Below are 72,089 nucleotides of genomic sequence, written 5' to 3'. Positions count from 1 at the left end.
ATGGTGTTAAGTCCCGATTTTCCCCTCTTTTACTCAGTTGCAGACGTCGTAATTGCAAACTCTTGTTTGCAATTGCGATGTTCTCAAAAGCGAATAGCTGTCCAGCCCCTGATGTTGCATTTGCAACCAAAAGCTTTGCATTTGTGAAGCCACTCCAATCGCAAATGCGTCCCTAGCTTCGCATTTGTGAAGCCTTCTATTCCAGTCCCCCGGTCACAAAAGTGACTATTTGATCGCAAAAGTGGAACCCTTCACTCGCAAATGCAATCCTGACTTTGCATTTTGCGAGGTCATCAATCCCAACCCAAGTTCCGCAAATTCGAGCCTGACTACGCAAACATGAAGCTTGCATTTGCAAGCACGTCTTTGCATTTGCGAGACCTTCAATCCAGTTGCACCGTATGTTACACCAACTTTCATATCCTTTCCACAACTCATCCGATCCCCTTGAGCTCTAATCCGAACATGCACACAAGTGTATTAATATACTTAAAACTTGATCGCTACCTCAAATCATCAAAACTACATCAAATAATAATAATCGATCACCAAAACTCTAAATTCCAACTTAAAAATTCATTTTCACAATCTTTCACATAATGCTACGAAACGCGCTTGGGCCATGTTGCGACCAAAACACTCACGCAAGTGTACGCGATCTTCAAGTAATATAGTAATAAGTAGAGTATCGTTCCCAGAGGACATGTGATTAACTTAACAAATGATGCAAACTCAAACAATTATCGATTCAAGCTAATTCATCACAAAATACATAAATAACCAATTTACAATTTAACTAGTAGACAAACAATAATACAACGCAAAGTTACTACGCCACTTATGAATTTTTCTTTTAACAATTAATAAAGGAGATATACCGGGGTTATGGGCTTGCTAGAGATCATGCTGCGTTTTTAGCTTAAAAATGATTTATTGACTTATCTGTGTTATAGATTATAGGGTTAATAATACCCATAAGAATCTATCGATTTCTTATGCGCCTATTCAAGTTAAATTAATACCTATATTTCAATGGTATTAATATTAACTCAAATGCATTTACAAATCCTATTTCTCAACCAAACAAGGCAATTAAGTATAGTTCTATCTTAATCGCGAATCTTTCACCCGATGCCCAGGATCCAGATCTTGCTCTATTTGATTCTATATGCAATCAAGAATTTCCTTTTTCAAGTTTAATTCAAAATTCGTAAATAGTATTTCACTCTTAGCTTACGCAGTAAAATAATTAACAGCGGAATCAAATAAACAACCCTTAACGATAATTTCAAGATCATCAATCTAAGCTTCAAACAACATAATCATCCAACACCCATAACCCCAGAATATTTGGGTTTTTATCCACTCATAATTATACAAACATCAACAATATAAGTCATAAATATCAAATAAATAGATACTAGAAAAAAGTTTAGAAAAACTTTTTTAATCTTTGCTCCAAAGTGTTGTCTCCTCTTGATTTTGATCCTCCAAGATGGATCTCCTCATCTCTTTCTCTCTCAAAACAGGTCTGGTCTGTCAATAATGGATGCTTTTCTCTTTTTAATCGTGTGTGAAGGGGATTTGACAATTATGCCCTTTTTAGACCGAAATATAGTAATTCTGTGATTTTTACACGTCCGCAGCGCCCTCCGCGGCGCACCCCACGGCGCATACATGGATTGGACAGAGGCAAAATGCATTTTAACGGAGCAAAACAATGCAACGCAGATTTTTGCACTGCCACGGCGCGCAAGTGCAAAATTTTGCGTTGCTTCATTTTTTTATTTATTTTGTTATCCGGGCTTGCTTTGCAGCCCCCGAACACGATCCCGACTTGATTTATTTAGCTTTTACTCAGACTTCAATGACCCAAATAAATCAAATTCATCCCAAATTTATTTCTTAAGTCGGATTAGCTTCCTGCAAGGCATAAAACATGAATTTAGTACAATTCATTATCATTTAAGCTTAGACTTTTATAAAATGCAATAATTAAAGTGTTGTTACAACGACTAAAATACGAGTTTTTAGCCTATGATCAACACCCCACACTTAAACCATTGTTCTTCCTCGAGCAATTGACCTATATTTCTCATAAGGACGACCTTTTTATCAAACAATTTCTCTAACAACACATGCCAACACTTAAGTACCAATTCATAATAGTTCAATCCTCAAGACATGACTCACAAGTGCCACGCATTTTCATAATTTGCTCACTTACTCTAACACAAAGGTCAAAACATTTCCTTGCTTTCACAAATCATGTGCTCTCCCACAACTAATATAGACTAGTTCCTCTCAACATAGTATTTACAAATATTTAGGAACTCAAAATAGGAAGAATCAACTCACTCTCAGAATTGAAATTCATGTGCAACAGATGACATACCATATGTTTTCCCCTAGTGTAATACTCTACTAATTGAGCTTATTCAATCAAGGATAAAATAGGACTTTAATTGGTTGTAATGCAGGCTGAGGAAGGGTGTGATAAATATAGAATGTAGTAGCTACATCTCTTTGAGCACTTCATATATACACCATTTCATTTCACAATTTCAGCATTACTCTTATGTTAAACCATCTCCAACCTTTTTGAGATTTTTCATACTAACAACAAATCCCTTTTTCTTTAAGCACCATAAGTTAGGGAATGTTACTACTGAAAATTCACCCCTATATATATACATATATACACATATATGAATTATTCTTCACTCTTTTTTTTAAATTAAACTCCTTCAATATTTTTAATTAAACTCTTTCAATAAACCAACAAATCTCTTCTCAACTTTAACAATATTAAAACAAGACTAAGTGCTCATAAGAGATAGAGGTTCAAACAACTGATATATTTACATAAATTGGTAAGGTTTATAATGCGGATGCCAAAGAAATAGGATTAACAGCTCAAAAGGTTTGACTAAGATATATACAATTAGGTGGAGATAATTATCAAACTGGTTCAACAAAGAAATGCCTATATCATCTCCTAAACTGAATAATGCTACTATTTCGCTTTGCAAAACACTTGAGGGCAAGTTCTAGATATCAACTGTTATGCACAGAATATTTCAACAACCTCACTCACACATTGGCACACAACTCATTCAAGATTGGATCTTTCTCGACTCTCTAGTCAAAGCAGTTAAGCATAGTTATAAATACACAATTTAAGGCACTTACTTTAGAATCAAGAACTGAGATTGAGCATCACAAATAAGGTACATACCACTTCTAAAGCATGTGCATTTGAGGAGATTAACTCTGTAAGTTAGGAACTTTTTATTCAATTGAAAAAAAAATTATTCTATACCTGGTTCAAATACACCCTTGGAAAAGAATCGTGGCATAAAGAAAAACCAAGGGGAAATTTTTAAATTAAACCAAAACTAGCATACACTAAACTGAAATAAAATGCAAAAAAATCAAATTTGAACTTTATTTCCCTCAAGAAAATCCATCATAGGGAAACAAAATCGAAATTAGTACCACTACTACCTACGAACGGTATAGTCTACCAAACCAAAAAAGTTTAACAGTCTAAACACAATCAAACAACCATAAATACGAAAAATACTAAAGTAAGTACATTACAATAGGAGCAAATCACCCCACACTGAAAAACTTGCATTGTCCCTAATGCAAAAAAGATCAAAAATAGATTAGAAAAGACTCCCTGAGGCCATTGGCCTAAGCATCGTCATCCTCAAAGGTGCGCAAATATTCCTCATCATCTGAGGGAATAGAGTTCACACTTCATCCGGTGGGATTTGTCCATGCTGAGCCATTCCTAACCACTGTTGTGTGAAAGGAGATAAAGGGTGATTTTGTTGCAACTCTTCCAAGTTCACTTCCCATCTAGAAGCGCGAAGGCGCAGGTCGGCAAATAATATCTGCAAAGTCTCTTCCACCCGGACAAACCTTTGATTGGGGTTAAGTGCAGCTACAGGAGGATCTATCACAGTCGTGACATCAAGCGCCTTGATAGGATATGTTACTTCTATCCGCCGATCATAGTGATACTCTTCTTCAATGAAGTGCGGCCGCAATAACCGAGTAATCATATTCGGATAGTGTAGGCGGCGTCCCCGAAAAGGTCTCACCTTTGACATGTGTTCCAACATAATTTTCCCAAGATCCACCTACATTCCTGTTAAAAATGCATAAATCAAGCAAACCTTTAGTTTTGATACGTCTGTATCACTTTGTGTTGGCATATTTTGGCATTTATTATCTTCAAAATGACTCGTACAGGATGCTGGAATGTTCCTTTTTTCATTTCCTTGTGATACTCATTTATATCTCTAGTCCACAAGGCAAAGGAATCTTCACGACATAGCTGTCTGCGGATGTCTGGGTAATCTGGTCTACGCACGAACCTTTGGAATAGCTTATGTGAATGTTCAGTAAAACCCATTATTTGATTTATGACCTTTGACGAAAATGGGATCACTCTATTTCTGACCCTGACTTGATATATGGAATCTAAATCACCGCCTGGTTGCCAATTGGCATAAAATTCTTTTACCAAGTTGATGTTCCCACTATCACCTTGGCGAAACAACCCTTCAAAACCCAAAGCTCGAATGTTAGTATATATGGCATTATATTTACGGGCAAGCTTTGCTTCATCTATGGCAACTTCTGGGGTTGGTGGCACAGTAGGGACAAAGGATTGGAACCATTGTATTGTATGGGCTGGAATAGCCCTGATGCCATATTTGAACTCTGGCACCTCATCTGCTTCAAGGTCAAAGTGTTTCTCTTCCTCCTCCACTGGTGCCGGAGGTGGTGCCCTTCTACCCTCTACGTCGGCTAGTAGATGCAGCCTCAGATAGGCCAGCGTTTGATCTTTTGCTTGGGCGCCGAGACATTATACCTACACAACATGATATATTAGTTAATGATACACAAAATTATTTTAAGAGCAAGTAGAGTAAATACCCCACACTTATGGTATCATCATGTTGACACTTAACATGTAACAGGGATTCAGACTACCCTGTTCTTCAATTAGAATGGTATAATGCTTATCGACCTCCCCAATATCAGAGACAATTGCAATAATTAAAAATAAAATAAAAATCAAAAACTAAGCTAGATTAATACTAAGAATGAACATAAATATTAAACAAAATTAAGCTAGATTATTATTAAACATAAACATAAAAAGAAATTAGTCTATTTTACAAAATTCAAAATTATTGTAAAAAAAAATATACTACATAGGCACATTAGCATGAATCTTACATTTCATTTTTACATAAAAAAGCGAAAAATCATGGCTTGGCCTAATGTTATAGTTGTTATCAATAATAACATCTCACAATGCAATTTGTTTCTCAATTTGCAACATTACTCAATTTTATGTCACTTAGACATTTTAACAAACGCATTGTAAGCATGTCTTTTATTCTTAAAATTTTAACTTCAAAAGAGGTATAATCACCATATCAACAACACCAATATGCCTCTCATCACAACTATAACATTACCACGTTTTCACAATAATATTCAATACACAATTTTTCACTTTCTTATATGCATTTTCGGATTAGTACACTTCTTAACAATCTTCAATAAGAAACTCAACTCATTTCACCTCAACACACCTTCAAATCCTCCATAACCACAAAAAGAATATACATTCTAAGTTTCTAATACTATTTTTAACAATATTAACAAAAGAAACTAAAAGAAAATTATGAACACAATTCTTGCTAAGGTTTATGCAAATATACTTGAAAATAGAAGGAAATAAACAAATGAAATACTACTAGTTTGAAGGAAAAGAGAGAAGAGACTACTTACCTTGCAAGAAGAAGAAGGATTTGTGGATGATGTTTGAGTGAATTTGTTTGGATGAGATTTTTGAGTTTAGTGTTTGAGAAGAAGAGAGTTTGGGGAGTGAAATAATGAAATAAGGGAAGGGGGTTCGGATTTAAGGAAATAATTTATTTTTTTTTATACGAGAATGGCCTGCTACGGCGCCCCCCGCTGCGCGGTAGGCCATTTTTTCTAGCTGCTCTGAAAAATTTGTATTCTGCCTCATCTGTGCAATTTTGCCTGGTGCGGTGTGTGGTACGACGCCCCATGCAATGCGGCAGGCTAAATTTTCACAGAGTTAGCCCATTTTTCGATTTTTTTAGCTCACAATTTACCCCCTCTATCATTGTACATTGATTTTATGCCAAATTTATGCTTGCACCTAACTAAAAACATTATACATCTAAAATCTAATATTTCTAAACTACAATTAAAAGTTAGTGATGTTAGTCATTGGGTTGCCTCCCAACAAGCGCATAATTTAACGTCGCGGCACGACTCAACACTTCATCATGCATCAACCAAATCTACCGAGGTCTTGTGACGTTTAATATCACCACCCCAATAGTGTTTTACTCTCTGCCCATTCACCAAGAATGTACCACTTGAATTTATGTCCCACAATTCAACTGTTCCATGAGGAGTCACACTTACCACAACGAAAGAGCCTGCCCAACGGGACTTAAGCTTTCCAGGAAAAAGCTTTAGCCTTGAATTAAACAAGAGAACTTCTTGACCCGGGTCAAACTCACGATGTTGGATGTGCTTGTCATGCCACCTCTTGGTATTTTTTTTATATAATTTGGCATTTTCATAAGCATGCAACCGAAACTCATCAAGTTCATTGAGTTGTAGCAGTCTTTTTTCACCGGCTAAGTCCATATATATTTAGCTTTTTGATTGCCCAATAAGCTTTGTGTTCTAGCTCAACAGGCAAATGACATGCCTTTCCATAAACCAACCTGTATGGAGAAGTACCTATTGGAGTCTTGTATGCAGTTCGGTAAGCCCACAATGCATCTTCTAACTTACCGGACCAGTCCTTCCTATTTGCACTCACTGTTTTCTCCAAAATCTATTTTACCTCCCTGTTTGACATGTCACCTTGACCACTCGTTTGAGGGTGGTATGCAGTAGCAACCTTGTGTCTTACCCCATATTTTGCTAGAACATTTTTCAACAATTTGTTGCAAAAGTGTGTTCCTCCATCACTTATCAACACCCTTGGAGTTCCAAAGCGTGTGAAAATGTGCTTCTTTACGAAACTTACCACTACCTTTGCATCATTAGTAAGAAGAGCAATGGCCTCAACCCACTTAGACACATAATCGACTGCAACCAAAATGTATCTATGCCCATTAGAATATGGAAATGATCCCATGAAATCAATTCCCCAGACATCAAATAGCTCTACTGCCAAAATGTTTTGCAAAGGCATTTCGTTCCTCTTCGTGATTGTACCTGTTCTTTGACACCTGTCACAATTTTTAACAAAAGCATGTGCATCTTTAAACAATTTTGGCTAGTAAAAACCTGATTGCAGAACCTTTTGTGCAGTTCTGTCTCCACCACGATGACCTCCATAAAGAGAAGAATGACAATCATGCAATATTGCATTCATCTCCTCCTCAGGGACACACCTTCTTACCAATTGATCTGCGCATTGCTTGTATAGAAAAGGCTCGTCCCACATGTAGAATCTCACGTCATGTAAGAATCTTCTTCTATGATCAGCTGTGAATTCTGGTGGAGTCACCCCACTTGCAATGAAATTCACATAATCAGCATACCACGGGGTTTCATCTGAAGTGATGGCTAGCAAATGTTCGTCAGGAAATGTTTCTTTGATTGATTCTCCTTCTGTGACATGGCCTCGATTTTCCAGCCTGGATAAGTGATCTGCAACCTGATTCTCTGTCCCTTTTCGATCCCGAATCTCCAAATCAAATTCCTGCAAAAGAAGAACCCATCGGATTAACCTTGGCTTGGTATCTTTCTTTGCAAATAAATACCTGATAGCTGAGTGATCTGTGTAAACTATGACTTTGGTTCCCACTAGATAGAACCTTAACTTATCAAATGCCCATACTACTACGAGCAACTCTTTTTCAGTAACAGTGTAATTCATTTGAGCTGGATTAAGAGTTATGCTCGCATAATGAATGGAGTAAAGGATTTTCTCCTTCCGCTGCCCCAAAACAGCTCCAATTGCTATATCACTTGCATCACACATCAACTCAAATGGAAGTTTCCAATCTGGAGCAATGATAATTGGTGCAGTAACTAATCTTCTTTTCAGCTCATCAAATGCTTTCAGACAAGCATCATCAAACTTGAAGGATGTATTTTCTCAAGAAGCCTGCACAAAAAAGATGAAATTTTTGAAAAATCTTTAATGAAACGACGATAAAAACCTGCATGGCCCAAGAAACTGTGAATGCCTCTAACTAATGTCGGTGAAGGTAATTTTTCAATTGCTTCCACCTTTGCTTTATCTACCTGTAATCCATTCTTGGACACTTTATGCCCTAGGACTATGCCTTCTCTTACCATGAAATGACATTTTTCCCAATTTAGTACCACATTTATTTCTTCGCACCTAGCAAGTACCTTGTCAAGATTCATTAAACATTTATCAAAAGAACATCCAAATACAGAAAAATCATCCATAAATACTTCCACAAATCTTTCAACCATATCAGTAAAAATAGTCATCATACACCTTTGAAAAGTCGCAGGTGCATTGCAAAGACCAAATGGCATTTTTTTAAATGCATATGTCCCATAGGGACATGTAAATGTTGTCTTCTCCTGGTCCTCTAGGGCTATAACAATCTGATTATATCCCGAGTAACCATCAAAAAAATAGTAGTATTCTTGCCCAGCTAATCTATCAAGCAATTGGTCAATAAAGGGGAGAGGAAAATGGTCTTTTCGGGTGGCATTATTCAATTTTCTAAAATCTATACAAATCCTCCTCCCAGTAACAGTTCTAATGGGAATCAGATCATTGTTTTAATTTGTCACTACGGTCATTCCTCTTTTCTTTAGAACACATTGGACTGGACTTACCCGTTTGCTATCAGAGATTGGAAATACAATACCTGCATCAAGCCATTTAATCACTTCTTTTCTTACCACTTCTTTCATGTTGGGATTTAGGTGGCATTGTTGTTCTATGCTCGGCTTGTGTCCTTCCTCCATGAGAATTTTATGCATGCAAAAAGCTGGACTAATACCTCTTATGTCAGACATTATCCACCCAATTGCTCTTTTATGCTCACGTAGTACTCTCAGCAACTTTTCTTCCTGCAATTCAGATAAGTCAGAAGAAATAATAGCAGGTAACGTATCAGAACTACCCAAATAAGCATAATGAAGGTGAGAAGGTAAAGGCTTTAGTTCCAATTTTGGAGCTTTTTCAATTGATGGCTTCGGAGGAGGACCATTTGGTCTGTTCAGATGTTCAAAGGGAAGTAAACCTTTCATATATTCACATGATGCATTCAAAATATGCTTCATCTCTTCAACCTCATCATTAATCTCCAAACTCTCGAACAACACAATTTCTTTCTCTAAAGAATCCTTCAAATATACACTTGGGGCAATAAGTTGCTCATCCATCTCCATGATAGATATCATAGACAATTCTTCATAATGGCGAGGAAGTTGAATTGCTTTGTATACATTAAAAATAGTTTCCTCATTGTCAACTCTCATGATCATTTTTCCCTCTCTTACTTTAATTATAGCATCACCTGTAGCCAAGAGAGGTCTTCCCAATATAATAGGAACTTTTTCATCTGCTTCAAAATCTAAGATAATGAAATCAGCCGGGAAAATGAATTTCCCAATTTTCAGCAGCACATCTTCAATCACCCCTTTCGGGTAAGCTATGACTTGTCTGCTATTTGCAACATCACAGTGGTGGGTTTTGGAGCTCCCAAACCCAATTTTTTGTACAAGGACAATGGCATCAAATTTATGCTTGCTCCCAAATCACAAAGTGCATGGCCTACATCAACATTGCCTATTCTCACAGGGATAGTAAAGCTGCCAGGATCCTTAAGCTTTTGAGGAAGCTTATTTTGGACCCTTGAAGTGCACTCCTCAGTAAGTGCAACTGTTTCAAATTCAGTCAATCTCCTCTTGTTAGCCACAATATCTTTTATGTACTTGGCATACTTTGGAATATCACGAATCACATCTACCAACGGAATATTCAATTGAATCTGACTCAACATAGAGAGAAATTTGTTGAACATGCGATCATCATTCTTTTTCTGCAATCTTTGTGGAAAAGGTGGTGGTGGCCTTGGAACATTCACAGGCGCTGAAACTGTATCATCTTTCTTTGCTTCCTGTGTTGCTTTGGGAATAAATTCACCCTCAGGTATATGCTTGTCTTTTCTCTTCTTTAGAACTTCTTCTAGTTCCCTTCCAGTTCTAAGTGTAATTGCACTAACTTGCGGATTTTTCTCTGTATCACTTGGAAGAGCACCTGCAGGTCTAGTGTTTTGATTTGCAGCTAGCTGTCCCATTTTCCTTTCAAGATTTTTGAAATCAGTTCTGAGTTGTTGATTGTCATGCAACAATTTCTTCAACAAATCATTTGTACTTTCTTCTACCTGCTGGGGATGCCTTTGAGATTGATTAAAATTTCCTTGGGGTCTATATTGATTCTGATTTGATTGATTTCCACCCCAAGAGAAATTAGGATAATTTCTCCAATTTGCATTGTAAGTGTTCCCATATTATGCCTGTTGGTTCATCGGACCTCTACTTTGTTGTCTCACCTAATAAATAGATTCAGGATTCGTTGGGCACATGTCACTTGTGTGATTGTCACCACACATTTCACAACAAATCAACATTTGTTGAACATGTTGCATTTGTTGTGTCTGGTTCATTGTCATTCTATTCATTTGATTTACCAATTTTGCTATATCTGCTCTCATGGCTGAAAAATCATCAAGTTCAAGTACCCCTGCTGCTTTCTGTTTCATTGCTCTCCTTGGTTCTTCCTCACCTTTCCAATTATGATCATTAGTGAAGTTGTTTAGCAGAAGTTTTATTTCACTATATGGTCTCACCATGCAACTACCTCCACAAGCTGAATCAAGATTCATCTTTGAAGTCTCATCTAATCCATCAACAAAAGTATGGCCCAATACCTCATCAGTTTGACAATGATATGGACAGTCTCGGAGTAGTTTCTTGTATCTTTCCTAAGCTTGGCGAAGAGTCTCACCATCCCGTTGTTGAAACCCAAGAATCTGGCTCCGCAAAGACTTTGTCTTTTTAGTGGGGAAAAACTTGATTAAAAATTTCTTTGCTAAATCATACCAAGTATGGATTGAATTAGCAGGCTCCTTCTGCAACCATTCTTTAGCTTCCCCCAACAATGAAAAAGGAAACAAGGTTAGCCTGACATAGTCCTTGGAAAGATTTGGATAGTTGTAAGTATCCGTGATTTCTAAAAAATTCTGAATGAGCCTCTGCGGGTCTTCATGAGATAGACCTACATATTGCCCAGTGGACTGAATCAGTTGTACAATGTACTATTTAAGCTCAAAGTGACCATTGATATCAGGCTTCACAGTAGCCTGAGTCATATTAGCAAGATTTGGCCTTGCAGCTTCTATCACCGGATGCCCTCCATTACCTGCCATCATTGTTGGTTGTGGTTGAACTAAAATGTCCAACTCTCTTTCTGTTTTGTACTAGCTTCCAACTCCTTCCTCTCTCTATGAAGTGTTCTTTCAATTTCAGGATCAAGAGGGAAGAGATTGCTTGTGCTTCTACTCCTGTACATTCAAGAGAAGAGCCTGCATGACACAAACAAAGTGAACTGAAAATTAATACTTAAACCAATAGCTGATAAAAGCTTAACTTAGTCAGGTAGCTAATTTCCAAGTCCCCGGCAACGGCACCAAAAACTTGTTGCGACCAAAACACTCACGCAAGTGTACGCGATCTTCAAGTAATATAGTAATAAGTAGAGTATCGTTCCCACGAGACATTAACTTAACGACTAATGCAAACTCAAACAATTATCGATTCAAGCTAATTCATCACAAAATACATAAATAACCAATTTACAATTTAACTAGTAGAAAAATAATAATACAACGCAAAGTTACTATGCCACTTATGAATTTTTCTTTTAACAATTAATAAAGGAGATATTCCAGGGTTATGGGCTTGCTAGAGATCATGCTATGTTTTTAGCTTAAAAATGATTTATTGAATTATCTGGGTTATTGATTATAAGGTTAATAATACCCATAAGAATCTGTCGATTTCTTATGCGCCTATTCAAGTTAAATTAATACCTATATTTCTATGGTATTAATATTAACTCAAATGCATTTACAAATCCTATTTCTCAACCAACCAAGGCAATTAAGTATAGTTCTATCTTAATCGCGAATCTTTCACCCGATGCCCAGGATCCAGATCTTGCTCTATTTGATTCTATATGCAATCAAGAATTTTTTTTTCAAGTTTAACTCAATATTTGTAAATAGTATTTTACTGTTAGCTATGCAATAAAATAATTAACAGTAGAATCAAATAAACAACCCTTAACGATAATTTCAAGATCATCAATCTAAGCTTCAAACAACATAATCATCTAACACCCATAACCCCAGAATATTTGGGTTTTTTAGCCACTCATAATTATACAAACATCAACAATATAAGTCATAAACATCAAATAAGTAGATACTAGAAGAAAGTTTAGAAAAACTCTTTTAATCCTTGCTCCAAAGTGTTGTCTCCTCTTGATTTTGATCCTCCAAAATGGATCTCCTCGTCTCTTTCTCTCTCAAAACAGGTCTGGTCCGTCAATAATGGATGCTTTTCTCTTTTTAATCGTGTGTGAAGAGGTTTTGACAATTATGCCCTTTTTAGACCGAAATAGAGTAATTCTGCGATTTTTTCACATCCGCGGCGCCCCCCGCGGTGCACCCTACGGCGCGTACATGGATTGGACATAGGCAGAATGCATTTTAACGGAGCAAAACAATGCAGCACAGATTTTTGCACTACCACGGCGCCCCACGCGATGCCCTCCGCGGCGCGGCAGTGCAAAATTTTGCGCTGCTTATTTTTCATTTCTTTTGCTATCCGGGCTTGCTTTGCGACCCCCGAACACGATCCCGACTTGATTTATTTAGCTTTTACTCAGACTTCAAAGCTCCAAATCAATCAAATTCATCCCAAATTTATTTCTTAAGTCGGATTAGCTTTCTGCAAGGCATAAAACATGAATTTAGTACAATTCATTATCATTTAAGCTCAAACTTTTGTAAAATACAATAATTAAAGTGTTGTTACAACGACTTAAATACGAGTTTTTAGCCTATGATCAAGCCACCCGGGAACCCCAACAAAAAATGCTTACAAGTCCAAAAACATAGTACAAACATACCAAAATCATCAAAATATAGATACGAGGTCATTTACCAACTCTAGCCTCATTTCAAGTCAAATATCACTTTAGCTTTAAAATTTCACATAAAGGCTTTCCGAAAAGCGACACGGACCACGCATGCAAATCAATAAACATTAAATGAAGCTACGAGATGTCTCGAACATAGAAATCAAGGTTATTACTCAAAATGACCTATCGGGTCGTCACATTCTCCACCTCCAAAAGAAATGTTCGTCCTCGAATGGACATAGAATAGTACCTGGACTGGTAAAAAGGTGGGGGTATCTACTCCGCATATCGGACTTGGACTCTCACGTAGCCTCCTTGGTCAACTAACCTCTCCATCGCACTTTCACAGAAGGAAAACTCTTAGATCTCAACTTACGTCTAGAATATCCATCGGCTCTTCCTCATAGGTCAATTTCTCATCAAGTTGCACCATGTTGAAGTCCAAAACATGTGACTTGACCTCATGGTACTTTCGAAGCATGGATATGTGAAATACCAGATGTACCCCTGCTAGGCTAGGAGACAATGCAAGCATGTAAGCAACCTTCCCAACTCTTTCCAAGATCTCAAACGGTCCAATAAGCCTCGAGCTCAACTTGCCTTTCTTTCTAAATCGCATCACACCCTTCATTGGAGACACTCGGAGAAGAACCTTCTCACCCACTATGTAAGCCACATCTTGATCCTTCCGCTTCGCATAACTCTTTTACCTTGATTGAGTTGTACGAAGTTGCTCCTGAATCTCCTTAATATTCTCCAAAGCATCATGGACCAAATTAATGCCCAACAACCTAGCCTCCATCTTAAACCAACCAATCGACGAACGACATCACCTCCCAAAGAAGGCCTCGTATGGAGCCAGCCAGATACTCGGTTGATAGTTGTTGTTGTAGGCGAACTTTGCTAGAGGTAAAAACTGGTCCCAGTGACCCCTAAAATCCATAGAGCATGCCCACAATATGTCCTCCAATATCTGAATAGTGCGCTCGGATTGTCTGTCTGTCTGAGGATGAAATGCGGTACTCAGGTCGACCCATGTGCCCATCTCACGCCGCACAGCTCTCCAAAAATGCAATGTGAACTGCATGCCTCGATAAAAAATTATAGAAATGGGCACGCCGTGCAGGAGGATAATCTTCTGGATATAAATCTGATCCAACCGCTCTTAAGAATAGGAAGTCATCACCGAAATGAAATGTGCGGACATAGTCAACCAGTCCACAATAACCCAAACTGCATCATATTTCCTCAAGGTCCATGGTAAGCATACCACAAAATCCATAATGACACCCCAACTTCCACGTAGGTATATCCACTTTCCAAAATAAACCACCCGTCCCCTGTTACTCATCCTCAACCTGCTGATAATCAAACACCGATAATTATGTCTAATATTGTCCTCCTTTATCCCCCGTCACCCAAAATGCTTCCTTGAATCACAATATGTTTCTGCACCATCCATATGAGAAAAATACCACAAACTATGAATCTCTTCAATGATCATCACTGTCGATTTATCAACACAGGAAACATAAATTGGACCCTGAAGTCGCCAAAACACCATCTCACTAAGGACCATCCCCGAGCACCACCCCGCACAACATAGCCCTAAGGAAATGAAAATTTAGATCATCACACTGACAAGCTCTGATGCGCTCAAATAAACACAATCGTGAAACTCTACAAGCAAGAACTCCACTATGTTTAGAAATGCTAATTCTCATAATTATATATACCAAGGTCAAAAAAATTCATAGCCAAATGCCTTCCCTCTGCTGGAACAAATGCCAAACTCCAATAATGAACTAGATAATTCTCCTTACAGGCTTCAACTATCGAAACACGTAAGCATTCACCCGACCACTTTGCAATAACACCGTACTAAAACCAACACATAAAGCATTACAATATATTGTGCAATGCCCCAAACCCGTGGGCAACACCAACACTGGGGCATATATTGATGAAAACCCCTCCACAAAGCAACGATAGTAGTCAGCCCTCAACACGGGGAAAATGTATACGGTAAAAATTGGTGGTCCAATTGTATGACCATTAAGGCGCCTCGTAAAGACTACCCCTAGAAGGCTCGAAGCTCAGCTTGGGATTTCGACCCCGAGGTTCTCAATGGTCGACCTCGAGGCAGTGTAACTCAACGGCTATGGTGGTTCAATATGAGGTTCCCAAGATGCATGACCAGAGCTGACAAAGTCTATTTGGCTAGTTCAAGCCCGCACCGTAGCATTAAATGGTTGTACCAACCATATATCTTGGTAATAAATGCATTTATACTATTTTGGAATTCCCCTCTCATATATAAAGGGGACCCTTGTCATTTTGTAAGCAGATATACTACACATAACATTTAATACAAAAACATTCTCTCTGCTCTCTAACTTCGACTCACTGTCTTAATATTTACATTTATTGCTTATATTCATTGTGTTCTATCTATTGCTCTTCATTTTACTGCTCATTATTGGTCATAAAGAACCGCAATCAAATTTTTTATAACTATTAATCCTCTATCGATTGCCCTTAGCCGGCCATCCGAATCGACCTCAAGGCCCCGTATACGCAAGCTCGAGGCCTTGTTTCCCAGCCATTCGGTTTGATTATTACACTTTCTGCAAGCTATTTTCTTATTCTTTTTAATCTTTCGCTTAGCATCTATTGCCTAACAACTAGAATAAAAATAGATCACATATTTTAGAACCACAAAATCAAATCTAATTATTATTACCATTTTCAAGGTAAACAGTTTGGCTCCCACCGTAGGGCTAAAAATAAAAGTGATTGTTTTCTTGTTGGTTTACTACATAACGCAAGTTATCTTTCACATTTTTTCTTGTCCAAGAATCTTTGATTTCAGGTCAAAATATCTAACTCAGTGAATGCAAATGAAAACAATGGTCTTGAGGACCATGGGGAGAATGGTGTAGTTGTTCCGGGTATTAGCGCACCGCCACTAAATCTTGGGATGTGCCAGAGCCAATCCCCGCAAATGTGGTCTCACGCGATGCCCAACACATCGATATAAGCTCCCACACTAACAGGAACGTATGCCAAGGAGACCAACAAGAAGCTCAGAAAACCTCATCTAGGGAAGAACGAGAGGTTAGCCTTCACGTTATTTTTTAAATATTACAGGCACAACAGCTGGTAATTGCTCAATTACAAAGCCACCAAAAAACTCCCAACACGGTAGCACCGGAAACGATTCCCCAAGCCGAGCAGGCACCAGAAAGATCAAGCAACAACGAGTTGGCAGCGACTCGACCATCATAAAGATGCTCGAGGACCTCACAAAGAGGGTCGACTCAGGCGAGAAGAAGATAGAAGCCAGCGATAAGAAGGTGGAGACTTACAATTCTAGGGTCGATCAAATTTCGGGCGCACCCCTGATCTTGAAGGGTGTAGATTCGAAGAAGTTCGTATAAAAACCGTTTCCACAGGAAGCTTCCCCAAAACTCATTACAAAGAAGTTCAGAATGCCCAACCTTCCAAAGTACAACGGATCCTCGGACCCCAACGAGCACGTCACTACTTACATTTGTGTAGTAAAGGGCAATGACCTAATGGACGATGAGATCGAGTCTGTCCTACTAAAAACATTCAGAGAGACACTTTTGAAAGGGGAGATGATGTGGTATCACAACCTGGCCCCAAACTCGATAGATTCATTTTCCATGCTGGTAGATTCCTTCATAAAGGCACATGTTGGTGCCATCAAGGTAGCTACAAGGAAATTTGACGTTTTCAAAATCAGGCAAAGGGGGAACGAGATGCTGCAAGAATTCGTATCTCACTTTCAAATGGAACGAATAGAACTACCACCAGTCTCCGATGACCGGGCAGTACAGGCCTTCACTCAAGGTTTCTACGAGTGAAGCTCGGTAGCTTCGAAGTAGCTAAAGCAGAACTTAGTCGAATATCTTGTCATGACTTGGTCAAACGTCCACAACTGATACCAATCAAAGATCAGGGTTGAAGACGACCAACTAGGAGCCCCCTTGGGCTCGGTATATCCCAGCAGGCTTCCGGCAAAGGAGCCAAAGCCAAACAAAGAAAGATACCAACCATACGCTGAAGATAGAAAAAATGCCCCGAGGCGCAACATACCCCGCAATGACCGAAGGATGGATCGAGGCCAGAATTTTTGGGGACTCATTAGCAAGGCTGGATTCGATAGGCACACAGGGCCAACGGAGGCACCCCGCTTGTCGGAATACAAATTCAACATCGACATTTCGGACATCGTATTCGCCATCAGTAAAATCAGAGACGCCAGGTGGCCAAGGCCTGTACAATCAGATCTTTCGCAAAGGAACCATAACTTAGCATGTGAATTTCACACGGTCATAGGACCGAGGACTACCGACAACTTCGGGAAGAAGTAGCCCGACTACTCAGCAAAGGTCACCTCCGAGAATTCCTTAGCGACCGAGCCAAAAATCAGTTCCGAGAAAGAGAGGCAACCAAGAAGAACGAAGCATATGAGCCGCAACATGTTATCTACATGATATGGGAGAGGTCAACATCCCACAGGAACCCACTATCAGAAAAACAAAAATATTCATTACTAGAGAAGAGCGAAGTCGAGGTTACATACCCGACGATGCTTTCACATTCAGCGACGAGGACATCTAGACCTTGTCTCAGCCTCACAATGACACACTGGTAATCTATTTTCTTGCAAATACATTTCAAATTAAATGTGTACTTGTGGATCTAGGTAGCTCGGCCAATATTATCAGGTCGAAGGTTGTAGAGCGGCTCGGACTGCTTAACCAAATCGTGCCCGTCTCTCAAGTCCTCAATGGGTTCAACATGGCAAGCAAAACAATGAAAGGGAAAATCACCCTCTCGGTCAACGTGGTCGTCACTATCCAAAATACCAAAGTCCATGTCGTCGAAGGAGACATGAGGTACAACGCCTTGCTCGGAAGGCCATGGATACAATGCATGAGAGCAGTATCATCAACCTTTCACCAAATGATGAAGTTTCCGACAAAGGGTGGAATAAAAATTGTGTACGGGGAACAACATGCAGCGAGGGAGATGTTCGTGGTACACGATGTAGCACCGGCACCAACGCCTTCGACGTCGGAGAAACCACAGGATAAACAAATAGTGAAATAGCAATCACGAGATACATTCTCGGCTATACCCCGAATAAAACAAGTAAAGGACCGTGTCGTGTTCTCAAAACAAACCATCAAAGCATACCGAGGCCCAAGGCGCCATCGACACTAAGGTATAATCGTCTCCCTTTTTAGTTACATTTTATACTAACCTGTGTGCAGGTATCCGATCGAAATAGCCGAAGCGCTTTCCAACTTGAAGGCCTTAGGTTCCGAAAGCATACGTTGCACTCTTTTCCTTCAACCGGGTTTTTTATCCCAAGAAGGGTTTTACCGGCAAGGTTTTTAACGAGGCAACATCCATATGCTACCTAAGGAAGACTCAACAAGTACCCAAGGCTTCTCTTCAATCAACCTCGAATACTGGGGGGCATCCCCCCGGAAGTCACCTCCTCGGAAAATCCAAGACGTGCTAAATAGGGTCTCGATAGGAAAACGATGTACCGGGACAAATGGTCAAACGAACCGTATCCGTATAGAATAATCGAGCCCTTGACAGCAAAAACGTGCATACTTGTACCAAGTAATCAAAGAATACTTTCCCCTCCAACAAAGCATTTCACATTTCAAAGGAATTCGGTATTTTTTACAAAAACCTAGCAAGTGGACGTTAGGCATCATCACAGCTTCGTGGTTGGATATTCGGGTCGTGATATCACCAGAACGAAAATAAAACTATTGTTTTTGAAATTTTTGGCATGTTCTTTGATGACTTTTTGAGTAATAAACATTTGAAATCAATCCTAAAATATGTTTAGGACAAAACTTTGTGTTTTGAATGGATTTAAATTGCTAAAATTGAATGAAAATGATAATCGGGTCAAGCTGGACCTATTTTACAACAAATTGGGTCGAATTGACCCATCTGGAGGAGGAAGATGATTAGCCTAAGTGGCTGGAGAAGCTCACTCTCGGCCGAAAAATTTTCTGGATAGTGCATTTCACCCCGACGTCCGTTTACAATGATATTTTCGTAGTTTTGCTCAAAATTAAATTTTCAATTTTTCGGTATTTTTATGTATTTTTTGGACTGTGAAAAATATTTTTCTGTAATTATTATTATGATGCAAATATTAATTCCATAGTAATTATTTTTTCTAGTGTTTTTGAAAAATAAAAAATATGTAAAATTATTATATGATCCAGAAATCATGTATATGTGACTCACTCTCCCTAGTTATTTATGAAAAATGAACATCCTATTTTCTAAGTGAAATTAGGCATAAATGTTGAAATTTTCTTTGATTTGTTTCTCAAAATAAGTGAAAATCATTTTCCTTAAGATCTAATTGAAATATTCTATTGATTTAAATGTAGATCTAGAATAAAATCTGGTTTATCATTGTTGTGTATATATTTTTTATATATATAATGTCCGTTTAATTTAGAAATGGCTTGAGTTGATTTGGTTAATTTACATTTAATATTTATCCTTAGACGATGATTGGGAACATAGTGAACTTTTAAATCTAGAATTTATGTTTGTGTTTATTAGCCTGGTTAATCTGCTAAAGTTACATTTAAGTGTATGTAAAATATTGAACATGCGTGCTTTTAGTCTATATTGTAAAATTCTGTATTTTACAAATGTGTAGAGCTTAAGTGTTCCACAAAGACCATATTTACTGCATTAAAAAATATAATTGTAGAGCTTATCAAAAGTAAAAAGCTCAATGGTAATAATTAGGAAAACTTTAAAACATTAAACTGTAATATGTGCTGGAAGAATTTTTTGGATTATAAATAATGTCATAGATGAAGCCTATGATGCTTGAAAAATAAGATTTTTCTAGCTCGCATTACGTTGCGTAATAGTTAATATGTTATAAGAAATTCTACTCACAAGATTACCAGAGAGCATGATTACGGTTATCAGACTTAAGGTCATAAGTTGATTAATGAACACCAAGTTCAAGCGATTATTCATTTCCTGCTTCATAGTTAGGAGCATATAAGGATTCAACTCACTAATAATAAGCATAATAGTGCATTTAATGATGTGAGACGACATCTAGAGTTAAAAGAAGAGTGACATGTGTGTAACGATCCGATCGGTCATTTTGTATTATTGTGCCCCGTTTCCCCTTTTGATGCTTCACACATGTGCCTTTGTGGTTTTATGACTTACAAGTTTGGTTGGTTTCGTTTCGGGAAGGTTTTGTGTGGATTTGGACACTTTGGTTCTTGGCTTAGAAGTCTAAGTTAGACGTATTGACCAAACTTTGATTTTTGTGAAAACGACCCTGGAAAGATGTTTTGATGGCTCCAATAGCTTCGTATCGTGATTCTGGACTGGGTGTATGTCGGGAATCGAATTCGGAGATACGTAGGTTGAATTGTGATGTAATGCTGAAAATTGGCAATTTGAGGTTTAGAAGTTTAAGCGTAGGTTGACTTTAGGCTATCAGGTTCAGAATTTAGTTTGAGACTTGGAATAGGCCCATTATGCTATTTAGAACTTGTCTGCAAAATTTGGTGGCATTTGGAGTTGATTTGATAGGATTCGAATGCTTGGTTGGAATTCTAGAAGTTCTTGAAGTTTACTTTGAAATTCATGTGTTTTTGTGTCCGATTCGTAGTTCTAGATGTTATTTTTGTGATAGGGGTAAGGTATGCGTACACACTACCCTCTCCAGACCCACTAGTGATATTTTACTGGGTCGTTATTGTTGTTGATCGTGCGAGCGAGTACGTATGATGTTTTTAGACCTGTGTGGATGTTTAGTTTGGAGCCCTGAGGGTTCAGATGAGTTACATACGTGATTAGGAATGTTTGGACTGGAAATGGAATTGCTGGTGTGTTGATGCCTCTGTGTCGCATTTCTGAACACCAGCGTCACAATTGTGACCTTAGTAGGGGGATCACAGTATCGCAATTGTGAGGCTTGGGTCAATCGCAATTGTGAAGTTGACCTTGGCTAGGGTAGTTTCACATTTGCGATATATTTGTCGCTTTTTTGAGGGAAGCAGGTTTCGCAATTGTGAAGCCCATGTTGCAATTGCGACATCCCATATAGGCTGTCAGTGCTGCATTTGCAAGATTTTTTTCGCAATTGCGAGGGTTCACAATTGTCTCAATTGCGACACCTGCAATTGAACAAAAGGATAGAAAGTCGGGATTTCATATCATTTTATCATATTTTAGAACCCTAGGCTTGGTATAAGGGGATTTTCATCTACAAACTTTGGGTAACTGATTCTAATCAATTTTCAGCTATATTTCATAATTATATCTTAGATTTAACATCAAATTTATGAGAATTAAAGAGGAAAATTTAAAAAAATTGTCAAGTTCTTGAAAAATGAAATTTTGAGTTTTGAGAGTCGCTTTGGACTCGGATTTGAAAAAAATACATATATGGACTCGTAGGATTATGAATAGTCGGAATCTACCCTTGGACCCGGTTTTGACCGGACGAGTTCGAGGTTGACTTTTGTTGACTTTTTGGAAATTTTGTAAAAATCAAAGCTTTATCTATTGTAGTTGTTTTCCCTTGCATGTTTGATGTTATTAAGTCATTTTTGGTTAGATTTAAGCCGCGAGGAGGAAAATTTTAGGGGGAAAGCTATTTTCGAGGGTTCGGTTGACCTAGCTGAGGTAAGTATCTTGCCTAACTTTGTGTTAGGGAACTACCTCTTAGGACTTGGGTTGATTATGCTAATTGAGTTATGTGAAAGTCGTTTACGCAAGGTGACGAGTGGGTAGACGAACTATACTTGGTATTTGACCAGTTTAGGTTATTTAGACTCTTTCCATACCTTTAATTGAATTGTCATAACATGTTATATCACCCATTGTGAATCTACTCTTACATGTGTTAATCTACTCTTACATGCTCTATTTGACGTTGTTAGCTTTTGTTCTACCTCTTAATTGTTATTTTGCTCTTATATGTTTTAGTCAAAGTTATTGCCTTCCTTATTGTCTTGTTACCTCTTAAATTGTTGAATTACTTTTACTTGAAGTTGTTATTTCGTGGTATATCTTCTTGAGTTAATGGTGTTGAAGTTATAAAAGTCGTTATCACATTGAGGTGAAGTTGTTAATTGTTGAGATATCTTTCTTGTCGAGCAATTCATATTTATTTTATTATTATTGAGATTCTTGTACATATTGTGGTTGAGCCATGGGCTATTTGTTGTAGAAACTGGTATTGTTGATTCTTCTGACAAGTTGTGTTGTATGAGCACTTGTGATGCGAGTTGTGATTATGTTGTGATACAGATACGCATGCGGTGGTATAAGGCTAGGGGTTGATACTCATGCGGTGAGATAAGGTGGGCTTGATACGCGTTTTGCTAGTAGGGAAACTACATGAAGCCACGCGGTGAGATAAGGTAATCTAAAATGCATATAGCTATTTCGGGAAAAATAATTTTCAAAACTAAATGTAAGTCTTACGCAGTGATATAAAGAAATATTGTGACTGAAATTGTGAAATTTGAGTACGGGGTGATACCTCAGTTGTGATTCTTGTTGTGCATTTTATATTAAAAGGAGTCATTGGTTGAACAGTTCTTGTTACTTTTGTTCTTCCTTGTCTTACCAGTTTTGTCCGTATTTGATTATTAGTGGTTCTCATTATTTGCTTCCTTTTTGTTGTCTCTTGCTTATAATTCTATCATTAGTTTACATTACTAAACTGCTTTGTTATCATTTATTTCTCTTCTTTCCATTATTTTTCATTATTATATTTTGCTTCGTTTATCTTGTTCTAGTAGGTGTCTTGATTTGGCCTCATCACTACTCTACCGAGGTTAGGCTAAATACTTATTTGGTACCATTGTGTTGTACTCATACTATGCTTCTGCACATTTTTTGTGCAGATCCAGGTACTTCTACCCGTGCTGGACACTAGAGCTTGATTGGTTAGCTGTTTTCAGGAGATTTCAAGGTATACCTACCCGACGTCCACAGGACTTGGAGTCACCTTCCGTTATCATCCCAATTTTGTATTTCCTTTATCAGACAATGTTGTAGTAAACGTTTTAAAATATTCTATAGAGCTTATGACTCAGTTCCACCAGATTTTGGGAATTATTTGATAGTTGTGCTGTTAAGATTATTATGATAGTTTAATGGCTTAAATTTGAGGTTTTATTATTATTATTTCCGTTATTTCTTTTTACATGTTAGGATTATCTAGTCTTAGAGACTAGGTGTTATCACGATATCTTAAGGTAGAAAATTGGGATCGTGACAATGTGGCTGCCTAAGAAGGTGCAAAAGTGAATATAACTACAACTTCTAGAACAACGAATGGTTTTAAACGTAAAATATGCTCCACCAAACAAGAATCCTAAAATGATAACCAACAAGAATAGAAAGTGGGAAAGAAAGAAAAATAGTGGTTAAAGTGAAATGCTTCAATTGTGCTCAAAAGGGTCACGATGCTAGTGATTGCACTAAGCCTAGAAAAACACCTCACTATGAGTCTAAAAAGTCATTTTTTGTCCCTTATGAATAGCAAAATATGTTTTAAATAGCTCTATTTTTCTATCTTTCTAAAACTAATCCTCTGTGGATAGTTGACCTAGGAGCCATGGACCATATAGCAATGGAATCGTGAAGCCTTTGTGGACTTCCAATGGATCTCACATATTAATGTGGAGAGTAAACAACACTAAGATTGTTAAAAAGACCATATCATGTGAATTAATTTTGCGTAAAAATAGAGACATTGACCTATATAACATGATATTAGCTCCTTAGATATGAAGAATATCGTTTCTATGTTAGTTTTATTATGTTTGGATTTAATAATTAAAATAAATTCATGACATTGAGGCATAGGAACTAACTCATTTTTGTTCTGGTTTTATCATAAATGATATTAAATAAATTTGGATATTAGTTCCTTTGATCAATATGTTAGCTTTTCACACTTGCCTTGTCACATAATCATGAGGATAATATGGAATTTGACATGCTAGACTTGGTCATATGGCCTAAGATATGCAAACGCATTCAAGGGAAGCTTTTTGGCTAATTTTGAATATGTGGATAAGTCCACTTGTGAACGTAATCTAGCTGAAAAGTAAAGCTAACCACAAAATCATTTGATAATAATACTAGGACTTTAGGACGTCTGTCGTTCTATAAATGTGAAAGTAAGGCATAGAGCTTCTAATATCATCATATTATATTATAGAAAGTACTCGTTTTGGTTATGTCTGTTTGGTGCCACATTAATCTATGGCAATAAGTTACTTTAAGAAATATGTGAATATGGCTAAAAGTTAATTAAACGAGTTTTTATGGTGTAAAAAGAATTATGCATCAGTTGACCATTCCTAAGACTCTACAACAAAGTGATGTTGCAGAGAGAAGGAGCTAGAATTTCCTCAAATGGTAAGATCGATGATGGCTCAAGAAAATTTGTTTTTTCTATTGAGGAGATGCATTATTGATTGTTGCCTATGTTTATGACCATGTGCCAATAAAATCAGCTACACCTAATTCACATGAGATGAGGAGTAGTAGGAAACTAACCTAAAGAATTTTGAGACTTTAGGATGTGTCGCCAAAGTGAACAATCCTCTCACAGCAATGTCACGACGGAAACTCGACCCGTCGTGATGGAGCCTATCGTGGAACTATGCCAGCCTCAACTCGATAATCCAACACCGCAAAAATATTTTAAACAATAAATATGGAAGCGATAAATCATTAAGGAACATTTTGAAAACATAATAAAATCCAAATTACGATATAACTGCCCAAAATCGGGGTGTCACTGAGTGCATGAGAGCCTAGAGGAGAACATAGACTATTACAATGTTTAAAGGAACAAAACTAAAATACATCTGGAGATAAATAAGAAAAGTCAAGGCCTGCGAATGCCATGCAGATACCTCGATAATCTCCTAAAGCTTGAAGACTTGATCAGCGACTGCCACTGGGACCAAAAATGCCTGAATCTGCACATAAGATGCATGGGGTAACGTGAGTACACCAACTTAGTAACTAACGAGTCCAAACTGTAGACTGAAGGGTAGTAACGAACTCAACCAAAACAGAAATAATAAAAATGAATGTGCAGAAACGTAGGCCTGCTTTCAATTTAATAGGCAGCTGAAACAGTAAAATAGAGCAGATACGAACAAGGTAATGAATAAACTCTGTTACATCTACATACCAATGCACATGTTGTATGTGATGCATCATGTTGAGTGCCTCATGTGCCCACAATCTCAAATGCTCGTCCACTCAGTACTGTATATGGCTCATATGGCCCAGGGAAGATCCATCCCGGAGTATATACATCTCTAACAATAGTCACTCAGTACTAGGAAGGCCATTCCGGCCTGTGGAGAAGATCCATCTCCAGATAATAACAATGATAACATTCTCACATCCATTCAGTACTGTATATGGCTCACAAGACCCAAGGAAGATCCATCCGGAATATATACACATCACAGACCATTGGTGAAGATCCATCTCCATACCAATAATATCAATCGCGCTCAGTGGGGGTGTGTACAGACTCTGGAGGGGCTCTTTCAGCCCAAGCGCTATCACAAATCAATACAATCGCTGCGGAGTGCAGTCCAATCCCATAACTGTCACTCATAATCAGGCTCTCAGCCTCACTTAGTCATCACTCTCTAGTCTCACCCATGGGCTCATAATGTCATGACACTAGCCCGGAACAATGATATGATGTGCCAATAAATAACAACTGAGATTGAGATATGATATGAAATGCATGAATATGACTGAGTACAGAATATCAATGAAATCAGGGAGATGACAGCAAGAAACGACCACTAAGGGTCGCAACAGTATTGACATAAAGCCCTAACATGATATCTAGCATGATTTACAGCTCATTTACTTTATCACATGATAGAAATACGGATATAAATAAGAAAGAGTCACTAAATGGTGCCATGGAATGAACCAGGTCACGATTCTCACAGTTTACACCTGCATTCCCGTCACTTGGCATGTGCGTCACCTTAATACTAACCACATAACACATAGTTCAGGTTTTGAACCCTCAAAACCAAGTTTGAAAGCGTTACTTACCTCAAACCAAGCAAAATCCTACTTTGCAATGTTGTTGCTTCTCAACTCGGCCTCCGAACACCCCAAATCTATCCACAAGCAATACAATACAATCAATATAGGCTAATGGAATTAATTCCACAAGAAAAATACAAAATCAATAGCCAAAATTCGAAATCGGCTCAAACCCGGTCCCCGGACCCACGTCTCAAAATCTGACAAAAGTCATAAAAAATGAGTAGAAGATGCTTACCTCTGAAATCCCCACGAAAATCCTCTCCAAAATCGCCTAAGCCCGAGTCCAAAATGTTGAAACAAGACTAAAATCGTGAACCTTTGTGTTTAAATATCATGCCTAGGTTTTTCGCACTTGTGGCTCATTTGCCGATTTTGCGGACAAAGTTCCGCTTCTGCAGAAAATCATTAAAAATCCAGCCTCCGCTTCTGCGATCAGTTGACCACATCTACGACTATCGCAGGTGCGTAAGTCCATCGCACCTGCGGTCCAAACACGCACTTGCGCCCCATAATTCGCTTTTGCGATCATTGCAAGTGCGGGAACTTCATCGCACCTCCGCCTTCTGCCCAACTCCTCCAATCTCACATATGCGATCTCTTGCTTGCTTTTGCGGGCTCGCACCTACAATGAGACATCTGCATGTGCGATTATGACAACTGAATTCAACTTCAGCAGCCTTCAAATTTCCAAACTTGTTCCGTAAATCACTCGAAATCAACCTGAGACCCTCCGGACCTCAACCAATCACACTAACATGTCCCATAACATAATACGAACTTGGTTGAACCTTCAAATCACTCAAAACAATATTAAAATACCAAATTACCCCCGGATTCCAGCCTAAGAACTTCTAAATTTTCGAATTCTACAAACATCGTCAAAACCTACCAAATCAAATCTGAATGACCTCAAATTTTGCACACAAGTCATAAATGACACCAAGAACCTACTCCATCTTCTGGAAATCCAATATGACCCCGATATCAAAATTTCCACTGCCAGCCAGAATCGCCAAAATTCTAACTTTCGCCAATTCAAGCCTAATTCTACCACGGACCTCCAAATCACATTCTGGACATGCTCCCAAGTCCAAAATCACTTACTGGAGCTAACGGAACCATCAAAATTCAAATTCGATGTCGTTTACACATAATTCAATATCCAGTCAACTTTTCCAACTTAAACCTTCTCACAAGAGACTAAGTGTCTCAACTCACTCCAAAATCACTCCGGACTCGAACCAACTAACCCGATAAGTTATAATACAGTTGTAGAATACAAAGAAGCATAAGAATAGGGAAACATGGCTACAACTCTCGAAACGACTGGCCGGGTCATTACAAGCAAATTTGGTTAGAGAAGAAGCAAGTGTATCTATATGAGATACTCTAAAGCTTGAAAAGGTTACTTGTTCATGGGGCTGCAAGATAGTGGGAGCGTAACTGAATTTGAATTAAAAAAATGTCACATTGTTAGGAATAAATTTTCTAAGAAGGGTGAGATAGGTTAAGACTTGTCTCCTTATAAAATTGAGGATCTAGATCAAATAGGGTCTCTTCATTCGAGTGGGAGGATTTTTAAGCGATGATGAATTAGTTTCTCATCAAGATCCACCTTCTTCATCAGATGCGAATGAAAGTGATCCTGCTTCAAATGGAAGAAAATATAAATATTCTCTTCTTGTCCCAAGTGAAAGCGAGATGAATGTGGTCTGAGTAAGAGCGAAATTGATCTAGACAGGAATAATAACAGATTACTTGAATCTCAACCAATGCGTGGTGCTCTTAAATATGAAAATGAAAATTTTAAAAAGGCTCTTTCCTGCCATACGAATGCAATGGAAGAATTAATGGAGTCTAAAAGAAGCAACCAAGCTCAGGAACTAGTTGGTATTCTAAAAGTAACAAAAACTATTGGAACCAAATAGAGTCTCAAAGTTAAGCATATGGCTTGCGGCACAATTGAGAAATAAAAGACTCAACTTGATGCTAAGGGGTATACGTCATAGGCCATTTGCATCTATACTCGCTTTTTGGGTCACGTTTTAACTTGTGCCCGTTTTGCAAAAAAAAAAATTGCAAGTGTACCCACTTTTTCGCGTAACTTCAGCATACGGAGCTGAAGTAGCAAAGGCAATCACGCAAAACTTCAGCATTCTAGTAGACGGGACTGAAGTAGCAAGTGTGCTGAACCAAGTGTGATGAAGTTTTTATTTGTAATTGCTGAACTTAAGCATAGTAGCTGAAGTTTTTGTTTATAATTGTTGAAGTTTTTGTTTTTTTAACTAGTGAACTTCAGCTTTAGAGCTGAATTTTTTGTTTTGTAACTGGGGAACTTCAACTCTAGAGCTGAAGATTTTGTTTTTGTAACTGGTGAACTTCAGCTCTAGAGCTGAAGTTTTTGTTTTGTAACTGGCGAACTTCAGCTCTAGAGCTGAAATTTTTGTTTTGTAACTGGCGAACTTCAGCTCTAGAGCTGAAGTTTTTGTTTGTAACTGGCGAACTTCAGCTCTAGAGTCTTCTTCCCTTCATAATGATACAGCCATTTCTGCTCTAACTTCGAGAAGATTTCCAGCGTCATCTTACTGAACTCCATCACTAAACAGCGAAACAAGAAATGAGAGTAATTTACTGTACTGATGGATTATGCAACAGTTAATGGAAACTGCTCTCAATAAAACGGAAACGTTGTGGTATGCCATCCCAACATTTGAAGAATAGAAGAATTACAATAAGACTTGACACCAATATATTGTTGCTAATGCCATGCAATATCAAATAGGATCTGTAGCTTCGTCGTAAACCAGTTATATCAGCATTTAACATATCATCTATTGCCACCATTCAATCAAGCAACAAGACTTCGATATTCTTCGGAGAGGCATTTATGATGCAAAATTGCACTGTATATTCCTATTTTTTTCTTGTTTATTTCTTCTGCACTGACAGAAATACAATCTGTGCAGTGTGACTTCAGAAAGAGGTTGAGGGCGAATATAACTTTGAGGAGGAGAAGGAGGAGGAGAAAGGGGGCTAAAGTTGTTTAAAAAGTGGGTACAAGTTAAAACTTTTTAAAAAAAAAATGGGTATAGGTTAAATGGGGGCGACCAAATAAGGCGCCCGTGCAATTTTTACATACGCCACATGAAGAGAAAAACTACAATGCGACATTCTCACTTTCTATGTGGAATCGCCTCTATTTGTTTAATTTTGGATATTAGTGCTGGCTTAGATCTAAAATTGCATCAAATGGATGTAAAGATTGTCCTACTCAATGAAGAACTATGTGAAGAATTAAATTGAATAACTTGAGGGTTTCATCCTAGAAGGCCACAATTATGGTTTGTAGACTTCTTTGCAGTCTTTTTATGGCCATAAACAATCTTCAAGACAATGGTATATGCATATTTCTAGTGTGATCACTTCTATTGACTTAATAATGGTTCATAAGGGATCATTACGCTTATACAAAAAGATATGAGAGCAACTTTGTAATTATGCCGTTATATCTTACTGACATATATATAGATAGAAAATAATTTAGAGTATATAAATAAGGTAAAGACCTTATTATCGTCTCACTCAGAGATGAAAGATATGGTTAAACATGCATACATTCTAGAAATAAAGATTTCGAGAAAATATTTAAGGAAATTGTTCTTTAAATGGTTCAAAATTATGACCCTATGAATACTCCAATCGACAAAGACTGTATATGCTAGACTGCGTCATAAGACTCAAAAAAAAAAGATACAAATGAGTAGAGTTCCTTATTCCAGTGTGGTTGGTAGTCCAATGCAAGACATGCTTGCTAGACTTGATATCTGCTTCGCAATTTGCTTGTAAATAAATATGAAACCAACCTAGATCCAGCACGTCATAAAGCAGTTAAGAGAATCATGCGGTATCACAGGGAAACTTCTGATTGTGCATTTTGCCATAAGGGCATAACATAAACTGAGGGGATACACTGATGCTAATTATATTGTGGAGGAGTTATGAATAAGATTAGGTCCACCTCCATATGTATTTTCTGCTTTATAATGGAGCCATATCATAGAGCAGATGAAAAGCAGTCAATGTAGCTTTATCCTTGATGGGAGCCAAGTTTGTGGCTCTCTCCTCAGTAGCATAGCAATTGTTTGGTTAAGAAAAAAGGCCTTAGACCATTTGTTGGTACATCAGTTAATATCGATCTAGTGAGTCTATGTGACTGTCAAGCTGCTATTTCAAGCACCAAGGACTCTAAATATTATTTTAAAGCCAAAAAAAATTGACATTAAAATCAATTTTATGAAAGACGTGTTTGCATGCAAATAAGTAAACGTGAAGTGTATCTGCACAAATGGTTGTAGAACCATTGACTCAGTCGGCTCCTAGAGATGCATATTTTTGTTCATGCAGGGTCTCAAGGACTGTGTGGGCTTATATAGTCATTAGTATTTTATTTATTTTCTTCGACGTTCACAAATATTTATTATTTTAGAATATAAAAATAAGTTTGATTGCTTACACTTATTATTTAAATGTTTATGCATATTCTTATTTTGAATGTTTATTGTACGATCATATCTTTTGATATTATTGAAAGTATGCCGTGTAGATAGAGGTAAGCCTTCTCACACAGGTGACTGCCCTCATCAATTTAGTGTTGATGGGAGATGAGACGAGATCTTAAGCAAATTATCAAATGGATTATTTGAGAGCACGTCTTAAAGATCTTTAGCATCGCACAAGTAATAACAAAGGGTCATTATAGTATTTTAATGGTGAAAATAGGTTTCACCTAATCTATCTTAAGAGGCCAGATGTGAGTTCGTATTTATTGAGTAGATCAAGGAATTTAGTTCAAATATGTATGGTATCTGAACATCATCTGTACAGCATTATCTTGTAAGATAAAAACATATGGTCCATGGGAAAGGAGAAAATGTTGTAGCACATGTTTTCATACCATGTGTGTAAATGTCGACCAAAAGGGTTAACATAAGTTTTATCTCGACTTATTGTTGTGTGAGATCCCAAATTGAGTTCCCTCACGACTCCTATCAGTGGCTGACAACTTGATTCGATATTCGCTATCTTAGTATGCTACCAAATGACCATGAGAGATTCGGTTTGGCGGAACATGACAAGAAAAGCGAATTGAATTCAAGTTGACAAACTCATGAGAAGAGGAAGATTACTGATGGAATCTCATTTCGTAGTGTTTGCTAGTACCGGTTATGACTTATGGGTCATGATTGTGAATACAAAAAACTATGATACATGAGGTTTTGAAAATGTATCGATGTAATTCAAGTGATCTAGGGAACTGAGCATACTTTGTATGATCGACTTGAAGATTTTCATGACGACGAAAAGCTATATATTTCTAATAGATGTATAGCAACATGCTCTCATAGTATGCTGGTCGCACGGTCTATTTATCTAGTATGAAATGATGCAACAGAATTTAAAAGGAGAGTATGTTTTCTTTGGGTTGGTGGAGCTAGAGCATTTTCTTATGTGTAAGTAAGAGATGTTGGAAAAAGCCATTGGGTTGGGTCCACCCAAAACGGGTGCTAATTGGCCCCTTAGCCCATTAGCTAGTCCTCCTCCTAAAACCTAATATATATATATATATATATATATATATATATATATATATATATATATATATATATATATATATATATATATATATATATATATATATATATATATATACATATATATATTTTTGGAAAAGACAACACTTTTCCATTTTAGATAACGACGCTACGATTTATGAAGAAAACTCTTTGCATCTCTGAGGGGATATTTAGATTGTTGAAACCAATGAATTTTTCACTTTGAATAGACCGGCAATTCAAGCCGTGGTTGAAACAGACAATCAGCTTCCGCTAAAAGATACCCGTAAGTCTCCTAGCTAGTATTTATAAGTTAAATACTACATTGCCTTTCTCATCATTGTAGCCATCAATATAGCATTTTCAAGCTTCACATGGTGCATACAACTTCTTCTGTAACAGGTCGAGGATGAAGTGCAAAAGAGAATTTTGGTTAGAAGAGCCAGGTCGCTTAATTTCTCCTCAAGATAAAAAAACAAGAGACAAAATGGTAAAAACTCCGAGTACTTGTCGAAACTATAGTACTGAAGATGTAGTAGAAGTCGAAACTACCAAGCTGGTTCATGAAAACCAATGGAAATGGTTGGAAGACAACAAATGGTTCGTCTCTTATTATAATTATACAGTAGTAATATTTGAAACCACATAATTTGGATGACGTAGAAAATTCCCCAAGGTTCTTTTCAGGCGACCACAAAAGCACTAGATGAACCTGTAAAATGCTTAACTGAACCCAAAAGAGCCTTTGCAGCACCAAAATGCCTGATTCTATATACACCTGAAGCAGCTAAATCCGGTATTCTCCATTCGATTGTCGCCTTACTTCGAGTGCTGAGTTTAGCAGGTCTTGACCATATAAAGCGAAGGCAGAAGTCATCATCATCATAAGCAGGAACCCAAGTATCCTTTCCTTGAAGAATCTCAACAAGAGCAAATGTACCCTCAGTCATGAGATCATTTCTGGGGCATGCTGACCAAAAAGAAACAGTGACAAGGTCACCCCTCTTGAAGGCGGAGCTTTGAGGAACATCGGTAATTAAATCCCCAAATTTGGAACCAAGTGGTGTCGCATCCATTACAACTGGAGGCAACAAGCCTATCTGCTTTCCTAGCAAATTAGGGGGTTGAGGGCCTGCTTGCAAGGTCTGTCCTGTGATGAGAGCAGCTGCTAGAGTCTTGAACTGTTGGATGTAAGCGCTAAGTGTATATGGACCATACAGTGTAGACGCACCCTAAAAAAATTTCACAAAGTTAAGATCAACAGTACAGCAACTTATTGTACATTTGAAATGCTAGTTCCAAGAGACAACCGACAGATGATATTAACATGTCAAAAGAGATTCTCTAATTTTTTGCCATAATGACCTAATTTCAGAAGAGAAAAGCAGAAAAACAAATTTTTGGTGTTGCTAAAACCACAAACATTCTGATAACAAATCAACTCCTCAGAGATCTTCTCCAGATATATTGACAGACTATGCCTAATAAGACTGGGGGAAATAAGCTAGCAGCAGAGAGCGATTGCAACTAAAATGACGAACCTAGATTTCAGAGTTTGAAGAGCATCAAGGCGTAGTCATAGGAGTGTGCCGTATAAAGAAGCTTTTTTATGAAATGATAATCATAGACGTTTTATTTGCCACACAAGAAAATCCATTTTCCTTGTGCTTAATCTCATTGTGAATAGATATCATTGGAGTCAGTTTTATTGTTGACTGTATTTACAACCTTACTTTATGGGATACCAATTCCTTTTATTTTTTACTTGATTCTTCAAATCGGATGGGGATAGAGGGTTCACTTACTTTAGGTTTAGCAATGTACGAGTATAGAAGGCTGTACTAATGTGCAATTATACAAGACTTCCTCTGAACATTTATAATATAATGTACTATATTATCTAATCAACTGACCTCATATCTCTGTATCTGGTACTCCTCAAAGGTCGTTATATATTGCGAATATGTATTAGTCAACCCAGCTATCACAACATGAATATTGCTATCAAACTCCTTGGTACCCCCACTTGTGAGCACCATCTTCACAGCATCTCGCAGACGTCTTCCTGCCATGGTACTGAATTCTGTTGTGTGTATAAAAGGAAGATTTATGTCAAGTGTGAGAAGAAATCTAAGAATCTGCTGCATAAGAAATCACCAGAAAAACATCTTTCTTTCTAGATGCCGTAGGTGATGCTGAACAATTTGGCAGAAATTTCAAGGATGATAAATGCACTATTTTATCGGAAAAATGTCAAATTTACCCCCTCTACTGTCAGAAATAAGCTATACTTGCCCTTCGTTTCAATTTCTTAGATGACACCCCCTCTATGGTCGGAAATAAGCTATATCTACCCTTCTTTACAATTTCTTAGTATAACTACCCCTACCATCACACTTTTGGATCATATTTGCCCCCACCCCATTAAATGGCTTGGTCCCATCTTAAAAAATACACGTGGCTGGCCCTTTTTGCTTAATTTATTAGTTGCCTTGCCTAGCTGTAGTATCATCCTAACAATTACCAATACCAATACCAATACCAATACCAATACCAATACAAATACAAATACTCCATGGTTATCATCTTCCATTTCGGTGCCGCCGCCACGTAGCTTCATCTTATGGAATTTCATTAAGCGTGAAAGTGCTGCTTTCTTTCCCTTTTATAGACTTATATAATGTCGATGAAGCGGCAACCACAAGAGGATTCCAAGCATCTACACAGTGAGGGTTGTTCTTCCGAGGATAATGTCATGGGCTGCTTTCCAGACACGCCCCATGACCCCTTGGCCGCGCTCCATGGCGGCCTAGCAAGCCTCACAATGCCTAGCGCCATGGTCGGCCCCGTGGTCTTGGCTGTGCCAAGTGACAAGCGCGCATGCGCCTCTGTCGCCCCACCGATGCCTCTCGCCAGCGCCCAGCAGCTGGCCAATGACAACAGCGCCGCACGCACTGACAATGCCGCGCGCGCAGATCCGGATGCCTCGCCAGCGCCCAGCTGCAGGCCCAGTCCAGCAGCGCCTCGTGCACAGACCTTGATGCCAAGCATCAGCGCCCAGCCTCAGGCAAACGGCGCGCGCGCGCAGACCCTGACCCGCAAGACAAAGTTGTTGCCATCGGACTTGTTTCTACATTGTAATAAACTAAATCTTTTTCATTGTAATTATAGGATAATTTACATCATTTTCATTCAGTGTGCTTCTACAGCTTTATTAGGACAAGTTATGTAACTTTGGTTTGTTTTTTTTAAGCATTATTAGGGGGGATCAAGCAATCAAACATTTTCAAGCAATCAATTTCTGTACTGGTGTCTCTCCCCCTCGACACCGCATCTTTTGTAATCAGCTTTCATTCATCAATAAAATCATCATCATCATTCAAAACCCAATTCTCTCTCAGCTTCCGCAATTGCTCGTGACATTGGTTTTCCCGCACGGCACTGACAATCTAGTCTAGCGTGCGGTGGGGACCTTATTGGCGGACAACAACCGCACTGACATCGGTTGCTTAGCCTTACGTTGCCCTTCCAAAGAACATCAGGAAGGCGCCGCGTAACAGTTGGTATCAGAGCCTAGGCTCGACATCGGACGAGGGAACACATTTGCCATCATCACCATTTCTGACCATGGTGAATCATGGGGAGCGCCTAGCACCCCTAGAAGAGACGGTTGACCGATTACGACCCATCGTGGATATGGTGCCTGATCAAAACAACAACCTAGTGCAAAGGTTGGACGACCTGGACCGCAGAATGCGGCAGGCGGAAAATGACATTGCAAACATCAGTCGTGACTCTGAGGATGACCGACAAATGGCAGCCATTGAAACTGCCAATATTCATGGCAAATTTGAGGACCTCCAACAGGAGCGTGCCGACGATTTAGCCCATCGGGAACAAGAGACAGACAGACTAACTGCCATGCAGCAAACCATAGACGACTTGACAGGCCAGCTCAACGTTGTCAATGCTGCCCTACAGAGCCTACTTCGAGGAGGCGACAACCACATCAGGGGTGCAGCAAACCTCACCCCCATTCCACAAAAACTTAAGATACCGGAGCCAAAGCCATACGACGGATCCTGGGATGCTAAAGAAGTGGAAAATTTCATCTTCGACATCGAACAATACTTCGATGTCGTGGGCTATTTGGAAGAATCCAAAAGGGCAGCAACTGCTGCCATGTATCTTCAGGGCGATGCCAAACTTTGGTGGCGGGTCAAATACGAAGCCATCAAGGCCGGTGAAGATACGCTCCAGACATGGGATGAATTGAAGGCAGCCATACGCCTACAGTTCTTCACCGAAAATGTGGAATACAACGCAAGGAGAAGGCTACGGGAGCTCCGCCACACCAAGTCAGTGCAGGAGTACGTGCACGAATTCTCCGCACTCATGCTATGGGGGACAAAGACAAACTCTTCGCATTCATAGAAGGTTTGAAAGCTCATGCCCGTATGGAACTACAGAGACAACGGGTAGACACCCTACCCAAGGCCATTCAAGCTGCAGAATGCCTTGGCGATTATCACTTGGGAACTCAGAACGACAGGCCCCAACCGCCTGTCCGAGGGGGATTCAATGGGAACCATCCAAGCAATGGTAGCCCAAGCAAAAGTGGGGGAGATCGGAGTGCATCCAAAACTAAGACTCCTCCCTCCAGTAGCAACAGTGCTGCATTCATCAACAACAATCAGGCGAGAAAGCCTCCCTCAGAATGCTGTCATTGCGGCGGGGCACATTGGAACAATGAATGCCCAAACGTAAAGATCAAAGCTCATCGAACTGTCGAGGATGAGTCAGATGAATCAGACTCATCAGAAGAAGACCAGGTAGGCGCCTTCAATGCAATTGTTGGCTCCATCCCACATGCCTTAGCGGGGACCAGTGCATGTCCTAAGAAAATCTCAGTCCCAATCACCAAGAAACGGAAGGAAAAGATGGACGAGAGGCCTCCTAAACAAGTGAGGACCCTAATGTTCGTCGAATTGAAAGTGAACGGCAAGCCCTTCACGCCTTGATAGACACGGGCGCTACCCACAACTACTTGGCTTCAACTCAGGTAGAGTGCCTAGGTCTAGTTGTGCAAAAGAGCAAAGGCTGCGTCAAGGCTATCAACTCGCCACCCCAGACATTGGGTGGAACAGCTACAAATGTCCCAGTGAAACTTGGCCCATACAAAGGAAGCATCGACCTGCGCGTAGCAATCATAGATGACTTCGACATCATAGTGGGTTTGGAGTTCATGAGGCAAACCAACACCATATTGGTACCATATGCCAACATGCTCCTGATGATGGGGGAAAACGGGGCCAAGCCCTGCACCATACCATGCATTCCCATAAAGATGGCCGCTGGAAACATCTCGGCCATGCAGTTGGAGAAGGTAGTCAACAAACATGAACCCCTGGTTCCGGCTACCCTTCGCAGCAACAATTAGCCATCATGTCATCGGCCTCAAAAAACTGGTGACGCCCCTCGGCGTGTGAAGACTTGTCAGCCATGCCACAAGGACAAGTCAAATCATTCATCACAGACGGGACCCTTGCAGCCATTACATGTCCCACAGAGACCATGGGAAAGTGTTTCCCTCAGATTCATCACGGGATTGCCCCAAGTTGGTAATCTTGCATCCATCTTGGTTGTCATAGATCAGTTTTCAAACTATGCAACATTCATAGCAGCCCCACAAAACATCTCAGCAGAAGATACAGCTCGACTCTTCTTCTCGCACATTGTCAAACATTGGGGCTTGCCCAAAGACATTGTTAGTAGGCGCGACTCACGCTTCACTAGCAACTTTTGGACCCATCTCTTCAGGTGCTTTGGGTCAACATTGAGTCACAACTCAGACATCCATCCACCATCGGAGGCCAGACAGACCGGTTCGATGACATGCTGGAGGAATATCTCCGCAACTTTGCAACCAGATCACAGAAGCATTGGGTGAAGCTCTTGGATGCTGCTCAACTGTGTTTCAATTCTCAAAAGAGCCATCACACAAACAAAAGCCCTTTTGAAATTGCTACCGGACAGCAACCGCTCCTCCTGCAAACAGTGAATGCATCTACCATGCCAAAATCTCCTCGAGGTGCTAACTTCTCGAGCGAATAGGAGCGCAATATGGGGATAGTGCGGAGCTATCTCGTCAGAGCCCAAGAGCGGGCAAAAAGATTCACTGAACAAAATCTTTGCTTTGCCCAACATCAAGCAGGGGACAAAGTAATGCTATGCATCCCAAAGCGATACTTGTTTGCAGAGAGGACCCATGACCCTCGCCTGCAACAAAAATACATCGGGCCCCTACCCATTGAAAAACGCATTGTGAAATCCACATATCAAGTGAAAACTCCATCCTCGTGAAAGATCCATCCAGTTTTCCATGTCAGCCGCATGAAATCATTACATCGCTACAACAACAAGCTCAAAGAACAGAGGGGCACAGACCTCCCAACCAAAAACCACCAGAATCATCATCATCATCATCATAACGCTCCGAGGACGGCGCCAACTCAGGTGGGGGAGAATGTCATGGGCTGCTTTCCAGACACGCCCCATGACCCCTTGGCCGCGCCCCATGGCGACCTAGCAAGCCTCACAATGCCGAGCGCCATGGTCGGCCACGTGGTCTTGGCTGCCAAGTGACAAGCGCGCATGCGCCTCTGTCGCCCCACCGATGCCTCTTGCCAGCGCCCAGCAGCTGGTCAATGACAACAGCGTCGCGCACACTGAGAATGTCGCGCGCGCAGATCCGGATGCCTCGTCAGCGCCCAGCTGCAGGCCCATTCCAGCAGCGCCTCGCGCACAGACCCTGATGCCAAACACCAGCGCCCAGCCTCAGGCAAACACAACAAGTGTCGCGCGCGCCAACAGCACCAAGCGCGCAGACCCTGAACCGCAAGACAAAGTTGCCGCCATCGGACTTGTTTCTACATTGTAATAAACTAAGTCCTTTTCATTGTAATTATAGGATAGTTTACATCATTTTCATTCAGTGTGCTTCTACAGCTTTATTAGGACAAGTCATGTAACTTTGGTTTATTTTTTTTAAGCATTATTAGGGGGAATCAAGCAATCAAACATTTTCAAGCAATCAATTTTCTGTACTGGTGTCTCTCTCCCGCGACACCGCATCTTTTGTAATCAGCTTTCATTCATCAATAAAATCATCATCATCATTCAAAACCCAATTCTCTCTCAGCTTCCGCAATTGCTCGTGACATTGGTTTTCCCGCACGGCACTGACAATCTAGTCTAGCATGCGGAGGGGACCTCATTGGCGGACAGCAACCACACTGACATCGGTTGCTTAGCCTTACGTTGCCCTTCCAAAGAACATCAGGAAGGCGCCACGGCGCCGCGTAACAAGCATGCGCCGCAGAGTTCCTTCTCTTTGAAGATTGATAATATCACTATCATCAATTTTCTGATTCATTTTATTACTTTTCATTTTCACCCATGGTGAGATTTTATTCCTTAGTGGGGATATTTTTCATAGAGATGTGAGTCATCGAGAATTACTTCATTACAGTATGCAGCGCCCACAGAGAGTCAGCATTTAATGGAAAGGACAGAATTAAGTTCAGAGGAACCTACTAAAGATCACTTGTAAGGGTTACTCATTCAACATACAGTAAATAATTATATGGTAGCTGATGGAACCAAAACGAGGCGGAAAAACATGTTCAGTATGTAATCAGTTCAAGGTAAGGAACTGGGAAACTAAACCATATAAGCATTCTTGCTAGTTCGAGTTATGTCTAAAGAAAACCCAATGAGAAAAGAGATTCGAAGCATTGGTTGATACCTCCAGGTACACTGAGAATAACCAGCTGCCCTATTGTTAGAATCTGAACAGGAAGTATTGAAGGCTGCAAAAAAAAGGACAAAGGAACTGATCATTGAACATTATGAACAGGAAATCATGTAGAAGGCTTCTTGTATTGTAGTAGGTGGTTTGCTCATTTAGCAATTGTTCCAAGTGTTGAAGCCAAAAGACCAAGTATGGCAAGTAATTAGCAAGACAAATGAATCATGTGTTACCAGCAATTCATAAAATACCATCTTGTTGAGCAGGACAGCCCCTCACTCTTTCTTTTATCAAACTCCAAATGTTTCTTTTACTCACTTAGCAACAGTACTGAGTCCAAACCTTCTCATCATTAGCAGGAAATACAGACGGTACAATTATTTCTCCCTCTCTCCTCTATATGTGCACGTGCATATGGTTGGAGTGAGATTAAAAGGGTAAAGCAACAGAGTTTATGGATTTCAAGTTGTACAGGCTAAGTTGTCAACTGATAGTGGTAGGATAATAAACAAATTTCTGCTTGTGCCCTCAAATTTTGAAATGTGAACAATAGAGCAAGCAATATGTGTTCTATAATGCTAAAGGATTTTAACATAATTGAGATTCTGAACAATGTTTTTTGAATCAGGCACTGCTTTAGCAACTTAATAGGAAACCCTTCCTGACAAAAAGATAAGTATTCAATTTAGCTTGAAACCACAAGCACACAAGTATTTTACCCATAGAAACTTGAGGCAGAAGAACAGATATTTGTTAAATATTTTACAAAGTATGGGAAAGAAGAAGAAAGCTGCTTACTGCCCAATCATAGGGCTCCTTCATTTCACCAGTATCAAGCAAAATGGGCTTGGGATGTTGACACTTTATTTGTTCACTGCCTGGTTTTTTAAGCAAGTTCCGCACCAACCTCCAAAAAACATTTCCCTGAAAAAAAATTCCAGAAGATGAGCAAACATAAAATAAGATCATTCACTCTGATTGATATAGGTCAAATAAAGAAGAGAATTCTTTTTCAATACCTTGTCATCTCCCTGCTGAAAATCAAATGCTCCAGGTCCATCAGTTGTACCGGCAGCAAATGCAAACCCCATTGCAGCAGGACAGGTTTTAGCCGTCTCAATACCAGCACCTTCTTTTGGAATTGTCACCTCGAGATTGGAGAAGTCCACATAGGTGTGACGAAAGTCAACCTTCCCCTTTACTTGCTCTGTTGCTTTATTGAAAAGCTCCACAGCTTTTTTAAATTGCCTCTCCCCAATGATGCGTGTACTCTCAAATTCATCTGGGTATCTGCCACATAAGCAAAGTATGGTATTATGCTCAAAATACCAAAATAGGACTACGCAAAGATGGAAATTTTCCTAAACAAAAGTAATAGATTAACACATACCCTGGTCCTCGACCATAACATAACTCGTTCTTTCCACCACAAGTACTATGATTGAAGTCACAAGGCAGCCCTGTGTCTATGCAGAACGCACCGAGCACATTGGGACTGACGTCACCACAGTTGGTTTGACAAAAAGCAGAAACAAATCTCGGCCTATCAGCCAACCTGAAGGCACTCCTGACACGTCTGGCTACACTCATCAACCTGGTGACTGGCTTACCTGGAGAAGACTGGAAAGAAGCAGCAAGTTCTAGTAGCTCATGATCTGCATGTTGTTAAAATCTGATTAACGAGTGTCTTGAAACGATTAACTTTCTCAACATCTTCACCAGCAATATAGTATTTTTTGCTTCTGGGCTTGCTCTTATTTACATTATTCTATCTATCCCAAATAGCAATAAGACCTACAATGTTATATGGCAGTAAATGTTGGGCCGTTAAAATCCAACATATTCATAAGATGAGTGTTGCAAAGATGCGGATGCTAAGATGGATGTGCGATCATACAAGAATAAACAAGATGAAGGTGCAAGTAGTACGAATTGAGGATAAAATGAGAGGTCACTAGAGATGTGTTAGAGATAGCTATGTAATTGTCCCACATTGGAATAGGAGTAGTATCCCCTTTGTATAGAGTAGCTATAAATAGCACCTCTTGTATTGCATCACATACAATATCAATATATCATATTTTCTCTCGTGCCTTCGCACATGGTATCAGAGCTATCGTGAGAGATTTATCGCTGTGCATAAATTCCAGCGATTCCGGGAAGTAAAATCAGTCACCGGAACCCTTTTTTTCCGGCGACTTTCAAAGTTGTTTTGCGTCTGCTTTGTCTCGGTCAGTGTTGTGCACAAAATCCAACACTACCACAAGAGTAGTCACTGTCCGGCGACCAAATCCCAGTGAAAATCTCCGGCGGTACTGTAGCTGTCCAAAGAAAATTTTCCGGCGAAGTTCCAACGTTGCGTGGGCCACCTTCCGGCCATTTTTTGGCGACGACTCTTCAGGACAGATTGTTTCCCTTGCAATTCCGAGCCTACCCATCCAGGTTACACCAAATTCCGACCACTTTTTTATTTTTCCGGCGTGAATACTGATTTCAAAAAGTTGACTTCCGGCCATTTTTTGAAAAAGTTCCTTCAGAACAGTTGGGTCTTCTGGTAATTCCGACCCTACTCCTACTGTTTTTATTTCATTCCGACCACTTTGAATATTTTCCGACTGCAACAGTAACTTTCCAACTGCTACAGTAGTTTACTATTCTGGTTCAGTGTTCCTTACTCTATTTTCAGTGGATTACAGTTGATTATTTCTCTTATTTGGTAATAATTTACAAGATGTCTTTGGGAATTGATGTTTTTGGGTCTAAAAGCATGAGTTCTGGAAACTCTAATGTTATGATTACCTCGGAACCTTTAATGGGAGGTTCAAACTACTTAGCTTGGGCTTCATCTGTCGAGTTGTGGTGTAAAGGTCAAGGTGTGCAAGATCATCTGATTAAACAGTCTAGCGAAGGAGATGAAAAGGCGATAGCGCTTTGGGCAAAAATTGATGCTCAATTATGTAGCATCTTGTGGCGTTCTATTGATTCTAAGTTGATGCCTTTGTTTCGGCCATTCCAGACATGTTATTTGGTTTGGGCAAAGGCTCGTACGTTATACACTAATGATATATCTCGCTTCTATGATGTGATATCACGGATGACAAACTTAAAGAAGCAAGAATTAGATATGTCTACTTACTTGGGTCAGGTACAGGCAGTCATGGAGGAATTTGAGACATTGATGCCAGTTTCTGCTAGTGTGTCAAAACAACAAGAGCAGCGACAGAAAATGTTTCTAGTTCTAACACTCGCTGGACTTCCTCATGATCTTGATTCAGTACGAGACCAGATTTTGGCGAGTTCGACTGTCCCTACAGTTGATGAATTATTCTCTCGATTACTTCGCCTTGCTGCAGCACCAAGTCACCCAGTGATTTCATCACAGATACTTGATTCCTCTGTTCTTGCATCCCAGACAGTGGATGTTCGGGCATTTCAAGCTATGGAGAATAGACGAGGAGGCGGTCGTTTTGGGAGATCTAGACCCAAGTGTTCTTATTGTCACAAACTTGGACACACTCGCGAAATGTGTTATTCCTTAAATGGCCGTCCACCCAAAAATGCCTACGTTGCTCAGAGCGAGACTACAGGTAACCAGGGCTTTTCTGTATCTAAAGAAGAATATAATGAGCTCCTTCAGTATCGAGCAAGTAAGCAAACATCTCCACAAGTAGCCTCAGTTGCCCAGACTGACACTCATATTGCTGGTAATTCTTTTGCTTGTGTTTCCCGGTCTAGTACTCTTGGACCATGGGTCATGGACTCAGGCGCTTCTGATCATATTTCTGGTAATAAATCACTTTTGTCGAATATTGTATATTCACAGTCTCTTCCTACTGTTACTTTAGCCAATGGATGTCAAACTAAGGCACAAGGAGTTGGACAAGCCAACCCATTGTCTTCTATCACCCTAGATTCCGTTCTTTATGTTCCTGGTTGTCCTTTTAGTCTTGCATCTGTTAGTCGTTTGACTCGTGCCCTCAATTGTGGTATATATTTTATTGATGATTCTTTTATTATGCAGGACCGCAGTACGGGACGGACAATTGGTACAGGTCGTGAATCAGAAGGTCTTTACTACCTTAATCTAATCTAGTTACAGATCCTCCAGATCTAATCCACAAACGTTTAGGACATCCGAGTTTATCCAAACTTCAAAAGATGGTGCCTAGTTTATCCAGTTTGTCTAGATTAGATTGTGAGTCGTGTCAGCTTGGGAAACATACCCGAGCTTCTTTTACGCGTAGTGTTGAGAGTCATGCAGAGTCTGTTTTCTCCTTGGTTCATTCTGATATATGGGGTCCTAGTAGAGTCAGTTCAACCTTGGGATTTCGTTATTTTGTTAGCTTTATTGATGATTACTCAAGATGTACTTGGCTTTTCTTAATGAAAGATCGTTCTGAGTTATTCTCTATATTCCAGAGTTTTTGTGCTGAAATCAAAAACCAATTTGGTGTCTTTATCCGCATTTTTCGCAGTGATAATGCCTAAGAATATGTATCTTCTCAGTTTCAACAGTTTATGTCTTCTCATGGAATTATTCATCAGACATCTTGTCCTTATACCCCTCAGCAAAATGGGGTTGCAGAAAGAAAGAATAGGCACCTTATTGAGACTGTTCGCACACTTCTAATTGAGTCTCGTGTTCCGCTGCGTTTTTGAGGCGATGCAATTCTCACAGCTTGTTATTTGATTAATAGGATGCCTTCATCTCCCATCAAGGGTCAGATTCCACATTCAATATTGTTTCCCCAGTCACCTGATCTTCATAGGTACCTTATGTCAGCTGACGTCACATTTTTCGAGTCTAAACCTTTCTTCACAACTGATGTCACTTCTGTTGACCACCATGACATATCTGAGGTCTTACCTATACCGACTTTTGAGGAGTTTAGTAATCCTCCTCCACCTTCAACCACAGAGGTTTCACCCATACCAACTTTTGAGGAGTCCAGTGTTATCCCTCCTAGTTCCCCAGCCACAGGAACACCACTCTTGACTTATCATCGTCGTTCGCGCCCTACATCAGGCCCATCCGATTCTCGTCCTGCACCTGACACGACTCCTACTGCGGATCTTGCTCCTAGTACACCGATTGCACTTCGAAAAGGTATACGGACCACACTAAACCCTAATCCTCATTATGTTGGTTTGAGTTATCATCGTCTATCATCTCCCCATTATGCTTTTATATCTTCATTGTCCTCGGTTTCCATCCCTAAGTCTACAGGTGAAGCATTGTCTCATCTAGGATGGCGACAGGCTATGAGTGACGAGATGTCTGCTTTACATACAAGTGGTACATGGGAGCTTGTTCCTCTTCCTTCAGGTAAATCTACCGTTGGTTGTCGTTGGGTTTATGCAGTCAAAGTTGGTCCCGATGGCCAGATTGATCGACTTAAGGCACGTCTTGTTGCCAAAGGATACACTCAAATATTTGGGCTAGATTACAGTGATACCTTCTCTCCAGTGGCTAAAGTGGCATCAGTTCGCCTTTTTCTATCCATGGTTGCAGTTCGTCATTGGCCCCTCTATCAGTTGGACATTAAGAATGTCTTTCTTCATGGTGATCTTGAGGATGAGGTTTATATGGAGCAACCACCTGGTTTTATTGCTCAGGGGAGTCTCGTGGCCTTGTATGTCGCTTGCGTCGGTCACTTTATGGTCTAAAGCAGTCTCCTCGAGCCTGGTTTGGTAAGTTCAGCACGGTTATCCAGGAGTTTGGCATGACTCGTAGTGAAGCTAATCACTCTGTGTTTTATTGCCACTCTGCTTCAAGTCTATGTATTTATCTGGTAGTCTATGTTGATGATATTGTTATTACGGGCAATGATCAGGATGGTATTACTAATCTGAAACAGCATCTCTTCCAGCACTTTCAAACTAAGGATCTAGGCAGATTGAAGTACTTTCTAGGTATTGAGGTTGCTCAATCTAGCACAGGTATTGTTATTTCTCAAAGGAAATATGTGTTAGACATTCTTGAGGAAACAGGGATGACAGGTTGCAGACCTGTTGACACGCCGATGGATCCGAATTCTAAACTTCTGCTTGGACAGGGGGAGCCGCTTAGCGATCCTGCAAGCTATAGGCGGCTGGTTGGTAAATTAAATTATCTCACAGTGACTAGGCCCTACATTTCTTATCCTGTGAGTGTTGTAAGTCAGTTTATAAATTCTCCCTGTGATAGTCATTGGGATGCAGTTGTCCGCATTATCCGGTATATAAAATCGGCTCCAGGTAAAGGATTACTGTTTGAGGATCGAGGTCATGAGCAGATCATTAGGTACTCGGATGCTGATTGGGCAGGATCACCTTCTGATAGACGTTCTACGTCTGGATATTGTGTTTTAGTATGAGGAAATTTGGTGTCCTGGAAAAGTAAGAAACAGAATGTAGTTGCTCAGTCTAGTGCAGAAGCAGAATACCGAGCAATGGCTATGACAACATGTGAACTAGTCTGGACCAAACAATTGCTCAAGGAGCTGAAATTTGGTGAAATCAGTCGGATGGAACTTGTGTGCGATAATCAAGTTGCACTTCATATTGCATCAAATCCGGTGTTTCATGAGAGAACTAAACACATTGAGATTGATTGTCACTTCGTCAGAGAAAAGATACTCTCAGGAGATATTACTACGAAGTTTGTGAGATCGAATGATCAACTTGCAGATATTTTCACCAAGTCCCTCACTAGTCCTCGCATTGATTATATATGTAACAAGCTCGGTACATATGATTTATATGCTCCGGCTTGAGGGGAGTGTTAGAGATAGCTATGTAATTGTCCCACATTGGAATAGGAGTAGTATCCCCTTTATATAGAGTAGCTATAAATAGCACCTCTTGTATTGCATCACATACAATATCAATATATCATATTTTCTCATGTGTCTTCTCACAAGATGGTTTTGGTCATATCCTGCCTCGGCCTACATATGCACAGCTCCATAGGTGTGAAAGCAATGTTGTCAAAGGCGAAATGCTCTAAAATGCGCTCTAGGTCAATTGGGTTTTAAGCGCAAAGCGCAATTTAAGTGGGGGCTTTAGTTAAAATAAGGCGTAACGCAAGAAAAAAATAAAAATATATACGTAATTCAAGAGACAACAACAGCCCAGTATAATCCCACAAGTGGGGTCTGGGGAGGGTAGTATGTACGCAGACCTTACCCCTACCCCGAGGGGTAGAGAGGCTGTTTCCAGGAGACCCTCAGCTCTAGAAAGCACCAAGTGACGATATATTAGTATCATCGGTAGACTCATAATAAAATACCATAAAATACATAACATAACATAAAGGAGCCTAAAATAGCAAAATAACAACAATATAAGAGAATATAGTAAATACGAGCGAGATGGAAGGTAAACTAATACCCAGCGCATAAAGCCCTGCATCAGTAGCTGACCAGTAGCATCCTAAGCCCAACTCCTAACTGGCTAGGCTCACTCTAGTACGCTGTAGAAATATTCACAACTTCCCCCTAACCTTCAACCTTAATGTTCGACCTCCACAATTCCCTGTCTAGGGCCATGTCCTCAGTAATCCTAAGTCGCGCCATGTCCCGCTTGATCACCTCTCCCTAATACTTCTTAGGTCTCCCTCTACCTCTTCTCGTACCCACCACCGCCAATCGCTCACACCTCCTCACAGGTGCATCAGTGCTCCTGCTCTGAATGTGCCCGAACTATCTAAGTCGTGCTTCCCGCATCTTGTCCTCTATGGGGGCCACGTCCACCCTCTTTCGAATATCTTCATTCCTAATCTTATCCATCCTTGTATGCCCGCACATCCACCTCAACATCCTCATCTCTGCTACTTGCATCTTCTGGATGTGTAATTTCTTAATCGGCCAACACTCGGTACCGTACAACATGGCAGGTCTAACTACTGCTCTATAAGACTCACCTTTTAGTAACGGTGGCACTTTCTTGTCACACAGAACTCCCGTCGCTAACTTCCACTTCATCCACCCCACCCCTATACGGTGTGTGACATCCTCGTCGATCTCCCCGATCCCCTGAATAACTGACCCAAGGTACTTGAAACTACCCCTCTTAGGTATGACTTGAGAGTCAAGCCTCACTTCTACTCCCGCGTCCGTCGGCTCGTCCCCAAATTTGCACTCGAGGTATTCCGTCTTCGTCCTGCTTAACCTGAAACCTTTAGACTCAAAGGCCTGTCTCCAAACCTCTAGCCTCTCATTGACGTCGCGCCGTGTCTCGTCAATTAGGACTATGTCATCAGCAAATAGCATGCACCATGGCACCTCCCCTTGAATATTATGCGTTATGGCATCCATCACCAGGGCAAATAGGAAAGGGCTGAACGCCGACCCTTGGTGCAACCCCGTAACAACCGGAAAATGCTCGGAGTCGCCTCCTACTGTCCTAACCCGAGTCTTAGCTCCATCATACATGTCTTTAATCACCCTAATGTATGCAACCGGGACCCCTTTAGCCTCTAAGCAGCTCCATAAGACCTTCCTAGGTACCCTATCGTACGTTTTCTCTAGATCGATAAACACCATGTGGAGATCCTTCTTCTTATCCCTGTATTGTTCCACCATCCTCCTAATAAGGTGGATAGCTTCTATGGTAGATCGCCCCGGCATGAACCCAAACTGGTTATCTGAAATAGACACCGTCCTTCGCACTCTCATTTCTACCACTCTCTCCCAGACTTTCATGGTATGACTCAGTAATTTGATACCCCTATAGTTGTTACAGCTCTAGATATCGCCTTTGTTCTTATACAACGGAACCATTGTACTCCACCTCCACTCTTCAGGCATCCTATTAGTCTTGAATATAACATTAAACAACCCAGTAAGCCATTCCAAGCCTGCTCTACCCACACCTCTCCAAAGTTCAACCGGAATTTCGTCTGGCCCGGTAGCTCTGCCCCTCCTCATCTTACGCATTGCCCCCATGACCTCATCGACCTCAATGTCCCTACAATAACTTAATTCATGGGGGCTGTCGGCATTCCTCAATTCACCTAGTACAATATCCTGATCCCCTTCTTCATTTAGAAGTCTATGAAAGTAGGTCTGTCATCTCCTTTTAATCTGATCCTCCCCCATCAAAACTTTGTCGTCATCATCTTTTATGCACCTCACTTGGTCCAGATCCCGAGTCGTCCTCTCTCACCTTTGCGAGTCGGAATAACTTCTCCCCGCCTTTGTTCCTTAGTTCCTCATATAGACGGGCAAAAGCTGCTGTCTTAGCCTCCGTTACTGCCACCTTCGCCTCCTTCCTAGCAACCATATATCTCTCTCTGTTCGCTCTCTTCTCCTCGCCAGTGCTCCCTACTAATCGCAGGTAAGCCGCCTCCACTTTACCTTGGACACCGGCATTCCACCACCAGTCTCCTTTGTGGCCACCAGTGCGTCCAGAAAATATCCCTAACACCTCTCCCGCCGCCTTCCTTATCAGTCTGCCGTCGTCGACCACATAGTGTTTGCGTCCCCACTACTTCTCCAAGCTCCCATTGCCGATAACCTTCCTGCCAACTCCTGGGCTTTATCCTCAGTCAAGGCGCCCCACTTAATCCTCGGGCGGCCTCGTACTGACCTTTTCTTCCTCTTTATCATAATACCAATGTCCATCACCAAAAGCCTATGTTGCGTTGCAAGGGTCTCACCTGGGATAACTTTGCAATCCTCGCACAACCTTCTGTCGCATCTCCGAAGGAGGAGATAGTCAATCTGAGTCTTCGCCACCGAACTTTGGTAAGTAACCAAATGCTCCTCCCGCTTTGGAAAACTTGAGTTTGCAATCAGTAGATCGAATGCCTTGGCAAAGTCCAACAGCGAAGTGCCCCCTCCGTTCCGCTCCCCGAAACCAAAGCCGCCATGTACCTCAGTATAACCACCTGCGGACGCTCCAATATGACCATTGAAATCTCCTCCTATGAATGACCTCTCGGAAGGCGGAATACTACGAACGATGTCATCCAACCCCTCCCAAAAACGCCTTTTAATCTCCTCATTCAAACCAACTTGCGGTGCATACGCGCTAATGACATTTAAAGTACACTCACCACCACCAATTTAATAGTCATTAGTCTATCATTCACCCTTCTGACCTCAACCACCGACTCTCTAAGCTGGCTATCAACCAGGATACCCACTCCATTCTTACCCCTATGGACTCCAGAGTACCACAACTTATATCCATCCGCGTTTCTCGCCCTCGATCCAACCCACCTAGTCTCCTGGACATACGCTATATTAATCTTCCTCTTCTGGAGGATCTTTGCCAACTCTATGGACTTACTCGTCAGTGAACCTATGTTCCATGACCCGATTCTCAACCTATAGGCTCCCTTGCCCCTTCTACCTCCCCTACCTCCCGTCCCACACCCTGACCCCGGCCCCACACTCTGCCCCACACGAGGACATGCCCTTAATCTATCATCCCAGACTACAGCCACTTACCCCTACTGCCAATCTAAAGAGGGCTCGCTAGTGCCCAACGGCCAACGAATCAAACTAGAAGGAGACAAGTCACTGCAAGTACACTTGTAGAATGAATGAACTATTGTGAACTAAAGTGACAGCAATTTAGCTAACACCAAAAGGGAAACTGTAGAACAGGAGGTACCAACTCCCGAGAACCAAACCTGTGTTGACTGGCTGTACTTGATGTAGTTGTATGCTCACGCACTGCTTCCCACCACCCTTTGATGACGCTCGTCCAGGTTGCTCTCCTTTGCTAGTGCTCGTGCGTCCAACTTGTCTTCAACAAGTTCGCGAACTTCCCTGAAAACACAAGATATACCACGACCCAAAAACCAGAAGGGCTGTCACCGCTACCACTGGTGTTGACAATTCTGTTTTCGAGGAAACCCGCTATCGAAAAGGACCAAACCCGAAAGGTCGTCGGAGCTCCAATACAAAATCTTTGTGGTTTTCCTTGGGGAAGGGGGGCGGGGATAGAAGAAGAAAAAGAAGGGGAGATGACCAGAGATGGGGAGAGCAGTGTTCCAGAGAACTAGGAACAGAGAGGGCGCTCAGACATCCACCGGCGTCGCTCCGGCAGTGGGGTGAAGAACCAACCGGGGATGAGAGGGGGGGTTATGAGAGAGATAACAGAAGGGGGTGGGGGTAGTGAGAGATTGGAGAAGAGAGATGGGATGCGAGGGGGGGACTTACCTGGAGAGTGGTCGCCGGCGGGTATGGGAGTGGCCGTTAAGGCTGGGGAAATTTCGGGGATAAAGAAATGGGAGAGAGAAAATCGCCAGTCAAGACAAGGTAATCGTGTATCACGAAGAATCACGTAATTCAAGAGAAAAGTAACAAATTCATTCATATTGTTTTTCTCAACAACTAATACACTTATTTGTCGATTATAATTGTAATCTAGCATTGCTCCATTCAAGATAGAACTCATGGGCAATAAGGGGCATGTCGTGGTGCCTTGCCTACACTGAAGCGCAACTTAAGCGAGGCAAAGCGCCCTCCCTGAGCTTTTTTGAGCTTTAGGGCTTAAACGCGCCTTAAATGAGCCTTTGACAACATTGTGTGAAAGTACGGTGATTGAAGCCTTATCAAAAAAAAATAGTACAGAGTTGAAGGTGTTAAAAGGGGAAGGAGTAGACCTAAAATTACGTGAAAAAAAGTTGTCTCAGAAGATCTACAAATTCTTGAAACTAATGCAGACTTAGCTAGAGAAAGGATATAATGGAAGGAAATGAAGCATCCTAGAATTTTCGACTCTATTCAAGGACAAGGACGAAGGTTTGGAATCTCAAATATGGCCTTTAACAAGATCTCAAGCTAAAGAGTTCCAAAACAAGGTCACTGGACTTCAAGTGCACATAAACAAGTTGTTAATTGGGAGGAAGAGCTCAAGGATAAAGGACATGAATCAGCTAGGTGTTACAATTATTTTATGTCCCAAATTCATGTCCATGAAGAGATTGATTGGAGCCCAAGAGACATCCTTTGAAGAAGGTCCAAACCAATCCATTTTTGGATCAATTTGGCACCTAAAATGTGTCCAAACTTGCAGCCCAAAAAGTCCTACCTGAAGCCACATGTTTAGAACTTAAAAAGGACGTACTTCCTGCACAAGAAGGGTACATTGAGCATGCTAGAAGTTGGTGCCAAATTGCTTGCAAGTTGTCTTGAAGATTTCCAAAATTTTCAAGATCCTGTCCAAGATTGGTTTGGGACTTTCAAGATCATATCCTAAATTGGTTTTTAACTTATTTTCATATATTTTGTTACTAGCTTTATTGCTTTCCTAGGTAGTTAAGGTTATTTTTTCATTTTCCTAAGATTGTTGGACTTACTTTGCAAGATTGACTTGGTTTTTGTTTTCTAGTGTTTTTCCTTTTCCTAATGTAGTTGGACTTGTTATCCGAAGTAGTTTAGGACTGTATTTCCTTTTTTTTAGACTTAATTTCGTGACCCCCTCCTACCTATATAAGAGGTGTCTTCTTTGTTTTTAAAGATAGATTGTTTTTAAACTTAGATTATTACGGGCTATCAACAACAACAACAACCCAGTAAAATCCCACAAGTGGTGGGGTATGGGGATGGTAGAGTATACGCAGACCTTACCCTTAACCCAAGGGGTAGAAAGGCTGTTTCCGATAGACCTTTGGCTCAAGCATATGAAAAAGACAACATATAAGTACAAGCAGCAGAAAGCATAGAAATAATAACAGAATTAAAAGTACCAGAAAATAGATGAAAAACAATAACAGTAGCACGTAAGAAAGGCTCGATACTATGAAAAGTGAAAGAGAAGTATGAACACGGCAATAATCACTAGCACTCTAGGACACAACCATGTCAAACTAGCCTCTCACCCGGTACAAAGTAGCAAAGAGCTCTGTTATCCCCTATCCTACGACCCTAATGCTAGACCTCCAATCTTTCCTATCAAGGGCCATATCCTCGAAAATCCGAAGCCTCGCCAAGTCCTGCCTGATCACCTCTTCCAAATACTTCTTGGGCCGCTCTCTACCTCTTCTTATACTTGTCAAAGCTCACCGCTCACATCTCCTTACTGGGGCGTTGGACTTCTCCTCCACACGTGCCCGAACCATCTGAGCCTAGCTTCCCGCATCTTGTCATCCATCAGGGTCGCGCTCATCTTCTCCCGAATATCTTCATTCCTAAGCTTATCCATCCTAGTGTGCCCGCACATCCACCTCAACATCCTTATTTCTGCTACTTTCATCCTCTGGATATGCGAGTTGTTAACCGGCCAACAGTCTGTCCCATACAACATGACTGGTCTAACACCGCTCTATAGAACTTACCTTTGAGCCTCAATGACACCTTCTTGTCACATAGGACTCCAGATGCTAACCTCTTTTACATCCACCCCACCCCAATACGGTGCGCGACATCTTCATCGATCTCCTCATCCCCCTGTATAACCTACCCAAGGGATTATTACAGACTATCATCAATAAAAATTGGAGGTTCTTCTTGCACTCTTGTGTGCCGCTACTCTTGGATTTATTCTTAACCTTCCAGACTCAACTTCAGTGGCAAGATTAAACTCTTTCCGAAATCTTAGATCACTTCTAGGTACTCAAGAAAGGTGATAGATTTAGGTTTATTGTTGTTCTTGTTATTCTAAAGGATCGGGTTTCACAATCTACACTTGTCTTTAATTTTCTATCAGAGGCGGTTAGTTTTTCGTTAGCTAATTGGTGTTGTTAGGATTCAACATCAAGAATAGATCTCTTAAATTTTAGAAACTCTTTCTTGAATTCAATCTATTTTTAATTTCAGTCTTTTTTTCGTTTCTTTTTTTTCTTCTAGCTTCCGCACGTTTCATGATTTTCTTTATTTTTCCTTTAGTAATTCTTGGACCCTAATGAGATGTTATCAAGTGGTATCAGAGCATCGGGTAACCAAGATTTCAATCTTAATAATCATGGGAGGTTCTTGAACAAATAAAAAAAAAACAAATTAAAATATCCGCCAAAAAAAGAAAATCAAAAGTGTTATTGCTCAATTACTTTGAGAGTTCAAGTGTCATTTGGTTTCCAAGTCAAGAAAGGAAACAAGAAGATTGAATCATAATTCTTGAGGATTAAAGTAACTTCTTCCTTATTCTTTTGGGTTATGGGTTTCTTAAATTCTTTCCTTTTTCTTTTCTTATTAACCAATTCCTATTCTTTCTAGGTTTGGTCTTTCACTTTCCTTTCCTTTTTTTTTCTAACTTCTTATTCTTATCACTACGGGTTATGACTAGTAAGGTTGATTAATAAATCTAAAGATTAACGAGCAAGAATTGCTTTGAGTGAAAAAAGGCAAGAGAGGTGAGATACATATTTGAGAAAAAGCCAAACTTAAGAGATACATATTTCTTCTAATCTTTGTTCAAGATGTCTCAAACAGAAAGGTAGTTATGAAGAAAGGAGACGAGCTATGCCTCAACAACTTGAAAAGTTGAACTTACAGTATGCCGAATGGAAAGAAGACGATGGTAGCGAAGATGAGAGATTGACCCTACGTGTTGGCGATATTAAGGGGGAAAACAATGTTAACTTGAATAACATGGTACATCAATCCGAATGATGTTCACATAAAATGGCGGAGATGAACGCCACCATAGCTGAGCTAAGGAGGGCAAACCCTGTTAATATAGATGACTTAAGGAGGGTCAATCGAAACCCAAGGTCTCAAGTTAGGAGACAAGTTGTTCGAGCTCCTAATGCCCAACAAGGGGAGGATAAGTTTGGCGACTTTGAGGATGTGTTTGAAGAAATTCATCAAAGAAGAAGGGAACCACGAGCTAGAGTTGAGGATGACAACATTAGTAGCATCAAGATGAAGATACCATCTTTCAAGGAAACAAGAGATCCAGACGTATACCTTAATTAGGAGAGAAAAATTGAAGCCTCTCTGACTGCCACAACTATTCTGAGGGTAAGAAGGTTAAACTTGTTGTTGTTGAGCTTTCTAAAGATATGGATGACCATTCCATTGTGCATAACGTGGAGCATTTGGCTTGAAGAAACCGAAGATGCTTTGATAGAAAGGAGGAAAATGTTTATTTAGTTACAAACAGATGTATCCATTATTTGAAAAGTTGGTGCACTGCTGTTTTTGAAAATGATTCGGATGTAATTTTAGACTCTTAGGAATCCTTTAGAATTAATTGGATTCTCTGCTTTGTATTGGCTGTTCCCATTCAGTTTATCAATAAAATTTCCTTTTACCTATCAAAAAAAAAAAGACAGCTAAGGACAGGAAACTAAGTTAAATCGTGTTACAATGTGTTTGATTACTTCAATATTGAGACTAGAATAGCTCATGTCAAACAATTCCAAGGTTAATGTTAATCCAGATAATATTGTGGTTTAAAGGAAATCAAACCCAAGTGATTCACATAAAAGGTGCAAAATTCTCAGAGGAAAGTGCAATCTAAGTATAATTACTAGTAATTACAATTCAGCACTTTAGCTCTACTGAGATAATTCGTAATATGGAAAGGGAAAGATCACTTACGCTTTCCATGAACAGTTGGTATGATGTTTGAGACTCTTCGGGGAAGTTCACGCACTTTAGATATGTTAAAGTTTGACATTTCAGTACTTTTCTGATCGAACCAATCTTCCATAAACCGTGCAGCAGCTCCTTTGTTATCCCCACTAATCAAAGAGTTAGTTCGACTCATAGAAGTTCCATGAGTTGCAAACCAATTAAAGCTGCCTACTGGACCCCATTCATCATCAACAAACTTTAAAAGGGTCATTTCTTTGTCAACATCATACTTATATTTACTACGTTCCCCAGCAGGGTTATTCAAATAAGCACTAGGGCTACGATTCACACCAGCATCCAGTAGCTCCCCTGACAGCCAAAACTGAATTAGTATAATGCTGAGAAGAACTTGTTAATAACCCAAGAACTGTTAGAGTTTCTGCTATGGAATATATAGTTTTTTTTTTACTGGTGTAAAACTTGAAAAGAACACAAGCAGAAGCAAAGACACAGTATTTGAGCAATTTAGTCAAATGCACACAACCCATCCACTAAAAAAAGCTGATTAAATAATACTAGCAATAAATATAACAGTAACAGATATTTTTTTAAAAAACACCATAGTCCAGACGGATAAGATCAAAGAAAAGACCAAATATCAGCATGCTAATTCAAGTAGGTAAACAGTATGTTTACCCAATATACTTTCTCCTGGCAGCACTTATCCGTTACATAATAGCATAAACAGCATGCAATAAACAACTAAGAGGACAGCAACCAACCATCAGAACAAAAAGTAAAATGACACATGATGAACAATTGTTAAGATGTAATAGAAGAAAACTAAAGCTGCAACCCATGTCTCATTATCCAGCAAAAGATACAGAAGAAATCAACATCATCTTACCTTTATTGACAAATATTGATCCAGGTCGGAGGTTTTCATGAGCTTGTATGATACTTTGCTCAATCCCATCAACTAGAGCATCAAAAGATTGACGGACAAAACCAAGAGATGTTACAATATACACTACATATTGTAGATAACCACCAGGGCCAGCATGGGTGTGAATCCCACTAATAGCAACATTTTGTTCTGTGTAAAGGTTCCCATACCTGCAAAAGCAGAAGATGCCACAAAAATTTGTAATCAAACAAGAATAGTGCTCATTACACTATCAAGCATGAAACTGAATCCAGTTAACATAACAAGATGTTAAGTTTTTGCATCTTCTCATGCTTGACAGATTCAGTTAAGGAGGGCATGAGTACCTAGCCTTCAATCTCTCAAGAACTTTGATGGTTACAAGCTGCGAGGCCATGCAAGCATCAAGGTTCACAAAAGCAACACGCCTCCCCTGAGGTTCAGCTACAATGAAGGTACGGGCTCGCAATCTGAAGTGGATGCCTGATGCAATCTGTTCCATGTTAGCATATCCCATCATGTTGACATCAGCAGCCGGCCCAGTAATATCATAGCTTCCAAGCCCGACTAAGTAATTAGAAGCTTCCGCTGCTCCCTTTCCATTCACTTGTGATAATAGCAACACCAACAGAGCCAACCAAATCATCCCTCCTGTGGATCTCCAAAACTCAACTTTGAGACAATCAGATACTCCCATCACGTTATCACCACGATGACACTGGCTTGCAGCTTAATCAGTTCAAAACATCCTCCTAATCCTCTGACAAAATAACAAGCTTTTGAAGATTCAAAATACAAAATAATTGATTGCAGCTAAAGATCTATCCACTATCAGCTGGAGGAATGGTAAATCCTCTAAGATGGAAGGAAAACTTCACACTAAGCAGTTACTAGGTTTAGAAGTAAAATTCAAATCCTCTTAGCGATGAACAAGTAGTTAGGAAGACAAAAAAAACCAAAACATTCCATAAAAATGCAAGTTTTAGAAGTAATATCAACACACTCGGGCCGGGCCCACGGGCAATATTAGTAATACGAATAGCAAGATGCCAGCATTTAAAAGTGAAGTGTAAAAGTTAAATTTAATTGAGATGGGTTTGAAGTATATGATTTATCAAATGAAATCAATCAAATGGTACAAATGAAAGCAAAAAAAGTCGGACATCCAAAAACCCTTTATTTAAAACTGAGCTAAGAAGTTACCCAGCAAATTGGAGAAGAAAGAAGATCTTCCTTCCACCTCAGTAGGAGAATCTGAGGAAGAGATGGTGCTAATAATAGCAATTCTCAGAGTGGGAAATATGGATATATATATATATATATATATATATATATATATATATATATGAAAGGGGAGGAAAAAACAGAACGGCAGTTGCGGAGGAGTGAAGTATGAGTTACATATACTTTTTGGTTTGCATTTACACGTATTTATCCTACAAAATACAATTTTACGAAGCTTCCTTCAATTTCCTGCTATGGGAATGTGATAGTTCCGGTTCACACCGTCGACACCGTTGTAGCTTGGCGGACTGACGTGTCTTCCTAATCGGATCCGGGTCCCTACGTTTGCTGGAATCCATTCCCAAACAAATTGTAATTCATAGAAAACAAATTGTAATTCTTACATTTTTGCAATCCAATTGCGAAGAAATGGAAATTCTTATTCCTCACATTAAATATTTAATTAAAGGTAGTTTAACAATACTAGTTATTTTTGTATAGAATTTAGTATTCTTTTAATAGGCGTGTCAAAAGTAAATTGGTCACTTATTGTGGATCGGAGGGAGTACATAATACCATCTGTTTACCTTAAAAATGGTATTAACAATTATATTTGATTTTGTGGTTCTAAAAATATGTAATTTATTTTCATACTAGTTGTTAGGCAATAGATGCTAAGTGTAAGTAAAGAGAATAAGATATGCAAACCAGTGTTGCCGCAAGACTGGGCCTCGAGCTGGCTGGAACAGGGGGGCTCGAGGTCTAATTAGGGCAGTTAGCAACGAACGATTGATGAAGAAAGGCCTCGAAGATAGCCTTTTGCGGTTAAGAATGGGCAATAAATGAAGAACAATAAAGGAATAATAAATGAACAAGTAATGAATCTGTAGAGCAATTGTTGAGCACGTTTAGGCAAGAAAAGCAGAGAATGTTCTATTGTATTCAATATTCATATATCTTACAAAATGACAAGGGTACCCTTTATATAGGAAGGGGAATCCCAACATAGTATATGTCTAATAATAATGAGGAAATATTATTGGTACAGCTGTATAATGGCTTAATACGGATTTGTACTATTCTTGCAGACCTGGTCAGCTCTAACCACGTGTACTTAGGAGCTTTCCCGCCTTTCTATGGCGGTCGTCGATTTTCATGTTGCCTCGAGGTACGTTGTGATGAGTCTTCGATATACCCTCTCGAGGTGAGTGCTTCAGGGAAGAGCCTTAGAATGTGCTTCGAGTCCACCGAGGCCGGGCTAGAAACGTCATAGAAGTGTTAAAATCGGCCTTCCCTGATTTTGAGCGTATACAGATAGTCCCCGCGTTTCTTGGAATAGAATGATATGAAACGACTTTGACCTTGATTTTCTCGAGCCTCTCGTGATGACGTTATGCTCGTGAAGTAAGCGTTTGAAGTGATCGAAACATCCCGTCGGTTTGTTTCCCCAGAAACATTGAATGCACCGCCGGTCCGTTTCCCCAAAAATATTGAACGCGCCGTCATTTTCGTCGTCATTTCCCTATAAATAAGGGATTACTTGAACCAAAACTTCACTCATTCTCTCTTCAACCTTTAGCCCTTTTCCTTTTCTACATCCTCTTCTAACCTCCTATTTTTATGGTTCGAACCTGTGACCACAAGGTTATACGGCAGCAACTTTGTCAGTTATGTCGTGGCTCTTTTTCAAAGCTTTTCCCCACTAAGTGGGATTATACTGAGTTGTTGTTGTTGTTGTTGTTGTTGGCCCGAATCAATAAGGGAAGGGCACCAAATTCTAAGATATGTAGTCTTTATACCACCGCTCATCTCTCTTAACTTCAACCTGGTGTGGCGCTTCATTCCTTTTACTTTCCACACCAGTACAATGTCTCAAGAAGTGGCTTCACAATAGTGGTGCTGATGAGATCCATACTCGCCAAGTTTTTCACCGAGCCACAATTTTCTTTGCTTGTTAAAAGCTTATGCTCTTTGATAAGTGTCACACTTCCTTTTTTACTACATCCCCGGAAGAGGGTATAAAAGAGTTTTTCCAATTAAAGGACAATCAAAACGGGATTTATTATAAAGATTCAAAGTCACCACTTGGGAGATTTATGGTGTCCCAGGTCACCGGTTGCATCCCGAATCAAGGAAAATATGACTTTGTTTAACAGTCCGCGAACCAGAAATCCAAGTAAGGAATTCTGTTAACCCGGGAGAAGGTATTAGGCCTTCCCAGGCTCCGTGGTTCTAGCACGGTCGCTCAACTGTTATATTTAGCTAAATTATCTGCTTTTAAACAATTATGAACCTATGTGCAAATTTTAACCCTTAACCGCTTTTATTCATTTTTAAGGAAGATTTAGCGTCGTCTAAAACATGCCTTTGGATCACGCCACATGAAATGCACCCGCGATCCGCGACATATTTTTTGTATTTTTCACTAATTAAAATGCACCAACAAAAATGCAAATAATTAGTAGAAAGTGCCACGAAAATCCCCAAAATTGCAAACACTGAAAGAAATTATTTTGTTTTGAATTTATGGGGAGTAATTCATGCAGGGCAAAAATCACGTGCTCACATCTGCCCCTCTTTGCCCGGAAACACGGAGAGTTTTCGTGCAAAGATAAGTGAGTGGACACGAGCGATTTTTGCCCGTTTGAATACTCCATGGGAAGCATTTTTGAAAGAGTTGACCGCACCCTGCTTCTGAGGTTGCCTACATATCCTTGGCTAAAAAGGAATCAGGTCAGTGTAGTTCAGGAATGTCTGGTAGCTGGGACTACCATGGAGCTGTGATTTCACTGTTGTTGCTGCTGCTACTGCTTACTGAATCCCCTTATTACACCATGTCAAAAATAAAAGAAGCTAGACTAGACTACGATCTATGAGTTTACAAGAGATCCTATCTATATCTTCAAACTTGCTTCTCGCGGTTCTTGTTGCCTTGTTGACTTGTATTTTCCCGGTGACATCCATTTGTTGCCGCCTTGAATTGTAAGCTGAGATGTTTCCCCTTCTTCAGGTGGGTGTCTGACTGCTGAACTTGATATGTATTTCCATGCTCTCCAAGCGGGTTCCTGACTTCAAAACGTGAATGTATTCCCATGCTATCCATGAGGGCTCCTGACTTCGAAACGTGAATGCGTTCCCTGCTCTCCAGGCGGGCTCCTGACTTCAACATAGATAAAACAAAGGATTTTGAAAACTAAAACTTAAATTGTACTCCCTTGTTCTCCAGGCGGGCTCCTGACTGCTGCGCTTGAAATTATTCCCTACTCTCTAGGCGGGCTCCTGACTTCTACATTTGAAAGTATTCCCTGCTCTCCAGGCGGGCTCTTGACTGCTGACTTGAAACGTATTCCCTGCTCTCCAGGCGGGTTCCTGATTGCTGAACTTGAAATGTATTCCCTACTCTCTAGGCGGGCTCCTGACTTCAAAATAGATAAAACAAAGAATTTGAAAACTAAAACTTAAATTGTATTCCCTTGTTCTCCAGGCGGGCTCATGACTGTTGCGCTTGAAAGTATTCTCTGCTCTCCAGGCGGGCTCCTGACTTCTGTATTTGAAAGTATTCTCTGCTCTCCAGACGGGCTCCTGACTTAAACAAAACAGAGAAAAACAAAGAAGATTTTCTGCCCCAGTTTGGTGGCTGGGCATAGATGTGAGTGTAAAACTAAATCATATTACCAAGTATTACTAAGAATTTGAAAGCTAGGTCCCATTATTCAGGGGGGTCCTGACAACTCTTAATTAAATGACAATTTTAAATCTACGTTATATCTTCTAAAGGTGTGACTCCTGCTAAATCTTGTTATCTAAGAGAATCTTTAAACTACTCCCCATTATCCAAGAGGGTCCTGAAAATCAAAGGTCAAATTTTATCTTAAGGGTGACAACTTTCATGGCTGAATTATACTATCATACAGCAGACATTACGCTAAATGTTGTTATCTAATCGAAATCTTAAAGCTAAGTCCCATTATTTAGGAGGGTCCTGGAAATTTTAAATTAAATCCTATCTTCGAACATGCAAACTTCTAAACCAACTTATATTCCTTTGGGGTGCATTTATGCTAGATTACGTTATTTTTGAACTAGGTCCCGTTTTCCAGAAGGGCCCTGAAAATCAAAAATCAAACCTGTTTGGTGACTGCCTTTCTCCACGGAGGGTTTCTCTGAAACAAATGAAATTTTTGGCCCCTGTTTAATCAAAGAAAAATTCGTCAGTAATGTGGTGGTTAGTTGATGGCATTCTTTGCTGAAGGTCTCCCCGCTGTATTGTTTTGTTTTGACTGGCTTCCCCGAGCTGGCCCTGAACCTCTTTGACTTTTTGACTGACTTTCAAATCCCATGACCTTTGACGAACCGAGTGTTCTATACCCATGCTGTTGTTTCACACCTTGGAACCCTTTATCTGAACCTTTGCGTCTCCCCTGACACTACCAAACCATTCCACCGATGAAACTTCCGGTGATTCCTTGTACCCCCCTCTTACATCATGTTATCCTTAGTATGCTCCGACCACGATGTGCTTTGCAATTTTGGAAGTTGGTAGTGAGCTTTGACTTGCTTTGAACAAAACTGATATTGACTTCTTAGACAAATAAACCCAAAAGAAAATGAAATGTAATGACTTTGCGGGTTAAGGATAAGAAGAATCCAAAACCAGATGATTGTTACAAAGGGGAAAAAGAAAGAAACTTATCTTAGTGGAACAGCTAGTACCAATGATCATGACATGTACCTCGGATTAATCGGCCCAATCTGTCCAACCAACCAACTTTCAGTCGTCGTACTATGTTGCCTCAGAATTTCCATGGTTTGATTACTTTACCCAAACATTGACCTTGTTCATCCTGCGGTGCCTTGAAAGGTTTTCACCAGCAGACCTCTTTCATTCGTTCATCTCTCAACTCACTTTCGCCTTACAGTGCCCATGAGGGTTTTCACCAATAAGACTCTCTCATTTTTATTTCTCTCAACTCTCGTCACCTTACGATGCCCGTGAGGGTTTTCACCAATAAGACTCTCTCATTTTATTTCTTTTCCTTGCTTGAACCAGAGTGTTGCCCCTGACATGTATTACTTTTACCTGCTTGACTTGGCATTTCTTGAATACTGATCAGCAGGTCTTTCCTTGGACCGTAACGTGGCTTTTGGATGGAGTTAGAAAGAAAGGGTATAAAAGGCTCAAAATAATTCAAATGGGTTAGAATTACAACTTTCGGAATCAGGTTTCTCACCAACACCACGACTTCTGCCCCAGTTTCTTGCATGGGGACTTTTGGATTTTTGTTTGATGAGACCGAACCGTGAGACTGCCTACGTGTCCTTAAAAGGAATCAGGTCGAACATAGTTCATGTCCTAGAAATTACTTTGTTGTTGTGATTTTTCTTTTTCTCTTTCTTTTTTTTTTCTCTTTTGCTTTTCTCTCTCTTTTCCTTTATTTTTTTTCTTCTTCTTTTCTCTTTTTCTCTTTTTCATTCTTTTTTTTCATTCTTTTCTTTCTCTTTCCTCTCTCTTTTTTTTCTCTTCCTTTTCTTATCTTTCACGCTTGTGTTTTTTATATTCGCTACTGATTCCGAAAGAGGGGTAAGAAAGAAAATAAATAAGGCTCAAAAGGGACGACGAGAGATAAAGTGTTTAGATAGCAGAACAAAACGCCTTCGTCATTTCAATCTTCAAAATATGTCAAATACAAACAAGTACAATTAAAGAAAGAAATCATACATAGTATCTCTTGACTGCATCAGAATTGATAGCCATTTCTACACATTTTCCTTCTACATCTGTCAAATATAATGCGCCATTGGACAACACTCTGGTTACAACAAATGGCCCCTGCCAGTTTGAGGCGAACTTTCCTTTTGCTTCAGCCTGATGAGGCAAGATACGTCTCAACACTAATTGACCCACTTCAAACTTCCGTGGATGTACCTTCTTGTTATATGCCCTCGCCATTCTCTGTTGGTACAATTGGCCGTGACACACTGCTGCCAATCTCTTTTTATCAATCAGACTTAATTGCTCCAAGCGAGTTTTGACCCATTCAACGTCATCAATTTCTGCCTCAGCGACAATCCAAAGGGATGGGATTTCAATTTCTGCGGGTATTACTACCTCCGTGCCATACACCAACAAATAAGGCGTGGCCCTTATTGAAGTACGGACAGTAGTGTGCCCAGCAATGCAACCAGCAGCTTTTCATGCCACTGCCTAGAACCTTCCACCATTTTTTGAAGTATCTTCTTTATATTCTTGTTGGCTGCCTCGACTGCTCCATTCGCCTTAGGGCGATATGAGGTGGAATTGCGATGTATAATCTTAAACTACTGACATGTCTATGTCATCAGATGACTGTTGAGATTAGCACCATTGTCCGTGATGATTACCTTCGAAATCCCAAACCGATAGATGATATTTGAATGCACAAAATCGACCACTGCTTTCTTGGTCACAGATTTGAAAGTTTTCGCTTCAACCCACTTGGTGAAATAATCAATGGCTACCAGAATAAACCTGTGTCTGTTTGATGCTGCTGGCTCGATTGGCCCAATGACATGCATGCCCCAAGCAACAAAGGGCCATGGTGCCGACATTGTATGCAGTTCAGATGGTGGGGAATGAATCAAATCTCCGTGCATCTGGCACTGATGACACTTGCGCACAAAACTGATGCAATCTCGCTCCATAGTGAGCCAGTAATAACCTGCTCGGAGAATCTTCTTTGCCAGAACGTACCCATTCATATACGGTCCACAAACTCCGGAGTGTACCTCAGTCATGATAGTTGTGGCCTGTCTAGCATCTATGCATCTTAGCAATCCCAGATCTGGAGTCATTTTGTTCAATACCTCTCCACTGAAGAAAAATCCACTTGTCAATCGTCGAATTGTTCTTTTCTGATCACTTGTGGCATGTACCGGATACACCCCTATCCTGATGTATTCTTTGATATCAAGGAACCATGGTTCCCCATCAAGTTCTTCTTCCACCATATTACAGTAAGCATGCTGATCACGGACCTGAATCTGCAAAGGGTCCACATAAGCCTTATCTGGATAATGTAACATTGACGCAAGAGTAGCCAAAGCATCAGCGACTTCATTACGTATTCTTGGGATATGCGTAAACTCTATTGACTGAAACCGTTGACAAAGATCATGCAAACATTGTCTGTACGGTATGAGTTTCAAATCCCGTGTTTTCCATTCTCCTTGAATTTGGTGCACTAGTAGGTCCGAGTCATCCAAGACCAAGACTTCCTGGACACCCATATCCACAGCTAACCTCAAACCCAGAATGCATGCCTCTTACTCAACCATGTTGTTGGTACAGTAAAAATGAAGTTGAGCCGTAACAGGGTTGTGCTGTCCTGTTTCAGAAATAAGTATTGCTCCTATCCCCACGCACTATCTAAATCATATTTGTTTCATGATGGGCTGGCAAGGGATTCTGATTGATATTGGGCGCCTCCGGAGCTTGGACCTCAATCCGATTGGTGTCAATGAGTTCTTGAATGGTTGTTTTCAATTTCCAGCATTTCTTTGTGTCATGTCCCGGGGTCCCTAAACAATACTCACAACTCACCGAGCGGTCAAGATTTCTGGGAAGGGGATTCAGCAATTTAGCCACGATCGGATTCAGCATACCTAACTGTCTCAGTCGATGGAATAGACTAGCATATGATTCTCCCAAAGGAGTGAAGGTCTTTTGCTTCTGTAACCTCTCATTCTTAAAGGCTTGATTGGGTTGAAAACCTGTTCCAGGAGGATTTCTGTAGGCTTTTGGGATGGATAGTTATTTTGTGGAGCTTGGTATGGATTTTGTTGAGCTGTCGCACGCCATTGTGAGTGAGCGGGAGGTTGGGTATAGGTTTGTGCGTGATGGACAGAAAAATGGGGATTTGGCGGTGGGTAATAGTGTTGTGGTGGGTTATATGGAGTGTGGGGGTAAGTTTGGGGATGTGGTCGTGACTGGTTGTAGTAACGGGGAAGGTTCCTGGATCCAACCCAAGCTCCTAACTCGATTGTCGCAACATCCTCCTTCTTCTTCTTCCCGAGCACACCCCCAGTACCGTTTTGAATGACCTGAGTGGTCACTTTGATCGCTGAATAACTCATGATCTTGTTGGACTTGAGTCCCTCTTCAACCATGCCTCCCATTTTTACGACTTCATTAAAGGACTTACCTACTACTGACACCAAGTGACCGAAATAAGTGGGTTCTAAAGCCTGTAAGAAATAATCAACCATCTCGCTTTCTTTCATCGGAGGGTCAACCCTCGCTGCTTGCTCTCTCCAACGGAATCCATATTCCCTGAAGCTCTCACCGGGCTTCTTCTCAAGCTTTGTCACCGACAGATGGTCTGGGATAATTTCAAGGTTGTACTGAAAATGACAGGCAAAGGCTTGGGCCAAATCGTCCCATGTGTACCACCTGTTGTGATCTTGTCTGGTATACCATTCTAAGGCCGATCCACTTAAACTTTTGCTGAAATATACCATCAGTAATTCATCTCGTCCACCTGCTCCTCTCATTTTGCTACAAAATCCTCTTAAGTGTGCTACTGGGTCGCCATGCCCATCGTACATATCAAACTTGGGCATTTTAAACCCCGCTGGCAACTGAACATCTGGGAACAGACATAAATCTTTATAGGCCACACTTACTTGACCTCCCAACCCCCTTATATCTCGGAATGACTGTTCTAAGATTTTGACCTTTCTGATCATCTCTTCATGCTCGGGATTTTTGGGTGGTTTCTCGGTCTCTGCTGGGAGATCAAGATGAGGGGTGTAAGGATATGGTTCTAGAACTTTGAAGGTGGGTTCAGGGGGATAGTACTGGTTATCGTGAGTTTAGAACAGGGGTTCACTAGAAGATCGGTGTAATGTAGCAGGTGGAGGTGCCACAAGAACAAGTGTAATTGGTGGGGGAGGGTAGGGGACTTGTTTGGGTGGTGGAGCTTGAGAAGTATGGGAAGTGGCGCCATGGCATTGTTGGTTGAGGGGAAAGGCTAGAGATGAGTTCATAGTGGGAGGCTCCGGAGGTTGGGCTGATGGTGGGATAAAAGCAGGGTTGGCGGGATAAACCGGTGGTGGATGCCCCTTCGCCCAGGCTTGGTACATTTTAGCCATCTGTTGCTTTAGCTTATACATTTTTTCCCTCATTGCATTAACGTCCAATTCTTCCACTTCTTTCGATGGGTCGACAATACTTGTTTCCGGTTCCTAGTTGGCCATATTCAGCCTGTCTTTCGATCGGGTGTTGTATGAGTGAGTTGCCAGAATGCCAATCAACTAACCACTTGCCTGGACTCAATACATCAACAACAACCTTGTTAACGATTTAGGCTTTAACAGATTGGCAACCGCACATTGGGCGTGAATGCACCTAAACAGTTAACCGACTCTATTATGTATTTGATCGGTTGCATGCGTCATCCCGACCTTTTAATTGCAAACTTCCCCCTTCTCTTTTTTTTCTTTTCGTTTTCTTCCTTTCACTCTTGCCTCTGTTCTCTTTTTATTCTCTCTTGATTTCTTATTTTCTCTCTTTTCTTTCTTGTTTTTCCTCTCTTTTTCTTTTCTTTACTCTCTTGTTTTTCCTCTTATTTTCTTTCTCTCTCTTTTTTATTTGGTTACGGTCGAATCCTATGGAGATTGCCTACGTATCATGACCCCGCATGAATCAGACCAAGCGTAGTTCTTGGAGATAAGTGTGAAATAAAACATTTTGGGATTTTCAGTTTTCATAAAATAAAATAAAAAAACAACAAATGCTTCTATTACTAACAAATTCCAAAAGACTAATAGATTTCGATGCAAATATGAAATACAGACTCCGAAAATAGACATCATACTCCAACAGAAGAAAATACAGACTCGAAAACAATTTGACGGACTCTAGCAGAAAGAAAATACAAACCCAATATGATTGACAAATGCTAACAAAAGGGAAATGCAGACCCAAACGGAAAAATCATGAATACATCAATGCTCTTGGTGCCCGCGGGACATCATTCGGTCTCGCTGTGGGCCTATATGCAAGCTCCCTTTGAAGTCGATCCAAGTCGTTCATTATCTGTTTAACAAATGTCATTACTGCTACAAAGAAGGTAGTGCGAGTTATATCCTCACAGATCTGGCACTTCATAACGATGTAGTCAGTGATGTTTCTAATTCTCTCTCTTATGACGCCTTTTTCTTGTAACAAACACCCAATCTGCTGGGCCCTGGCTTCCAAAGTTTGCTCAGCCGCATGATTTTGCTCTTTAAGTTGTTGCAAATCTATTTCTAATTGCGCCAATGCTGTATAACAATGTTCCCTTTCAACTTTGAAGTCTTTTGCCTGTTTGATCATTTTGTTTTCTGTGGCGATGACCCTTTTCTTTAACCCTGCAACCTCATCGTCGTACCTTTCTCTCAACTACTTAACCAGGCATACTCGTTCATCTGCGTTTTTAGCCAATTTCTTTCGAGCATTGGCTAGTTCACTTTCTGCTTTGTTCAAATCAAAACTATAGTCATTTACTTTCTGCCTCAGGTTAGCGATGAGTTTTTTGTCTCTGTCGTTTCGGGCTAGATTTTCTGCCGCTACTTTCATTTTCTAAATTTGAGCTCGGAGGGCCTCATTTTCTTTGGCTAGCTTTTTCTTTTCTCCTTCATCCGCCGCGACTTGCAAGCTATTCTCGAATTGAAGTTCTCTGACTTGCTTTTCCAATTTGCTTATGGTAGCCCTGTACTCGTTTTCTTTGGTCAGCCAGTCCCTTTGCACTTGAGCTCCGTCGGTGAATTGCTGGAAATGGGGTCTCTTTGCGGGCCTGTCAGGCTCATGTTGAACTCGGGATCTTTTACCATACCAAGCAGTATAACTGGGCTCTACCTATCCTCTGGATAGGTCTCGTACTTGAGTGTTAGGCCCTAAGAATCTGCACTGATGCCAAATCCGACGCACTTTTTCTTCTGGGAAGGCAGCTTTTGGCATTAACTAAATGACTTGCTGACTCAAATCTTCATTGTGTGGGATGGTCTGGTATCGGCCTAACTGACGTAGGACTCTGTGCGGAGCATAAGGCTGGATACTTCGAAGACCCATCAACAGCAAAAAACACACCTCAACCGACATATAGATTAATTCGTTGACTGAGAGCTAACCAAATGTCCATTCAATCTTATTTGCGGTCAAAGATTTCAAATGAGCACGCCATGCTTCCGTACCATCCGGAAACTCATAACCCTCTACTCGCTTTTCATGTTTTTCAATGCACTCGAGGCCAGTCATACCGCAATTCAAGTATCCGGGACGGTGGCAAAGGTGTTCCTCCATCCATATTTGTAACAGCATATTACACCCTTCAAAGAACTTTGTTCCTTCTCGACAATGAGTAAGAGCTCGGTAAATTTCTGCCAAGATCAGCGGCACTATAGTCCCATTTGCCTTTTTCATTATAAAGTCAGCTATCCCTACTAGCCCCATCTCTATGTTCCCGTCTTTTCTCGGGCAAACCAAAATACCCAGGAATGCCACTATGAAAGTTAATCCTCTCTGAGCTTCCCACTTGTCTTGATTTCCAGCGTGAGTAAGACCAGTACCTGGCGTTTCGAAGCCACGGAGATTCCCGTAACGTCGATACAGAAAGTAGAAGGTACAAAATCCTTTGGCCAAATTTCCATCTCGGATGTCCCGACTGATGCTTAACAAGTCCAAAAATTTGTGAGAGGTCACTGCTCTTGGTGCTACCGGGTATTGACTTCTGAGATTCCCTTCGAACCCGGCATAGCCTGCTATCTCTTCCAGCGTAGGAGTTAACTCAAAATCTGCAAAGTGGAACACATTATGTGCTGGGTCCCAAAATGGTGTCAAGGCCTCAATCACGTCTTTTCTGGTCTTAACCTTCAAGAGCCCAATAAAACCGCCCAATGCTTTTGTCACAACTTTCCTGCTGTAGTCCCCCAAATAATGACACCATATATGTAACTCCAAAGGGATCTCTTCATGGGCTGAGAAAGGTTCATTTTGGTTTGTGCTCATCCTGCACATTTATTAAGGTGATTTTAATTAAAAGAAAACTTATGACTCGTTTTGACTTAAGAGAAATGACCATTTTTCAAAATTTCCACAAAACATCCGGCCTTGCCAACGCGGTCTTTCAGCACTTTGAAAACGAAGATTTTAAGGTTGTGTCGGCTAACCAGCCAAAACCTTTAAAAGTGACCAAAAGTGGTTGTTCTTGCAAAAACAGCCTTCCGACGCCCTTTTTAGGGGCATTCGGCTATTTCCGACAAGAATGGCGTCACCCTAATTATTTTCAATTTAAAGTGAAATTTTTTGCTTTCGGGCTATTTTTGTAAAAAGAAAGTTGGACCCGATGGGGGTTGCCTAGTATCTCACACCCCGTGAGAATCAAACTGGCGTAGTTCGGGCAAATAAAACAAACTATTTTTGAAAACAAGAGTCTTTCTTTTTCTTTTTCTTTTTTTATTTCATTGACAAATAAAACTATTTTTGGAAACAAAAACCTTTTCTTTTTCTTTTCATTTCATTGGTAAATAAAACAAACTATTTTGAAAGCAGAATTTTTTTCCTTTTTCTTTCTTTCTTCCTTTTTTTTTTATTTTCTCGAAAATTCGGCAGAATTTCGGCACTATTTGTACATTGGTTTTTTTTTCCAGAACGGGCGAATTACTCTCTTTAACCCTCATACTGCTATTTCTCTTTCCTCAACTTTTCCCAATATTCATAAGCCAGTCAGCATGCAAGTCCGAAGCAAATAAATGCACAAGTAGCAAGTAGGATGCATCAGGATGGTCTTTTTTGTTTCGGGTGTACCTGTACTAGACAGACCCAACCCATGTGTTGAGTCTCCAAAGTCAAAATGCACATGATGCAAACAAACGTTCCTACTAGGGATCCGGCATGAAGCTCTGTTTTACTAGGTTTAAATCCTGGGGTTTATTGTTCTAGACCTGGCTTACCCGAGCGGAGAGCTCGAGCCGAGGGGGGCAGCGTACCGGAAATACAAAAGCTTCACCGGCTTTGCAACTTATCCGAACCTCGTTCTAAATTTGGAATATGACTCTAATAGAAAAGAAGTCACACGAAGTACACACTTCTTCATGATTTAGAAGACTCAGAGAGAAGAGGGATTTCGCAACAGTTTATATACAGTTCACAAAATATCAAAGTGGTAAAAGCAATCAATTAGCACATAAGGCCCAAATCATGTAACAAAATCAGACAATGGATAAACCAACTATAACAATTATTCTAAGCTCGAATTCTTGAACCCTGAACCAGAGATTCTGGGTTCGATCCCCAGTAGAGTCGCCAGAGCTGTCACACCTCATTTTTTACTACACCCCCGGAAGAGGGTATAAAAGAGTTCTTCCAATTAAAGGACAATCGAAACGGGATTTATTGTAAAGATTCAAAGTCGCCACTTGGGAGATTTATGGTGTCCCAAGTCACCGATTGAATCCCGAATCGAGGAAAATATGACTCCGTTTAACAGTCCGCGAACCAAAAATCCGAGTAAGGAATTCTGTTTACCCGGGAGAAGGTATTAGGCACTCCCATGTTCCGTGGTTCTAGCACGGTCGCTCAACTATTATATTTAGCTAAATTATCTGATTTTAAACAATTATGAACCAATGTGCAAATTTTAACCCTTAACCGCTTTTATTGATTTTTAAGGAGATTTAGCGTCGTCTAAAATATGCCTTTGGATCACGCCACATGAAATGCACCCGCGATCCGCGACATATTTTTTTGTATTTTTCACTAATTAAAATGCACCAACAAAAATGCAAACAATTAACAAAAAGTGCCACGAAAATTCCCAAAATTGCAAACACTGAAAGAAATTATTTTGTTTTGAATTTATGGGGGTAATTCATGTAGGGCAAAAATTACGTGCTCACAATAGCCTATATCCTTTTCTTCATCTATTGTTGTTTCGGAGGAGGTTCTCGAAGACGCCGCTCGAAAGATCGAAATGGAGTCCCTGAAGAAAAGGTTCTCTAAGATGTTGCTCTTGAGGATATACCCTTGAAAGTAGATTAGGCCTTTGGCTATTGTTTTTTGCTTCTTTGTTTCTGTGTAAGGGCCCCTCATGGGCTTTGTAAATATCTTTTATTAATATAAGAATTTCTTCATTTTGCCTTCGATTTGTGTTGAACTCCATTCTTCCTTCGTTTGTGAAAACCAAGTGTATGACTCTACGATTAGTCCGAATACTAGACCCGGAACATAATAGTCGAGTGAGCATTTTCTCGAACTCAGGTAGCATTTGGACTTAGCAACCGGGTGAGTGTTTGCTCGATCATCTAAAAATAAAGATAGCCCTTAGGCTTTTACAAATAGTCCCCGAGTGAGAGTTTTCTCGAACTTGGGTAGCCCTTAATTGAGTGAAAATTTGCTTGAACTTGAAATAAAGATAGCCCTAAGGATTTATAGATAGACCATGAGTGAGAATTTACTCGAACTCGGGTAGCCCTTGGGCTTAATAGTCGAGTGAGCATTTGCTCGAACTCGAAATAAAGATAGCCCTGAGGTTTTGTAAATAGTCCCCGAGTGAGAACTTACTCGAACTCGGATAGCCCTTGGGCT

The 72,089-nt window shown here is 40.3% G+C and overlaps 1 protein-coding gene across 2 annotated transcripts; it reads right to left on the bottom strand.

Moving 5' to 3' along the window:
• Positions 1 to 32,656: 32,656 nt before the first annotated feature.
• LOC107777774 (neutral ceramidase 2) lies at positions 32,657 to 57,830 on the bottom strand. Of its 2 annotated transcripts, none has more exons than XM_016597903.2 (10): positions 57,467 to 57,830; positions 56,611 to 57,023; positions 56,246 to 56,454; positions 55,363 to 55,707; positions 41,274 to 41,538; positions 40,903 to 41,173; positions 40,682 to 40,807; positions 39,881 to 39,944; positions 33,987 to 34,156; positions 32,657 to 33,305 (listed from the first exon to the last, which is right to left on the bottom strand). In XM_016597903.2, the coding sequence occupies exons 2-10, from the start codon at positions 56,958 to 56,960 to the stop codon at positions 32,757 to 32,759; spliced, it is 2,349 nt and encodes a 782-aa protein (XP_016453389.2). In that variant the 5' UTR covers positions 56,961 to 57,023; positions 57,467 to 57,830; the 3' UTR covers positions 32,657 to 32,756. The 2 variants fall into 2 exon arrangements, with proteins under 2 accessions (XP_016453389.2, XP_016453390.2); XM_016597904.2 differs by having other exon boundaries at positions 56,611 to 57,039; positions 57,467 to 57,670.
• Between the last annotated feature and the right edge of the window lie 14,259 nt (positions 57,831 to 72,089).

The sequence above is a fragment of the Nicotiana tabacum genome, chromosome 10, assembly GCF_000715075.1.
Source record: "Nicotiana tabacum cultivar K326 chromosome 10, ASM71507v2, whole genome shotgun sequence".
NCBI lineage: Eukaryota > Viridiplantae > Streptophyta > Magnoliopsida > Solanales > Solanaceae > Nicotiana > Nicotiana tabacum.
Note: the sequence above shows the minus strand (reverse complement) of the source record. Positions and strands in the feature narration are given on the sequence as shown.

Bases quoted from the DNA above. Each gene is read 5' to 3' on its own strand.
- LOC107777774 (XM_016597903.2), bottom strand. From the start codon at position 56,960: ATGGGAGTATCTGATTGTCTCAAAGTTGAGTTTTGGAGATCCACAGGA. The intron at 56,455-56,610 runs GTACTCATGCCC...CTGCTTTTGCAG, and splicing joins CTTGAGAGATTGAAGGCTAG to GTATGGGAACCTTTACACAG. The intron at 41,539-55,362 runs GTAAGTGATCTT...AACAACATGCAG, and splicing joins ACCAACTGTTCATGGAAAGC to ATCATGAGCTACTAGAACTT.